This window comes from Quercus lobata, chromosome 3, assembly GCF_001633185.2.
Source record: "Quercus lobata isolate SW786 chromosome 3, ValleyOak3.0 Primary Assembly, whole genome shotgun sequence".
Taxonomy (NCBI): Eukaryota; Viridiplantae; Streptophyta; class Magnoliopsida; order Fagales; family Fagaceae; genus Quercus; species Quercus lobata.
The window spans coordinates 43,828,721-43,889,668 of NC_044906.1; the positions used below are offsets into that span (position 1 = coordinate 43,828,721).

At 35.7% G+C, this 60,948-nt stretch overlaps 3 protein-coding genes across 6 annotated transcripts; 2 read left to right on the top strand and 1 right to left on the bottom strand.

The window, feature by feature from the left end:
• Positions 1-15,865: 15,865 nt before the first annotated feature.
• On the top strand, positions 15,866-16,637 carry LOC115980945 (33 kDa ribonucleoprotein, chloroplastic-like; the record flags this gene model as incomplete). The annotated part of the gene is made up of 2 exons (XM_031103137.1): positions 15,866-16,177; positions 16,269-16,637. Coding segments are annotated over 2 exons (444 nt in total), but the record flags the coding sequence as incomplete, so codon positions are not given.
• Positions 16,638-18,093: 1,456 nt separating this feature from the next.
• On the bottom strand, positions 18,094-38,067 carry LOC115981869. 4 transcript variants are annotated; one of them, XM_031104285.1, is made up of 9 exons: positions 37,866-38,067; positions 37,339-37,785; positions 36,842-36,922; positions 36,353-36,744; positions 33,841-34,255; positions 32,839-33,720; positions 32,140-32,234; positions 20,133-20,274; positions 18,094-19,296 (listed from the first exon to the last, which is right to left on the bottom strand). In XM_031104285.1, the coding sequence occupies exons 1-9, from the start codon at positions 38,026-38,028 to the stop codon at positions 18,617-18,619; spliced, it is 3,297 nt and encodes a 1,098-aa protein (XP_030960145.1). In that variant the 5' UTR covers positions 38,029-38,067; the 3' UTR covers positions 18,094-18,616. The 4 variants fall into 4 exon arrangements, with proteins under 4 accessions (XP_030960145.1, XP_030960144.1, XP_030960143.1 ...); XM_031104284.1 differs by having other exon boundaries at positions 32,839-34,255; positions 36,842-36,919; XM_031104283.1 differs by having other exon boundaries at positions 32,839-34,255.
• A 206-nt stretch (positions 38,068-38,273) lies between these two features.
• Positions 38,274-56,504, top strand: LOC115981872 (alanine--tRNA ligase). The gene is made up of 23 exons (XM_031104288.1): positions 38,274-38,581; positions 38,692-38,930; positions 39,024-39,164; positions 39,563-39,709; positions 39,897-40,049; positions 43,366-43,495; positions 44,560-44,656; positions 44,819-44,939; positions 45,944-46,003; positions 48,763-48,813; positions 48,899-48,994; positions 49,202-49,303; positions 51,677-51,799; positions 53,213-53,356; positions 53,451-53,522; positions 53,620-53,695; positions 53,772-53,914; positions 54,015-54,123; positions 54,206-54,393; positions 54,591-54,680; positions 54,819-55,001; positions 55,392-55,571; positions 56,147-56,504. The coding sequence occupies exons 1-23, from the start codon at positions 38,287-38,289 to the stop codon at positions 56,216-56,218; spliced, it is 3,012 nt and encodes a 1,003-aa protein (XP_030960148.1). The 5' UTR covers positions 38,274-38,286; the 3' UTR covers positions 56,219-56,504.
• The last annotated feature ends 4,444 nt before the right edge of the window (positions 56,505-60,948 follow it).

Genomic DNA, 60,948 nt, shown 5'->3' on the forward strand with positions numbered 1-60,948 from the left:
GCATTTTGATATTTTTTGAAAAGGGTTTTTACAAACAATATACATATATTCATGTGAGTAAATATTTACACATAGTATTCATGTGAATAATAACTCCATTAAAATATACAAGCAAAAACATGTGATATATATATATATATATATATATATATATATATATAAAAGTAACATGTGAAAAAGCATACAAGTATACTGTACAATAACATGTGAGTGTTTATTTATTATGTAGCTAGCATATGAGCATTACAACTATACAAAGAAAAAAAACAACATGAAATGAAAAAGAGAGGGTTGGAAGAATAACTCCTTGTTGTCATCCACCATTTTCTCATTTGTATTCATGCAAAAAAGAATGACAAAAAAAAGTTGTTAGTGCCAAATTTATAAGGAACAATATATGCTTATGGGATGTTCAAAGACTCAAGAAAATGAGCCTTGAACACAAATCCGCAAACCACGGCTATCCTATGAAAAAGGCTTAAAAAGAAAGAGTTATAATTTTACCGTTATTATTTTGGAAAAACACTTTTTGAAAACATTTTTTTTTTGGAAGAAGGGTTCATGAAAAGCATATTTTTCTCTTTTGAAAACCACTTTTTATTCGAAACCCCCCCCCCCCCCTTTCGAAGGAAAGTATTTTAAAAGAAACATATCAAAAACAACCGTTTTTATTTATTAAAAAAAAAACGTTTTTGAAAACACTTTGGAAAGCATTTTTAAAACAACTTTGAAAACATTTTTTTTTTTAATTTTTAAAGTTTCGGCCCTCCTTAAAAAAAAAAAAAAAATCAGATTTTAGTTTCATTTGCAAACAGATTTTCTTAAAAAAAAAAAAAAAAGAGTTTTGATTTAATGCAGAAACAAATTTTTATATAGTGCAGAAAACAGATTTTATACAGTGCAGAAAACTTTTTTTTTTTTTTTCAAAACAGATTTTTTATTAAAACAGATTTTTTTTAGGAAATAATGATAAAAAAAAATAAAATAAAAAAAGAGTTTTGAAAAACAGATTTTTTGTTTTGAAATTTTAGGTTCCCCTAAAAAGGATTGTTATTTTAAAAAAACTTTTGAAAAAGATTTTGAAGAGAAGCATTTGAAAAATACCTTTCTTAAGAAACTTTGGGGAAAATTTTTTTTTTATTATTTTCTAGGGTTTTGGCTTTCGTTTTAAAAAGATTTCTTTTTGAAACTTTCTCTCTTTTTTTTAGAAGAGGGAGAAACGTAAAGAAAAGATTTTGTTTTAAAAACTTTCAAAAAACATTTTTTTAGAACCATTTTTGAAAAAGACTTTATCTTTTTTAGAAAAGAACCTTTTTGAAAAAGACTTTTAAAAAAAAGACCTTTTTTTGGAAAAGACTTAAAAAAAAAAAAAAAAGAACCTTTGTTGAAAAAGACTTTATTATTACTTTTTTTTATAAAAAAGAGAGAAAAGAGATTAAAAAAAGAAGAATGAGAAATTACACTTTATTACCTCAAACTATATACCAAATTACACTTTGCATCGTAAAATATTTGAATACAAACTTTACATCCTAAACTATCATACTTTGTACCCAGTATTATTTTTCCTGATAAATTAGACATAAAATAATAGTACATGACTTGCACATGATCTTTGCTTAGTTTGCATACCGTTTAAAGACTAAAACACCATTCTCACATATAATTAAAAACAAATGCTTATTTCCTTTTTCTTTTTCCTTTTTTTCAGGTCTTCTTGTCTCTCTCGCCCAGCAAGTCTTTAAATTCCACTTTTAGATGCATATCCATGAACTCCTTTCATACATTAAATCAATGAATTGTTAAGTGGGCTGGGCACTAGAACTTAGAAGAGCGGTTGAACCCCAATACCCAACCCTTTACTAAAACTAAAACTAAATCCCACTCCTCCACAAGTGTCCTAAACTCAACGAATTAAAAAGAGCCTCCGAGATTTGAACTCAAAAAACAAAAACAAAAAACATACACACTACTTGTTCACGGTGGCAATGTAGGTACAGAGGCAATAGCCGAAGGTCAAGGCGTTTTGTGACGGTGGTTTCGAGCATTGTGGCACTTGTATTCCTTCCTGCACGCACGCAAGAAAGGGGAAGACTTGGAAAAAAAAGAAAAAAAGAAAAATGCATTTTTTCTCAATTGTTTGTGAAAAGGGTGTTTTGGTCTTTAAATAATGTGCCACCTAAACAAAAATCATGTGCAAGACATGTGCTATTAATTTTTTTCTAATTTTACAATGAAATTGATCTTGGGGTGCAAAGTGTGATAGTTTAGGGTGCAAAGTGTAATTTTTGGAAAAAAAAAAAAAAAACATTTTCTTAGAATAGGGGGAGTAGGGGAGTTGTATACCCAAGCATTTTCTTCATGGCACAGTATCAACAAGAAGTAGATAGAGAGACAACAACAAGATAAAGTGCATAAGAAAACTAAAGCTTTAAAGGTAAAGATTTGAAATATAAAGACTTGGAATATAAATGACGAGGAAAGTAAAAACTTGAAAAGTAAAAGCTTGAAAAGTTAAAAACTTGAAATATTATAAAGTTGATTAAAAATGTTTCTTTTTTCCTCCTTAAATAGAGTCTAATCCCTTTCAAGCCTTATGAATCCTTCAACACAAAGAAGTGGGAGTTCTTACGCCATCACCACTCTTGTGAGACATACCCATATTGTGCCCTAATGGGGGGTTTTAAACACCATTTAAAGAGGAAGATAGAAAATCTTTTTTTTTTTTTGGTGTCTAGATAATATATGTATGTATGTATATTTACATATATAAGAGCAAGGAAAATAAAGGGGGATTGGGATGTGCAAGAAAGTAAAGGGGCGTGCAAGAAAGTAAAGGGGCTTGCAAGAAATGTAAAGGGGATGGGGATATTGGAAGAAGATAAAAGGGATTGCAAATAATGTGAAGGGGATGGGAATGTTGCAAGAAAATAAAAGGGATTGCAAATAATGTAAAGACAAGTAAATAAAATCCTAGATGCCTAGGTGGTATGTGATTTCATCCCCTTAAGGGTACTTCCCATTCATTGCCTAGGATGATAGTCCAATGCCCATCTAGGATGAACAACACAAATATAATATCTAACAACAATATTAAAAGCATTGAAAATAAAGGGTTAGATGCAAACATAGAATATACAACAGAGTAATGTAAAACAACTATTTACACAACAAAGTAAATGAAAGATTTTTTTTATTTATAAATTTGTAAAATGATTACAATGGTAAAAGGGAGAGATGAGTTTAGTTATCAAGGAACGAAACCCACCCCCAAATCCTTACCCACAAAGATTACAAAGAGGGAGGAAGGATGGAGCTTTTAGTATAGGGTTTCCTAGAAAGAGAGAGATTTTTTTTTTTTTTTTTTTTGGGATTTAGTAGGTTTTTTTTTTTTTTTTGGATTTTTTCTTCTCTCTCTCTCTCTCTCTCTTCCCTTGAAAAATTCATATTTTTTAATTTGGAGCTAATATTGTTGAGCCCTTTTGGTGAAAATTAGCCAAGACCTTGTTCTTCAAGATGGTCCAACTCGTTCATTCCAGTTCTTGCCCAATCGGTACAGTTTATTGCGCGAAACTGGGTAAAAAACTGCCATTTTTCCTGAAAAATACAATGAAGTAGGGTTTTGGTATTTTTGTGATATCTCATCCGTTTTAGCTTCAATTTTGGCTTGTAAACTATCTTTTTGAAGGGGGAAAACATGCCTTATGAGATGGTCCAAAATCTAACATGATGCAAAGGTTGGATCAAAAAGTCAACTTTTTGACCATACCAATTAGGGTTTTGGTCAGATTTTATGTAAAATAAGTTTTTCAAATGATGCGACTTTTTAATTCACCATTCAAACATGTTGTATTTATTTTTGCCCTTTTTGGCTTTAAAACTTATGTTTTTGCATTGTTTCTATTTTTTTTTTTTTTAATCTTTGTTTTGACACATGAATCGAGGTCGGACAAAATATGGTATCGATAGTGGCTTATCGTTTTGATTCAGGTAATATCCTTCCTTGTATTAATCATACAAATATCACTCTTATTCCAAAGGTAAAGAGTCCTCGGAGAGTTTCTGGTTTTCACCCTATTACTGTGTAACATTTTATATAAGTATGTTTCCAAGGTTTTGGCAAACAGGCTCAAAAAAATAATGTTTGACATTATTTTTTTGACTCTTAAAGTGTTTTTCAGTCAAATAAGGCAATTTTAGATAATATTCTTTCTACCTTTGAAACTCTACATCACATGAAAACCAAGAAGCTTGGTAAATCGGGTTTCATGACCATGAAGTTGGATATGAGCAAGGCTTACGATTGCATTGAGTGGATTTTTTTATGTCAGCTTGTGGTTAAAATGGGTTTCAATGACTGGTGGATGAATATGATTATGGAATGTGTCAGCTCCATATCGTATTCCATCTTAGTCAATGGTGAACCCTAGGGTGATATCAAACCTACAAGTGGGATAAGATAACTTCAAGGGTGGAAGGAAAAGCTACTATCCCAAGCAGGAAGGGAAATACTGCTTAAGGCAATGGTTCAAGCAATTCCTACGTTTGCTATTAGTTGCTTTAAACTTCTGGTGATGTTGTGTCATGATATTGAGATTATGATTCATAAATTTTGGTGGAGCCAATGTGGCGATAGGAGGAAGATTCATTGGAAAAATTGGGAATCTCTTTGCTTAGGTAAGGGTGGGATGGGTTTTAGAGAATTGATTACTAAGTGTTTGGTTAATCAGAAAATAGAAGGAAGGAAGGAAGAAAAGAGTGGAAGAAAAAGAAAGAATTGAAGTAAGGGGTTGACAGTTACTTTGAGGGTAACCACCTCCAAGCAAAGAGAGAGAGATTAGAAGGAAATTGAGAGGGAAAGTTGGTTAATTCTCAACATGATCTTCATTTCCCAAAAATTAGCATCTTTTATACAATTCATTACTCTTCCTGCCAAAACTAACAACCTAACTAACTGAATATGTAATAGACACCATAACTGCTACTAACTAATAGAGCACAACCACAATTGCTAATTATCATACATAGCACAGGCCTACTCAATTACAATGCCAATCACATAATCCACTAACTAGTTTCCTAACATAACTCCCCCCTTTTAGAACAACTTGCCCACAAGATGAGGAAACTACTGTTGAAGACAAAATAGGTCATCTCAAGTGGCATCTTCAATTGAACCTCCTTGCCATTGAATAAGAAGCTGAATAATAGTCCTCCTCTGAAGCTGATGAGACATGGATTGAAGCACAGCTACTGGTTTAGGAGTAAGAATACCTTGAGAGTTAACAGAAGGCAGCATAGAAATTGAAATGTTGTGGTTAAGGCAAGACATATGGAACATAGGGTGAATGGTAGACTCAGTAGGGAGGTCCAACTTGTAAGTCACCTCACCAATCCTCTTTAAGACTTTGTAAGTATGAAAAAACCTAGGGGAAAGCTTGTTAGACCCCCTATATGCATTAGACTCCTGCTTGTAGGGTTGCAACCTGAGGTAAACCCAGTCCCCAACCTTAACAACCCTTTGAGTCTTGTGGAGATCACTCTGCCACTTCATCCTGGTTTGAGCATCCACCAAATTTTGCTTCAACAAATTGAGAATCTGTTGTCTAGAATGCAGGATTGAGTCCACTATAGTTACCTGAGTGGTGCCAGGAACATAATCAGGAAGTCTTAGGGGACTAAAACCATATTGTGCCTCATAGGGAGTCATCTTGGTAGTAGTATGATAGTTAGTGTTGAACCAAAATTCAGCTAAATATAACCACTTAGCCCATTTAGTAGGGTCGTCAGTAGAGAAAGATCTCAAGTAATGCTCTAAGCTTTTATTCACTACCTTAGTTTACCCATTTGATTGAGGGTGATAAGTAGATGACATGGCCAGCTGAACACCTTGTAGTTTAAACAACTCAGGCCAAAACTTAGAAGTAAAAACATGATCTCTATCATACACAATGGAATTAGGTTTGCCATGTAACTTGAGGACATGCTAAGCAAAGAGAGCAGCCACTTTAGCAGTTGAATAGGGATGGGACAACCCCATAAAATGAACATATATTGTTAATCTATCCACCACCACCATAACCACATTCATTCTTTGAGATTTAGGCAAGCCCACCACAAAATCCATGCTCACTATAGTCCAAGGCTTATCAAGTATGGGCAAGGGTTGGAGCAAACCGGCAGGATGACAAGTTTCATGCTTCATTTGCTAACACACCCCACACTTTCTTATATGCTTCTTCAAATTTGCTCTTATACCAACCCAATAAAAATCCTATTTCAATTTATGATAAGACTTCAGAAATCCTAAATGGCCACCTAGGGGACTGTCATGAACCTACCGAAGGACCTTAAGCTTCAAACCACAAGAAGGACTCATATACACCGTTCCATTATACAAGATCAAACCATTATGTAGAGAAAAGAACTTTGGCATATCAGAACCATCTTGTAACTGCTGGAGCAAGGACTGCACAACTGAATCAGACTAATAACTAGCCTTGAGTTCATCAATCTAAGAGGGGCAAGGAAAAGAGATCAAGCACAATGAAGAAGGAGTGACTGGACTGACAGTGGTCTGGTCTGTAGAAGCTGAGTCTGATCTCTTAGACAAAGCATCAACAACTTTATTCTCACACCCTTGCTTGTATTCCACCACAAACAAGTAACCCAAGAGCTTAGTTAACCACTTCTGTTAAGGAGGTGTAGCAATTCTTTGCTCTAAAATGTACTTCAAACTCTGTTATTCAGTTTTGATGATGAAAGGTCTTCCTAAAAGATAAGGCCTTCACTTGTGCATAGTAGTGACCAAAGCAAGTAACTCCTTCTCATAAGTTGACAGTCGTAAGACTTTTCCTTTAAGCAATTGTCTCTAAAAAGCAATAGGCCTCTAGTTTTGCACCAAGATAGCCCCTAAACCCAAAACTTGAAGCATCACACTCTATAGTGAAAAGGTGATTGAAATCCGGTAATGCCAACATAAGAGGGTGGCTCACTGTAACCTTTAGCTATTGGAAAGCAACTTCAGCCTAATCAGACCAAACAAAGGAGTTTTTCTGCAAGAGTGCAGTGAATGGGGCATCTATCTATCCATAATGCTGTATGAACTTCCTATAGTAGCCTGTTAAGCCCAAAAAACCTTTCAAGGCTTTGACAAATGTAGGGGAAGGCCAAGACATCATGGCAGCAGTTGTTCTAGGATCAATACTCACACCCTGGCCAGAAATGATGTGACCAAGGAACTCCACCTTTGAACTACCAAATACACTCTTACTTCTCTTGGCATACAATTGATGGTTCAACAACAACCCCAACACAGTTCTAAGATGTTGGAGATGTAACTCCAAGGTTGGACTAAAGATAAGTATATCATCAAAGAAAACCAACACAAACCTCCTCAAATAAGGCCTGAATACATCATTCATTAACGATTGAAATGTTGATAGAGCATTGGTCAGTCCAAAGGACATAACCAAGAACTCATAATGTCCATCATGTGTTCTGAAAGCAGTCTTATGAACATCCTCCTTTCTCATACGAATCTAGTGATATCTAGACCTTATGTTCAACTTAGAGAAAATTATGGAACTAGCAAGCTCATCAAGCAACTTATCCATCACTGGAATAGGAAACTAATCCTTGATCGTAGCCTGATTCAAAGCCCTATAGTCAACACACATTCTCCAAGAGCCATCTGCTTTCCTTACCAACAACACTAGAGAAGAGAATGGACTCTGACTAGGTCTAATAGAACCAACTTCCAACAATTTAGACTATCTTCTCAATCTCAGCTTTCTGGAAATATGGGTACCTATAAGGCCTTTGACAAATAAAGGCAGTACCCTCCTTCAAAAGAATCTGATGCTCATGACCTCTACAAGGAGGTAAACCAATAGGTGTGGCAAATACTGAAGCAAACTCAGTCAAGAGCTGCTCAATAGCAAGGTCACAAGGTTGGGAAGAGGTGGTGACAAACCCTTAAGGACACAATCTACAAAAGAATGCCTTTCCTCACAGATTTTTTAAAGAATTTCTTGCCTTCCTGTAGAGAGTGATTAGTAGGGTGCAGTCCTACCAATGTCACTATGGTACCAAAATGTTGGAATTTCATAGACATAGCCATAAAATTTCATTGAATAACACCAATGGTTCTAAGCAATTGAGTGCCTAAAACCAACTAACCATCACCTAAGGGTAGAAATTTAAATCTACTGCAAAAGCACGCCTTTGCACAGAAATTCTAACATTTGCACACACACCTTGAGTCTGAATTGTAGCACCATTAGCCATTTTCACTTTAAATGTTAAGGTAGGGTATAATGACAATTGTAAAATAGCTAGGATTGCAATACAAGAAGTTGTGTGTGCTACCAGTGTCAATTAGAATAGAAATCCAGTGACCATTAATTTTACCCCTCACTCTCATGGTACCAGGTAAAGGACTACCCAACAAAGCATATAAGGAGATTTCAGCTACACCCTTTTCAGGTTCAGATTTTTATCTTCAGGCTTATCCATGTCTAATTGTAACAAAGTAGCCTCAGAATCATCAAGCTCCACCAATTGAACATTAGAACTAGATTCTTGAAAAGGAAAGAGACCTTTTCACAAGAAAAGCTTAGCAGACTTACATTGATGTCCAGGTTGGAACTTCTCAACACAATTGAAACAAAGCCCTTTCCTTCTTCTTTCCTCCTTCTGTGTGGGTGACAACATTTGCAAGGGAAGCCTAAATCTGGATTCCAGATTCACCTTAGGCTTTGGACCCAAAATTGAAGGCTTGGTATAGTCAATTGAAGACCTCTGACCTTTGCGGTTACTATTCAGGTACTCTTCTTGGATTTTAGCTAATCCAAAGGCTTCATTAAGGTTCTTGGGGTTGAGCATCTTCACGGGTAACCTCAGCTCATCCTTGAGACCACTCAGAAAGTAACTTAATTTGTTGCTATCAGACAAACCCTTGATTCTATTTGATAAGGCTTCGAATTGCCCTTTGTAAACCACAACATTGGTTGTTTACTTCAATCTTGTGAGTGATTCCATAGGGTCCTTATATGCAATATTTCCAAACCTTGTCAACAATGCTTCCACAAATCCTTCCCAAGTTGTAAACACCCCAGTTTCATCACTATCTTGAAACTAGATCAGGGCATCTCCACCCATGTGGAAAGAAGCCATTAACAACCTCTCATTGAATAGGGTTTGGTAGAAATTAAAATACTGATTGGCTTTGTACACCCAAGATGCAGAGTCATCCCCTTTGAATCGAGGAAAATCAAGCCTCACACTTTTTGACAGATTCGAGAGAGGTAGAGAAACAACTTGTGATACTGGGGATTTTGGGGATTGAGATGAAGACTTTGGAGACATAACTTGTTGCCTGTGTTCTTCAGCTTCAATGAGTTTCTATAGATCCAAACTAATGGCGTTCAATTGTTGAGTGTTGGCATTCAGTTGTTGAGTGATCTCTTATAAAGAATGGGCATGGTAGTCTATGGTAGTTTTGAGAAGGGATAAGGATTCATTGATGTAAGAAGAGGATCTAGTTTCGGCCATGGTTGCAGGAAAGTAGGCTTTGATACCAATTTTTAAGTTTTTGGTTAATCAGAAAATGGAAGGAAGGAAGAATGAAAATAGTGGAAGAAAAAGAAAGAATTGAAGTAAGGGATTGATAGTTACTTTGAGGGTAACCACCTCCATGCACAGAGAGAGAGAGAGAGAAAGAGAGAGAGAGAGATTAGAAGGAAATTGAGAGGGAAAGTTGGTTAATTCTCAGCATGATCTTCATTTCCCAACACTTAGCATATTTTATACAATTCATTACTCTTCTCACCAAAACTAATAACCTAACTAATTGAATATGTAACAAAAACCACAACTGCTACTAATTAATAGAGCACAACCACAATTGCTAATTATCATACATAGCATAACCCTACTCAATTATAAAGCTGTTGAGGACAAATTTTTCACACCACATGACTTCATTTCATTGACGGCCCGCACCACATCAATATTATCATAGATTTTGGGAGATATTATTTTAAAGCCCAAAAGAGTCCTTATTCACAAAAATGATGCCAAAGCCCATGGTCCAAAACTTATGGCGATATAATCTCATCAAGGCCCATAGTTCGAGCTCATGGCACAACCTCTCATTTTTGGCTCATGATCCAAGCTCATGAGTCTCATCGGGGGAATTTTGGGAGTCGTGGTTTGGAGGGCCAAGAAGTATGTTCAGTAAAGCTCCAGTGGTTCATAGTTGATAAAGGAAAGCATGTTGCTTGACATGTCTCCCCCAATTCCCTGAACTATGACGGGTCAATGTGCAAAAGGTAACATTTGGGTAAGCCTCTCATATCACATAAGCACTTAAAATGATAAAACTCCCCATGCTCTTTACATAAAAATTAATGTCCATCATATAATATAAGTTTTAAAATATAATCATATCATTCCATATTAATTATTTTATTATTTTCATATAAATCAATTCCAAGCACATGGCTAAATATATATTAACATCTCATATCTAGCATTAAAATGCTCTCTTTACTCTCCAAGATTTGGTTAAAATACAAAAAGATCATATTTATATCTCTAAAACTTCATCAAATATCAACCAACTAGTCTATTACTTACCAAAATTATATATGGACTAAACATATAATTTTTCCAAGAGAAGAAACTTAGCCGAAAACACCAAAAACGGCTCCAATGGAAGCTGCAATAGCTTCTGCACAAGCTGTAACAACTTCTGCAGAAGCTGAAACAGCTCCAGCGGAAGCTGCAAACAGCTTCTGCAGAAGCTGTAACAACTCCAACAGATCTGTAGCAGCTCCAGCAGGTTGACACATGTCCTAAAATGATGTCATTCACCCATAAATGCCCAATCCTAGCAGTTGTGGTACCAGAAACAAGAGGATCCCTTAAAGATCATCTCACCATTTTTAGTTAAATCATGAATTTAATGCCAAGTATTTTTTCTCCAAGCAAAGGACGTCATCCACATGACATCATCCAGCTGTGTCAGCAACATTTAAGTCTCAAAATTTCTTTTTCAGCAACATTTAAGTGTCAAAATTTCTTTTTTTTGGTTAAAAAACAAAAGACCATTTACTTTGTCAAAGATTTTCCCTTATTTGCTAATTTTCCTTCAACTAAATTCTGATCTAGTTACATAGCTTGGCTCTATATAAAGGGGACCAAACTACACACTAAAGACATCATCCATCCCCTCCTCTATCTGAACCCTCTCTCTGATCTTCAATAATTCTGAAACTCCATTCATCTTGCTGCCATATCTCTAAAAGATCTCCATGTATTTCTTCATCCCTTTCTCATCTTCCATTTTCTAAAACTCTATTCATTTTGCTGCCATATCTCTAAAGATCTCTAAACTCTTCTATACTTCTCCATCTCCCTTACAAAAATATATCTTCCTAGACAGCACCATTACACACTATCCATCTCTCCCACACTTCAATACTCTGAAATTTCACTCATTTTTATTGCCCAAAACACATCTCCATCTCATTCTTTATTTCCCATACAAAATCTCCCTTCTTAGAAAGCAACATAACCCATAACACAAACAATCTCATGTATTTACTATATTCAACCTTCATATTATCTATCTCACACTTCCATATATTTTATAAACACCTTCCTCACAAAATACCCATACATACTCATCATCTATCTTTAAACTCCATGCCTCACATAGCATACAAGATCCATGTCCAACAAAGTATTTACCTACAATTCCTATACATATTACAAACATCATATCTCACAATATATATATTTCTTACCATCTCTACACATCTTAAAACATATCAAAATATTCTTCCAAGAGCACATCACAAAAGCCCTTTCTTATGGAAGACATATATTTATAATGCTAAAAGCCCTTCTTATGGAAGGCAAAAACTTATAAAAATTAAAAGCCCTTCTTATGGAAGGCAATATCACTCATGCTTGACTAAAAAACTAAAAGAGCATTACATGGGGAAAATCATTTAAGTGCATGATTAAGGGGACAAACTTAACCAGCCGATGCACACGGCTAGATATGCTCTCTCTCCCTCCAGTTGCACCCATTTTTCCCTTTTCAAACATGAAGTCACATTGAAAGGATTCACTTCACCATGCTGCTAAAATGTTAAGCCCAGTGTTGTACGGCTGGAGCTACAAAGTCTGAAGGTTGCTGAAATGACTAAGTCCACTGATGTTACGGCTAGAGCCCCAAATTATGAAGATAAGTCATTATATTTTACCTTCAAACTTATATTATTAAGTATATTTTATTCACTATCATTATACCACTCAACTAATGTTATTATACTGTTGGAATGTCATCAGCCCATTATTGTTACATGGCTAGGGCCACAAATCACATAAAGAACAAAGTAATGCTATATGACTGGAGTCAGAAACACACAAGATAAGTCAATCTTTCTCTATTTTCAAGATTACATTATTAAGTACATGTTAATTCATTATTATTTTACCGCTGGATGCAAGTTATTTTAATATCATCTCACTAATACTTCATTAATGAACATACATATTAATAAATCGATCTACCATCATCTCACATATATTATTTGGACATGAACCATCCTTGGACACATATCTTTTTTGGACATGAACTACCATTGGACATTTATTATTTGGACATGAACCATTGCCGGGCATACCTTATCATGTTGAACATAAACCATGAACCGCAACTAGACATGGACTATCGGACTCATCCCATTATTGTACATTGGACACCTAATTAAACACTTTCAATATTGGACATCACTTAACAAACATAATGATAACGTATCAACTTACCATTTAATCAAAGCTATCATGCTAAGCATATTATTTATTTATTTCAACAATTATCATGATTCTAAGACTTTGCATTTTATCTATTTTGTAGGCTTAAAAAATACACCGGTAGCCATTAGTCTATGCGGCCCAATGTCGAGTTTTAGGTTGACCTCCCCAAAACAAATCCGGACCTAGCAAAGTCACACCTCCAAAAGGCACGTGGCTACGCGCAAAAAACCGCCCCCGACAAAAGCTAATCACATAGTCCACTAACTAGTTTCCTAACATTGGGTATGTTAAACGAGGCCATGCTAGCTAAAAACAAATTTGGAGGCTAATCCATGACACCGATTCATTGTTCTATAGGTGTTTAAGGTGAATTATTTACCAAATGGTACAATCTTTGATGCCAAATCAAAATCCGGGTCCTATGCATGGAAGATTATTCTTAGAGCTCAGAGAGTAATCTCTTTGGGAGCTGTATGGTGAATTGGTGATGGATGCACTGCTCTCATTTTCAAAGATAAATGGATTCCTGGGCTTGAGGGAGGAAGAGTAGTTTCACCTATCTCCATTCTGCCTGATAATGCTATGGTTGATCAATTGATTGATGGGGACTCAAAGTGGTGGAATTTTAGCCTCATAGATTAGATCTTCTACTTGTTTAAAAATCAAAAAATAAAAGCAATTCCCCTCTGTTCAACTGCTCAAGCTGACTCTCTCCTTTGGCCGAATACTGGGAATGAGATGCACTCGGTCAAATCGGGCTATAATCTCTTATGAGAGCAAGATTCCAAGGACATGGATGCATCTTCAAATTCTGGTGATTCTTGGCGGTTCTGGTCCTATGGAGGTTGAAAAATGAAAACTCCCAATAATATTAAATATTTTATTTAGAGAGCTTGTACTAAATTTTTTCCGACCAAGACGAATTTGTTGAAGTGGCACATCAGTCCATCAGCAACCGTAGCTTTTGTTAAACCAAAGAAGAATCTACAATCCATGCCCTGTGGTCCTGCAAGAAACTCAAACCGGTCTAGAATTCCATTTTCATTGGTCTCCCTTAAGAGTTTTTCAGGATTCATTCTTTTTCTAACCTTCTAGATTTATTCTTTTGTTACCACTACAGATCGAATTTATTCGCGAGAACTTGTCCTATTTGGGATAGGAGAAACAAACTTCGAGTGGAGGAACTAGTAATGCCATAGAACAGGTAGCATGTTCAGTTCGAAAATATCTCAAAGAATTCCAAAGGTTCCCGCCCAGCCCTTAGGTGAACCAGCAGCCTAAGAAACCAGTGTGGAAGCCCCCCAATCCAAGACAAGTGAAAACAAACTTCGATGGCGCCAAATTTGAGGATTTACAGGAGGCCGGTGTTGGAGTTATCTATATATATATATATATAAAACCGAAGCTTTTGAAACTTCCACAATTTTCCACATCAGCACAATATTAAAAAAAATATTAAAAAAATATTAAAAAAATAATAATAATAAAACTTTTTAAAAACTCAAACCCGATATAAAACCTTTCTAAAACTCAAACCCGATGCTCTGCCTTCTCTTTCAAAACTCAAACCGGATATAAAACCTTTCTAAAACACCTACCCACCATACCCACATATTAACAGAGATCTCCTTCCTCAGACCCTATTGCTCCCATTCCCCTTCTCCTTTCCCGTTCCACCCACAACCACCAGAACTCAGCAAGCAGCAGCAGCATCACCACCACCACCCACAACAACCGCAACCCACAAACCACCATAATCAGACCGTATCAAATCCACAACCTAAAAGCAAAAAACGATTTTGAAGATCTGCGATTTTGGGGATGTATAGGCAGCAGCAGCACCACCACCACCACCACCCGCAACCCACAAACCACCATAATCTGACCATATCAAACCCACAGCCCAAAGGCAAAAAACGAATGCTTTCTTCCCCTGCGACGGTAACCGAATTCAACTATGCCACAAATGCTTCGCCTCACAACCAACCAACATCAGACTGCTGGAACGGCTACAGGTAAAATCTTTTATATTAATTTTCGGTGTTTAATAGGATTTAGGTTTGGCTATTTGTTTTGGTTTTGATTTAAGAAATTGGTTCAGATTTTGTTTTGATTTAGAATTGATTAATTATCCTACTTATCTCTCAAATTTTAAATGGTGGTTGTGCCTGTGAGGTGTTTGATGCTAGGTCTCAGTGGGATTCTGCATATGGGGAGCAATAATAAATTTGACAGAATTACAAAAAAATTTTATTTATTTTCTATTATCTGGAACAAAATTGAGCAATTTAGGTTTGAAACAGCAATTGAACCCTGGAGCTAAGGAAGTTTAATTGCTATTTCTTACGGTTACTTTGCTGCCATCAACAGGATTTTGCTAGAAAATCCTTTAGAGTCATTCATTATATGTTGATTTATGCAAAAGGGCTACGCTGATTTTTTTACTGCCTGCAATGTACAAGTTACAGGGCAATGTAATGGTGCAGTGTAACAATGGCTGGGTTTTTATGTTATTTAATGCAAAATTTATATTGCTTGACATTACACGGAGTTGTCATGCATTGCAATTTGTATCTCATACACATGTGAGACTTGGCTTGATTATACCCTGTTTGAGTGTTTACCCTTGGTTATAAATTATGGATAATGTTTAATTGAAAATAACTCATGGGAGCCTTACCCTGAAATGGCAACCTGAGCACATATGAACTCAATAGAGCCTCAATCAACTGTAGCGATAACGTTTTTCGCGTTAAAGTTGTTTGTGTGTGTGGAATTGGCAGATGAAAAAAAGTATACCAATATATGAAAGTCAGCAAATATTTGCATATGAAAAAAAAAATTAAAGGATTAACTTAAAAATTGTATGTGTATGTGTATGTGTGTGTGGATGGCTGGGTAATACGTTTCCAATTTCAACATGAACTTTAAAGTAAAAACTGTCAAAATAATTTACAGAAGCTTTCAAAAGCTAAGAACACATGAAGAGCGGAGAAAGTTAATGTTGTTCTTAATGATTCTGATGGTTTGACAGCAAGTTGGAGGCCGAATTGTTAAGGTGAACTTCCCAGAAGTGCCAAAGGGAGGTGAAAGGGAAGTAATGGGGCCAAAGATGTGGGGCACCAACAAGGGCTATATAGACAGCCCTCACAAGATCTATTCTGGAAACCTTGGTTGGGGCCTCACTTCCCAGGGTCTAAGAGATGCTTTTGCAGATCAGCGAGGCCTATTGAGTGCCAAAGTCATTTATGAGAGAGACACAGGAAGATCACGTGGTTTTGGGTTTGTCTCTTTTGAAACCGCCGAGGATGCAGAATCTGCATTGAGTTCCATGAACGGAGCGGTAAGATAAGCTTGGCTACTGAATTTACAAAAGCGAATCGTTCTAATGATGAATCAATAATAACCTGTTTTTTATGTAATTGTGGAATTAGGAGGTTGAAGGGCGGCCTTTACGATTAAATATGGCTGCACAAAGGGCTCAGTCTGCTTCTCCACCGGTGGTGGAAAGAAATGTGGAGAACAATCTTGACAGCAGCGATTTGCTTTCTAGCATCAGCAGCTGAGGGAAATATGTTAAAGTGTGGGTGCTTGGATATGCTTTTGGGTAAGTACTGCAAGTAGTGCACCCCTTCTGCTTCCAGAACCTTACTCTTTGTAGTCTCCAAGTCTTCCTCCGTGAACAAATTTGAGTATTGAAATAAAGCGGGTAGAAGGAAAAGCTTGTGGTAGCAGTCCTTTGTGGTGAGATTATAATTCCAGGCTGTACAGTGTTGTATGAGAATTTAAACACTGAGTAAACTTCCTCGGCAAAAAGTCATTCTTCCCCCTTGACCATAAGGCTCCAAATTGTAACTATGGCTGAGTTATTCGCAATGTACTAAAGCTGGACTGCCTAAACTGTCCTTCTCAAAAGTGGAATTATGGAATAATCCATTGATGAATATAATTGTAAAATAGTTTACGACAAGCCCTATATCAACATCCTAACCACCATTATATCAATTGAAAATAGGGCAGCCAAGTAGGTGAATTTATAGGACAAGTCTGGAACTTTGGTAGAAGAAAGGGTGGTGAAAATGGATTATCTATGTCATTGATTTTTTAAAAAGTTTGTTTAATGATTTATATATGCTTCATAATTGTTCATAAGTCACTGTTAAGAAAATTTTAGCTTCACTACTATGACATCTGGGTTTCATAATTAAATTTAGCCGAGCTTATTTTTCTTGAAATCTCATCTGGGTTGCTTTAAATGTTGATTCTTTATGTGTCTAATATAGTGATTTCTTATGCATGTGTCTATGAGGAAAGCTACTTTAAAAATTGAGCTATGGTGGTCTTTATTTCTTATTTAATTATTTTGAAGTTGATTCTCATATTGGTTGTTTTTAACTATCCTAAATTGTATTTGGCTAGAGCTTTGGATTATGGTCCTTTTGCCTATGGTAGGTGTAAAGCAATTTTTTTTTCCCTTAAGAAAAGAGAGAAGAAGTTGACAGAATTGCCTGTTAATGATACTTTCTGAGTTTAAAGAACAGGTTTTGTTTAGTAATGGTGTTTCCACATTTCGTTATCTGTTATATATGAAAATAACACCAATATGTTGTGGTTATCGCACTTTCTCAGATACTATAATTCTTCTTCTATTCTCAAAGCCCCTAACTTGGGTAAAGCAGCTGTTTTCTAGGAACTATTTCAAGGCAAAGCAAAAGGGTTTGACATGGAGAAGGCTTTATTGGCAAAGTCTATTCATGATTTTGAAAAAGCAATATCTATGGTGTCTTAGCACAAGAGACGTGGTGGGGAATGTGAGCAAGCAAAAAAGATTTATAAAACTCAATGTTTTATGTTGAATAAATATATGATGTACTCTTCTATATAATGCAGATTTGTTGTATTATATTCTTTCTCTACTCTTTTTGAGTCATAGCAAAAGAATTTGACATTGGTAACTATATTCTATTTATTTATTATGAAAATAAGATTGCGATCATTATTGCAATTTGTTTATTTGTTTATTCATAGTATATATGTAACTATGAAAATAACTTCATTGCCAATGGACCTATGGTAGTGGTATTAATCTTTTTGGCATGTATGTATTTTTATAGAGATGATAATTGCAATATTGTTTTTTTTTTTTTTTTAAAGAATCCCGTGCATCGCACGGGTTAGCGACTAGTAATTCGTAATTCTAAAGGTGAGGTGCTGGCAGCTTTGTCAAAAAGGATCCCTACACCCTCGTCAGTGGCTATCTTAGAATCGTTTGCAGCAAGGAGAGCAGTACAGTTTATCCATGAAATTGGTCTACGTAGTTCCATCTTCAAAGGTTACTCTACGACATCCATTAGTGCTTTGCGGGGAAGGACTTTTTTACACTCTTCCTCTGGTCATTTGATTAAAGACATTTTGTCTTCGACTAGCTCTATACAGAGTTTTTCTTTCTCATACTTATAGGCAAAGTAATGCTTTAGTTGATGCTTTTGCCAAGAGAGCAAGACGTTTTTCTTTAGTTTGGATGGAGTCTATTCCTCTAAATCTTTATAATTGTTACTTGTCTGATTTTCAGTTTATGAAATAAAGTGGCTGTATTGGCATTCTTCTAAAAAAAAAAAATTGTAGCCCATAAATATTACAAACATATCAAACAGTAAGATATGCTAAGCTCCTCTTTCTAATCATACTTCAGTGGTTGTCCACTGCTTGACTTCCCGCTTGAGTTACCCTTAAGCTCTATCATATTTGAGATGAAATATCCCAGCTGATTAAATAGTCAAATTCATGGCCAATTTAAATGTTGTATACCATCATCCGTTACATTCCAGGCTCCTTCAGCAATCTCACCAAACAGCTGTTCCCAACCCCAACTAGAGTAGCCCACGAAAAACCAGAAGTCAGCAATTGATTGATCGTCTGACTTAAACTCCTTGATTTCATGAATTGTCGCTACTTGATCAACAAAGTAGACACCTGGTAGGACTTCAGGATACTGATCTTTAGTAGCACTTCGAGTTAAAGAGACAAGAGGCATTCCGCGTATCATAAGCGGCCCCCCAAAGGACAGAGGAGCCTTTTTTAACATTTCTAACCTTTCTTCCAGTTCATGCAGAGATTCCCATCTGATATGCTTATTGATAATTAGACCTTGAAATCCATTACTCTGATCAGCTTTCACAATGAGAATTACTGACTTATCAAATGGTTGTACGCCAAGAAGTTTTTCAGTAGCAACTAGGATAGAACCAGCCACCACATGAGGAGCCCTTTCGTGCAAATCTTTTGATGTGTGAGATTTGATTTGATTGTATTCACCGACTCTTTCCAGTTCCCTGTCTTTTAATAGGACTTCATGGGATTTGAAATTGGAAGTAGAAATTTCATCACGAATTTCAGTGGGTGACACCTCCTTGAATGGATTCTGATTCCCGCCACCTCTTTTGGCAACATTCCAAATAATGCCTAACAAAATAGACATACAAGGTCTATGAATGAGGTGAAGAAAAACCATAGAACCAGAGACCACCAACTTCTCCGTAATGCTTCAAAGAAAAAATGTTTAAGTAAAAAGAAGGAATTAAAAATAAAGCAAAACAGTGTTTCTGTATTTCACAGGTCATTTGGAACTCATACGAGTTTCTCAGGAAACTTCTGTAAATTACTTTGTTGGAATGGAAATCAAAATGTAAGATCATTAGACATATATGACAGGTAAGTTCTATTATTTACATGAACGTACTTCCAACCAATATAGACAGCATGCATGGCCACAATCACCACTACTTTAACAAATGAATATAACAAATTATTATTATCCCACCATGATCAAACTGGTGCATCAAGTACTCAATCTGACTCCACATTTTAATAACAAAACTGTACTCTGCATCCATGCTACTCAATCTGACTCCACATTTTAATAACAAAACTGTACTCTGCATCCATGCTGCATTTCAAAAGGTGTGTTGTACAGCAATTGACATCAGTATCCAGTATGGAATTCGCATATACCAGCCCCAGCAGTGTAATCATTGCCAAGAATTATTTATATAAAAATTAAAATTAAAATAAAAAAAGAAAAAAGAAACCGACTAGCACTTGGAATTAAAGCCATAGTAGGAACACCCTTGATCTCAGCCATAAGGCCAAGAAAGGTATCTAATAGGAATACCCACTACCACTTGGATTTGCTAAGAGGAAACAGGCAACATTTAAGTACTAAAGTTAATTTTTTCCTTCATTTGAATTGTAAATCTCAATAGTTTGTCATTGAAATGTACCCTATCAAGAAAGATTACCCTTATTGCTGATAAGATTACGCAAATTGCTGCCTTGGTCAGCTATGAACCTGATTATGTCAGCTACAGCCATATCTCCATCATAGAGAATGGCATTCCGGCTTTCTGCTGGAAATAATATCAGAGCAGGATAAACTTCTCTCTGCACAGCTCAACACATCAAAAGAATATAAATAATATGCCACATAATCTTCAATCAAAGAATGAATCTGATTGCATAACTGTTTAATAGTTTAGGCATGATAACAATAACTGGCAAGCAGGTCAAAGAGCTCCTAATCATCAACGTATTACAGATGCAAAAAATATTAAAAATAAAAACAAAGACCAAGGACAAGTTAATATAAATTACTTAACAACGTTATGCAAAAACATGAAACTTTAAAGACTCATTTAAGATGCAACTGCTAAATCACATATGAAATGCTCCAGCTTAAATTGAACTTAAGAAGCATACACATTTTTCCTAAATTACACCAATATTGGCAGGAAACTTACCTCAAGCACTTCCAATAGGTTTGAGAAATGTTTAAACACTAAAGATCAGACACAGCTAGCTGGTTGGACCATTTGGACAGTCAAACGACCTTAGTTCTGATCTAGTTTACCCCCTGCAACTCAAGTTTTAGTCAAATCCACTTTGGGCCATTCAACCACTCAATCAAACCACTGGACTGGTGAACTGAACTGACCTGACAGGTCAATTTTCAGGAGTGCAATGGAGAAGTTGTAAGTGGGAGAACGAGAACCCTAGACACATATCACTAGTTTTTCAAAATCTTTACCACAAATCTATATAAGATATTTGTGTATGGTTTTACAAGAAAATCATGTAGTAATAAATTTCTTTCATTCAAGTTAAAACAAAAATAAAAAAAACCACTAAATACTTAAAACCTAAACCCTAAACCTTAGGATAAATTACAGAAACCTCCATTGAAGTTTGGGGGAATGACATTCCACCCCAAACCTTAAGGGAAATTAGATTTCCTTGACAAACTCTAGCCATGGTTTGGTAACAAAAAAACCATATTTAACCAAACACACTTTCACTAACCATGGTCGGGGTTTGGTCAACGGAATATTTTCAAATTTTAGAATATTTTGTTGTTGTTATTAATGGAAGGACTAATGTATTGGTTTCCTCAAAACTTAGGGGAGAAGAGTGTCATTTTCCTTATGGCTTGTTTGGATTGAGGGGGAGTAAAACTCTATTCTACTCCCCTTCCCTCCCCCTCAATACAAACAAGCCATTAAAGTTTGGAGTGGAGTGTCATTTCTGCAAACCTCAAGGAAGGTTTGTGTAATTTACTGTAAACCTTATGACCATTTTACAACACCCTAACCATCAAGTTAGAGCTTCTTCTTAGCTTAATTTCATTTTTTTGTAAAATTATATTTGATAAATTACCACTATTCAAAAAGATTAAGCTAACAGGTTAGAACTTCTCATTTTAATTTCATTTTTTATTATATTTGATAAATTGCCACTAGTTCCAAAAGCTTAAGTTGATAGGAAATTGTGAAGTTAATCACTTAACCATTATTCTAAAACTATCCCTCATGTATGGGCCTAGATTCCCCCTCAATAGGTGAGACTCAACATATGGAATTTTTAAATTTTAAATGAGATAGGGCCAAAAAAAAAAGTTTGAACTCGAAACCACATGATCTAAAACTCTAATAACCAACCACTAATCCCAAAAGCTTAAGTTGATGGTAAATGATGAACTTAATCACTTAACCATTATTCTAATTGTTATGGATATAAGCTAGGGGCAAAGTAGTAATATCACTGTAATCCTTTACATATAAATAATATTTTGTGTTAGGGTTAATTTATCAAACCCTAAACACTTTTACTCTGAGAACATGGTATCAGAGCACTCAACCCATTGAAGTTAACCCTCCAACCACCACTCATTGCTATCTACTGTGGACAACCACAATGGTCAACCCTCTTCACCTAACCTTAGATTCAGCGACCCTAACCTGAGCTCCAATGACCATGATTTGTGGCTGGAAGAGTCACCCAATGCTGGTGATCTTCTCTTGAGTCGCGCGACACCAGATTGATGCTGCCTGACCACAAGCCCATCACGGTTTTACTCACCCTCCTTTGGCGACCCACCATAGCCCTCACACCGCCATTGGATTTTCCAAAATAGGGTTTCAACCATGGATTTATATGGTTTGAATCATTCTGATTTTCTTCAATACATTTATTTTTATCTTCTGTCTTCTTTTGATAAGTTATTTTTATCTTCTATTTGGGCAGCCTTGGGTTGATTTGTTGGGCTAGAACTTTGTTGGTTGATGTCTAGTGGTGGACTGGGCATATTGACGTTGGTATGGATTGTTTGCTGCCTTGATTGGAATAGTATGGTGTTGTTTCTTTTGTTGGATTTTCTTGTTGGCATAGTTTGGTGTTGATTTTGTGATAGATGTGTTGCTGTTGGATTTGCTGACTAGTTGGAGCATATTGGTGTTGAGTTTGTTTCACGGTAGTTAGTGTGGTTCTTTTTTTACAGGTTCACTAACCTATTTATTTATTGTTAGTTTTGTTCTTAAGATTGCTATTATGGAGACCAAAGATAGTGTTTAGCCCACTAATTATTTCTTGCCCCCTGTTATGTTATCTATTACTTTCATTTGTCTTAATGGAAGTAATTATGCTTAGTGGGCATAGGTAGTTGAAGTGTTCCTCCTTGGTAGAAAGAAGTTTGATTACGTGATTAGTGAACCCCTCTATCTATGGACTCTAAATATGATTATTGGAGAGTCAAAGATGCACAAATTAGGAGTTTCTTGTGAAATAGTATGGAGTCAAAGATTAGTTGTAGTTTGTTTTTCTTACCGGCTGCTAAACTTGTTTGGGAACAGGAACTTTACTCTAGTGTTAACACTTTGAAGAGAATTTTTGATCTTCATCAATCTTATTTCTCAATTTCTCCCTAACTCTCAGAGATTTGTCTTTTGAAAACTAATATAACAAGTTTAAGGGTATATGCGAAGAACTCAATATTTATTGACCCATCTCATTTAATGTTAAAACTATGAAGAAACAACGAGATTATATGCATGTTACTCGCTTCCTCTCTAGCTTATCTAAAATTTTGGATCCAATGAAATCACAAATTCTGGCTAGTAAAGACCTCCCTTCTTTGAGTGAAAGTTTTGGTAGACTTAGACAGGCCACATTATCTGACTCAAATAGCGCTACATTCCTTTCCTCTAATATTGATACATTACCTTCTAGTGATAAATCTGCTTTTGCCACCTCTATGGGGAGTAGTAAAGGCAATTGTGGAGGCTAAGGCCGAGGCCGTGGAGGTCATGAACAAGGGGGTCGTGGTAGAGGACGTGGCCTTCGTAAGTGACTTACTATTATAGTGAGACTCATACGGTATACATTTGTATGGTAATACCTCAGCTCACCAAGCTTGTTTTCATGTTGAAGAACCACCTTCATAGTCACTTCCACCAACATCTAGAGTAGTCTCAGATGCAGGCAATACTATGGTATTTCAAAGATGTTTAATATTTCTTAAAATCTTGTTGGATTATTATTTAGTGTTTTATATTGTAGTTTGTGTAGAATTTAAGTCAGTCAAATAAGTCCTAATTTGAGTCAATAGTCTTATGTGACCTTTTGACTGCATGATCTTGGAACTAGGGAGAATAATTATTATGCAAGTTGTCACTAGAGAATGTACTGCTATTTATATGTTGAGTATAGGCTGGTTGTGGACGTGTTAAACAGCCTACAGGTCATCCAGTTGATCAGAATTTTGGTGCCTATGATATTGAGCAATTGAAGAGGAAGATTAAGTTTCTTACTCAAAGAGTAGTAGAGTTAGAAGATTCAAGATCTTTTGAAGAAGGAAAAGGGTCAGATAGTGACTTTGAGAACTTGTTTCATGGTCATGCTCCTCATAGGCAGCCATCTATTTGGATAACAGAAGATGGGAGATGAATATATAGCCTGAAATACCAGAATTCAATGGTAGTTTTCAAGCTGAGGAAGCCCTTCCTGTGGATTTACTTTATTCATCTACTATTGTGACGTTAATGGATTATTGTATTCCAAACATATTTGAAGATAGTGAAAAATGCTCTAAAGAAGATATTGCGGATTGGAATTCTTCGCCAATCTATGACAAGTACCCTAATGAAGATTATAAATTGTGCAAACAAGAAGTTGAGGAAGATGATGATAGACTTTCTTTGTTCAAATACAAAAGGTTGTTGATTTTACAAAAGAGAATTATTCAAAGGTAAGATTCATTGTTGTAGCCATAGAGCAATTGGGTGTCAAGACATTATCTCTTGAGGAGCAAAATCCACATGTTGATTTTCTTGGGGTTGACAAATATATATTCTTGATGATAAATTTGATATTGATTTTGGTCCATCAATGGAGATTAAGGGTCCTTGTCCTAAAGAGATAAGTGAAGCTTTTGTGCCACGTGAATCAAAAGGGAAGCAAAATCTAGGAGCAATGGATGAATATGCTGATTTGTTTTTAGCTTTGGTCTCATGTGCTACACTTTAGAAAATAAAATTACAAATTAAGAATTTGTTCAACAAGGTTTCTCATGAGTGAGAAAAGATTGACAAGTAGCACGTCGGTTCCCCTTTTATCGTTGAGAAAAAAGGGATAAAAAGGAATGATTGGAAATTCAATAGATTGAGGGAAGGATTTGAACTTTAACTCAAGGTTGAGTTTTCTGAAACCAGGGGAGACTAATGCAGGCAGCTCTATGGTTTTTCTAAGTCCTAATTTGAGTTAATAGTATTATATGACATTTTGACTGCATGATCTTGGAACTAGGGAGAATAATTATCATGCAAGTTGTCACTAGAGAATGTACTGATATTTATATGTTGAGAATGGGTTGATGCAATGCATTTTTTTACCAATTCATATATCTATTTAAGAGAATCATTCTCTACAACCTTATTTGGGTTTATTTCTTCATCTACTCTTTTTATTCTCTTGTTCTTATTTGCTCTAAATCAGTTCCAACAACCAATGGTTATTATGGGCGGATCAATCTCTATCGTTGAGGAAGAGTATAATCACTTCCTATCTATGCATTCTAACTCTGTTGGGTCTGGTTCTACAGATACTTTGGCTCAACAAGGTACTTCCCCTGCTTATCTTGCCACTTAGGACTCTTAGGTCATTGACTTAGGTGCTACTGATCATGTGACATGTACCTCAAGCTTACTCTCGGACCTTGGGCACTCTAGCAGTCTTCCCAATGTTACTTTGACAGATGGCTTAATCACTACAGTTTCTAGTTTGGGCATTGTCAATCTTAGTCCTAATCTCTCTCTTTTTTGTCTTATATATTCCTAATTTTCCTTTTAACATTTTGTCGATTAGTAAGCTTATTAAACTTTTGAATTGCGCTGCCATTTTTTTTATCCACTCTTTTTTTTTTTTCTTTTTTTTTATCCATTCATTGTATCTTTTAGGATCTCAAGATGGGGAAGATTCTTGGTGGAGGGCATGAAGCCGGTGGACTTTACTATTTGGATTGGCATGGCTCTTCCAGTTTTGTGGCTTCTCACTTGTCTATCTCACCTCTTCAGCATCTTTGTCACCTTGGTCATCTATCTCTCTAGAATTTGAAGTTGTTAGCCCCATCGTGTTATTAGATTGAGTCCTAACAATGTAAAGCATGTCAATTGGGCAAACACCATAGGGTGCCTTTTATCTCTAGGTGTGAGAGCCATGTCAGTAGTCCTTTTTATTAATTTCATTTTGATATTTGGGGTCTAATAAACACTCCCTCATTGTTGGGATTTAGATGTTTTGTCACTTTTTTATCTTATGAAAGAAAGGTCTGAAATGTTATCAATTTTCAAACCATTTTTTACGGGAATAAAGACTCAATTAAATGCTTTACTTCATATTTTCGGTCTGATAATGCTTGTGAATATTTTTATACATCTTTGTCTCAATTTTTTAATGATCAAGATATAATTCACCGATCTTCATGCCCCCATACTCCACAACAAAATAGCGTTTTTGAATGAAAAATGTGTCATTTATTAGAGGTCACTCGTGTCCTATTGTTTCATATGCATGTTCCCAAATCATACTGGAGTGATGTTGTGCTAATTGCCTGTCACTTGATTAGTCGCATGCCATCCACTGTTCTAGGTGGTCAAATCCGTTATGTTGTGCTTTCTCCTAATGCATCTTTGTTTCATCTACCTCCTAAGATCTTTGGTTGTGTGCTATGTTCATAGCTTAGGTCCAGGGAGCAATAAACTTGATCCTAGATGAATTTAATGTGTTTTTCTTATGTATTCTTGTACTAAAAAAGGATACCGATGTTACATACCTACTCTTTGTCATAGTTTCATTTTGATAGATGTCGCCTTTGATGAGTCTCAATCCTATTTCTTTCCTTTGGTTGGTAGTGATAGTTCTCTTCGTTGTCTTCCTCGCTTATTGCCTGTGTCTCCTATTGAATCTCATTCTCAGAAACCGCTCCAGGTGTATCATAGTTGGTAGAAGCCTCCAATAGAGATTTCTTCCCCACCTAGTGATCCACCTCCTGACCCTGACTCTCTTCCAATTGCTATTACGCAAAGGTAAGCGTACTTGTACCTCTCACCCTATCTCTTAATTTCTCTTATGGCCATTTGTCTTCATCTATCCATGCTTTTACCACATCCTTGAATTCTATTGTTGTTCCTAAGTATGTCCAGGAGGTTATATCCATCCCTCGTTGGAAGTCTGTTATAATAGCAAAAATGTCCACCCTGTCTCAAAATGCTACTTGGTCTTTGGTTGTTAGGTGTATACAATAAAGTACTTGCCTGATGGTTCTATTGAGCATTTGAAGGCTTGCTTGGTTGCCAAAGGGTATACCTAGACATACGTTGTTGATTATGCAGACACATTCTCGCCTGTTGCTAAAATTTCTTCTGTCCGAATTTTGATCTCCTTTGCTACTAATTTGGTTGGCCACTATTTTAGTTAGACGTTATAAATGCCTTCTTGAATGGAGATTTGAAGGAAAAGGTGCATATGGAGCAACCACTTGGGGTTTTTTTCTTCTAAGGGGAGTTTGGAAAGGTGTGTAGGTTGCACAAGGCCATCTATGGTCTTAAACAATCTCTTGGAGCTTGGTTTGGTAAATTCAGTGAAGCCATGTTAAATTTTGGATTGCAACGTTGCCAATCTAATCTCTAAGTTTTCTCATACCTTTGCAAAAGGAAAGATATTATAGATAGTATATGTTGATGATATTATAATCACTGGTAATGACAAAGAGGGTATTGATGATTTGAAGAGATACCATCAAAACTCCTTTAGAATTAAGGATCTGGGTAAAATTTGTTAATTCTTGGGTATTGACATAGCACAATCTAAAGAAGGCATTAGTTTATCACGAAGAAAGTATATGTTGGATATTTTGGAAGAAACTAGCTTGTTAGGATCTAAACCAGTGGAGACTCCTATGGATTCTATTTTTTCTTTTTTTTTGATAAGTAAGAAAGAAGTATATTCAATAGGCTACCTCATGAAAACAGAGGCAGAACAGACAATACAGAGAGAAACAAACAGAAAAAGGAAAAGAGAACAAGAAAACAAGCAGAAAACAACAAAGAACTAAATACAAAGGAGAGAGCAAAGGAACAAAGGGAGGGAATCACTAGAGGTGAGTCCCCAAGCCCTAGACCAATCAAAGAGAGAACCACAAAAATAAGCGAGCAACTGGTCATCGGATTTGTCCCTGTCCTCAATAGTTCGCCAATTCCGCTCCCTCCAAATACACCACATTAGGCACAACGGAGCTAAATTCCAAATGCTAGAAAAGTGCTTTCCAAACCAGTTCCACCAACTGAAGAGCATTTCTGCAACCGATCTTGGCAAGACCCATGAAATCCCAAAAGATCTGAAAATCAAGCTCCACAACTTATAAGCTTTTTCACAATGGAGAAGCAAATGATTCACCGTCTCCCCATTGCAACGACACATAATACACCAGTCAACCAGATCAAAGCCTCTACACTGCAAAGTGTCCCCTGTAAGAATCTTCTCCCAAGCTGCAGTCCAAACAAAGAAAGAGACGTGCGTAGGGGCCTTAACCTTCCAAATACCTTTCCAAGGAAAAGTAAAAGGCAAGGGACTTCGAAACTTGTCATAAAAGGAGCGAATTGTATGAAGATTAGGGGGAGCTATTATCTAATCCTAAGAGATATCATCGTTTGGTTGGTAAACTAAATTATCTCAAAATTATTCGTCCAGATATATCATTTGCAGTCAGTATTGTGAGCCAATATATGAAAGATCCTTGCCTTCCACATTGGGAGGCAGTTATTTGAATTGTGAGGTATCTTTTTTTTTTTTGATAGGTAATCAGAAATTTATTAATAAAGAGAAAAAAGAGAAGTACAAGTTGTTCATGATGATGAACAAGAAGAAAAAAACAAACAACACAGCAAAACAAGAAATTAGGAAACTAAGCTAAGAGAAGACATAAACTCAAAGAGAGAAGAACATTCAGTAAAACCCCAACACCGAGACCACTCCCAAAGACTACGTTGGCATAAAACTTTTAACTCATCCAAAGTCTTCTCATTATCCTCAAAGGAACGACGATTTCGTTCCAACCACACAATCCACATTAAGCACCCTGGAACCAAATTCCAAATGTCTGAATTATGTTTCCCGAGCCACTGATGCCAACAATATAACAAACCCGCCATTGATCCTGGCATAACCCAATGAATACCAAAGGCCTGAAGCATAAAAGTCCAAAGGGAATGAGTAATAGGGCAGTGAAGAAGAAGATGGTCTACTGACTCCCTATCACAACAACACATACAACACCAAGTAGCCAACGGACGACCCCTAAGCATTAGATTGTCCAAAGTGAGGATCCGACCATGAGTAGCTGTCCACAAAAAGAACGCTACTCGCCTAGGAATCTTTGGTTTCCAAACACCCTTCCAAGGAAACAAAGAATTCGAAGCACCCCGAATCGCATGGTAATAAGACCGGGTGTCAAAATTTCCATCACCCTTCAACCGCCAACAAAGAGTATCACTCCTATCACCCCGAGGAATGCGAGATTGGATAAGCTGGAGAAAAGAATAAGAAGCAGCTAACTCCCAATCTTCAAAAGCTCTATAGAACCTTAAATCCCATACTTTAACAGTACCCCCATCTGGCATCCACAAAACCTCAGAGATACAAGCATCCTTGACCGCTGAACACATATAGAGATCAGGATAGAGATTTTTTAGAGTATTATTACCAATCCACCTATCATGCCAAAAGCGTATACGAGTGCCTTCACCCACTACGAAAGACAGATGCTTGGAGAAGCTATCCCACCCTTCATAAAGCTAATGGTCACCAAAGGGTAGAAGCCTATACTAATGCTAATTGGGCAGGATCACTGTCAGATAGAAAATTGGGTGTTGCATTTTTCTAGGAGGAAACCTAATTTCTTGGAAAAGGAAGAAACAAATTGTTGTTGCCAACTCTAGTGTAGAGGTTGAGTATAAAGCCATGGCACACACATCATGTGAACTTATGTGGGTTAAGCTTTTACTTTGAGGAATTAAAATGTGAGCTTATGTGGATTAGGAATTTACTTAAGGAATTAAAATTTGTTGTGAAGGTGTCTATGACTATGCATTGTGATAATCAAGCAACAATTCACATTGCCTCCAATCTTGTGTTCCATGAGCAAATCAAGCACATAGAAGTAGATTGTCATATTACTTGGCAAAAAGTAGAAGATGGTGTAATTGTTACTCCATATGTTTCTAGAAGAGTCCAAATTGTTGATAAGTTAACCAAAGCTTTATGTAAGACTCGTTTGGGTTTATTATGTAACAAGCTAGGATTATATGATATATATACTCTCCAGCTTGAGGGAGTGTTATGGGTATAAGCTAGGGGAAAAATAGTAACATCATTGTACTTCTTTGTATATAAATAATATTTTGTGTTAGGTTTAACTTATCAAACCCTAAACACTTTTACTCTGACAACACTAACAATTTTAGAAATGATTAATTTTATATTGATAAATACTTAAATTTATTTAAGACATTACGGTCAACAACTATCGATTTAACAGTTGAACCTTTGACCCTAAATATTTTTATCGGTAAGCTACCAATAAAGTTAGCGATTCTTGAACCCATGACATTATCATCAACCTCGTTCTTAAGGGGGGAAGAAGTGCCTCTAAGCTAAGATCCCTTTGGCTAACATTCTCACTTTCCTTGTTTATTGGATAGTATGGTTTTTAAAGCATTGGGTTTGAAAATGTGAAAAGCAACTGGAAACTAACCACCCATAACTTCAAAGCAAGAAGACAAAGGCAAAGGAAAAGCCTGAGAATTGATGTTAACATCTCATCATCAATTGTAAAGTGAGAGAATAATATGATTTTCAAACTTTTAATAATAAAATAGTGATTTAAAGTTTTAGGAATTTTGGTAATAGAATTTCATCTAGAATAGAATTAGCTTAATAATCTTAAATGTATATATACTGCACTGAGGACTCTTTTATTATACATGTGGCATAAAGGTGGAATATCCACTTGTTACAACCATTGCCTCCAGGACCCAACTTTTAATGGTAGATGAATAGAATTATTTGAAATAAATAAAGACATTAATTTTCTTTTAAAAATTTCAAGCTTCTAATATAGAATTTTAATCAAAATAGTAATTTAAAGTTATTGGAATTCAGGTAATAGAGTTTGATCTATAAAAGAATTAGCTTTATAATTCTAATGTGGTGAGAACTCTTTTATTATGCATTTGGCACGAGATGATGGTACACCCACTTCTCACAACCACAACTTATATTATATCTAAAAAATGAACATAATAAAACAAAATTTAATAAAATGCAAACTTGACACAAACACAAATGAGAAATATAATTTCCAACCAGAAACTAACTAACTATGCCCACCATTATCCTTGGCTCTAACCTCACCCAAACTCATTCTAAGCTTCTGTTTGAAATCCACAAACCCCAAATATTGTCTTCAGGGGAGCAGCTAAACAAATGTCCACTAGCCTCACATAGAATGCTGCTCCTCTTTGCCATATGTAAACACTTCGATGAGAAAGGATGAATCATACTTCCAATGGTGTTCAAAAGCCTATAATTGAGATCAAATCTGTCTTTTTGCATTCTTTGTATGAGCAATCAGCTGTCATATGAGGGATTTCTACTCCTTTTGTTGATTTTTTATCGACTACATAAATTTTAAATTGTAATTTTTTCCAGGATTCTCTTTATACATCCTCTGTACAAGAGTTTCTTTCTCAATATATATATATATATAAGAAATAAATTTTATTAGAAAAAATTCAACAAGTACCCCAAGAGTATACTAGCTGAAAGTTACACAACGGCTCTAAAATTACAATGATCAATAAGCTCAAATCAAGAAGAGATGCATATAATGCAAATCAAGTTCTTAAACTACACGATTAAAAAAAAAGAAAGTTCTTAAGATACACAGGTCAAAAAAAATCTCTACTTTGAAAGTCAACATTCTAAAATACTTATAAAAAAAAGAATCAATTTTCTAAAATGGAAACTAACTTATTCTGAATGTTGATTGATAATGGTAAAACTTTTAAAGTTCTGAAAAATAATGAGGGAAATCAGTGACAAGGGACCTCTAGGCTCTAGCATGCATTTGCACCTTCAAAAGCACCCAAAAAAATAAAAAGTAAAATTTATTGATATCAAAACTACATCATATCTCAATATACAACATGACAAATATACACAATCAAATATTCAACACCAAAAAAAGAGAAAAATAATAGCCAAAGAAGAAACTGAAAATTTGTGCCAATCAAGTATCAAATTTCGGTTTATAAAAAACACAGTAAAGCATCAGATGTTGGAGAAGATCATAACCTTCAAACATAAATTGCATAAAATACAAGAAAAATATACAAAAATTAAATATGGATACCCCAAACAAACCTGATCCATTGATTTGAGTATCAAACTGCAATCATTCAATGTGCAATCCATTAAATAGATCAGTGGAAGTTCAACCAGGGCATCCTTCAAGTTGTCTGCCACACAAATGGCCAATTGTCAATATGTGAGATTAATAGAAAGTAAATTCTAACATTCCTATTCCATTTCTTAATTCAAGGGAAAACTTTACTGAGAAAACAAATGCAAAAAAACCACAAGTAACTAAATAATTAGGGGGTCAAAAGTAGTAATTGAATGTTTGTGGACTAAATTGCGAGTAGACAAAACCAAATGGGGTAAAATATAATTTTCCTTTTTTTAATTGTCAAATATTATATATCTTATGCACCCTTATAATATTGAACCCTCAAACTTAACCTTCACCCCTTGTTAAGAGGAACAGGAGATGCCATTTGGACAGGAGACAACTGGCTAAATTTTAAATATGTCCATCATACAAAAGACAGCTGTTGTACTTTGGAGTAGAAGTTGAAAATCCATGGACAAAACTCTATCCAGTATTCCCCATTGTTTATATCAACTCAAAGTTAATAAAGGTAAATTATTGACCTACTAGTTTACTAAATGCTATGAAAATATTTGTCATATGAACCAATGAAAGATGCATCTACTTTTTCCAAGGCAAGAAAAAGGAGCTAGTAATGTCAATTTTTTAAAAACATTTTACCAGGCACTTACCACCATTAAACACCTTTTCTCCATTCCTTGATCCACTCCTTAACACATTCATGTAGCCCTTCACAGCCCGATAAACCTCACGAACAACCAATTCCATTCTCTGACAAAACCCACACCAACTATTGCTAAAAAGGACCAACACATCCCTATTCCATGCATGGACCACATTGTTGGTGTTAGATTGATTAACACCAAGAACCAGCTCAGACAATCTATGAATCGCAATTTGAGGGATTGAATCCACCTCGTGAAAATCCACATTAACAAATGGAGGGACAGTGGCCTCCCTAGGGCTTTGAATAATGGATACAGACAGTTGATATGGAGGAAGAGTCCCATTAACAAAACCAGAGAGAAAATCAGCCAGAGAAGAGTAGCTGAAATCTGACTCTTGGGGTAATACATAATGCTGCTGCAAAAGGGGATCAATTATTACCAAGGATGGAATGTTTGAGCCACCGGTCAGAGCTCTAAGTAACCGATAGTTGCCATCAGAAAAGAAAAAGGAACCCTCAAAGCCTTGAAAGTGAAGCTGTTGCTCCCCTAAGTTGTCCACCAACAAAAAACCTTTTTCTTCCAAGATCGCATCTTCAGAGCTTTTTTCTTCAACCACTACATTTTCAAAACTTTTTTCTTCCACTACCAAATCTTGAGCAGTGGCAACTTCTTCAAGAGCGGTTACAGATTGGTGGGCTTCTAAAGATATTAACTGCTTACTTTTATCAACATAAAAAGCCGTCTTCTCTTCATCATACTCAGAAGAAGGCTCACCATCTGTGAGTTCAGAATTTTCCTCATTCATCTTAGCAGATAAACTTGCCCTTTGTGGCAATTGATCTTTATCTGAATCAACACTGTTTGAGACAAGGCCTTCCTTAAACACTGCAGGTGACACTTGATTAGACTGAACTGTATCTGATGGTAATGTATTTACTGACTTAATGTCAACATCATCAGATAAAAGTTGGAAACCCAATTCCTTTGCAAGGGAGCTTAATTTACCTTCTTTATTTTGCTGAAGAAGGTGTGCCAGGATCTTATGCAAGGAACTACCTTCTTGATCTGAAGACAATTTATCCAAAGTGACATGTTTATCCTCATTTAGGATCATGATAGTAGACAGCTTCTCTTTTAATTTAATCTTCTGAGCTGTCAGAGATAGTTTTAATCTAGGATGTTTAGATTTACCACCCCATGATTGATAATCTTGGACTGAGGATTTCTCAGGCTTGGCCCTCTTAGGCTCACCCATCTGATATGAACCATGATAGTGCAGCGCCAGTTCTCTGAAAGTATCAAGAGCCTCTTTACCCTTTCCTCTAGTTTCAGACGAGTCAGATGATCTATCCACAAATAAAATTATTGATGGCTTATTTGCAGGTAAAACAAGCTCGATATCATGCCTATCACCTTCCAGCTACATGATGAAAGGAGACAACTATGGTATTAATGAATGAAACATGCTAGCAAAGAAATTACTAAGGAAAAAAAAATGTATGGGGGAAATGAACAAAATAAAAAAGGGAACAAACATGTAGAAAATTAGGACACGGGTACAGCAATGATCCGTATATTAATTAATTAAAAAAAAAAATTCAAAGCTTATAAAATTTTTTTATAACAAAAATATTATTTGTTTTTAAATAATTGTTAATTTTTTTTTCAGAAGAATATTAAAGCCTAGCTACTAATAATATATATATATATATATATATATACGTGTCTACTGTCTACCTAGGTAATGAAAAAAAAAAGTAAAAAGTTACAAGTTTAATTACTTACATGGCAGTGGCATGATGGGTGGTGGACTTTAACTCATTATAGACAAAAATTTAAAAAGAAGACCTCTTTACCTCTTTTGTTCACGTCTTCACGTGTGAGGTGGACAAACCAAGGAAAAAAGAGAAATAGATATAAGAAGCTGGGACATGCGTGCAGCCAGAGGAGAAAGAAGAAGAAGAAGCTGGGCTGCTGAAGAAGAAGAAGGGGGAGAAGATCAGCATGAGAGACTATAAAAAGAAGAAGAAGAAGAATAAGAAGAGGAGGAGAAAAGAGAGATAGATCTATGAAGCTGAGCTGCTGAAGAAAAAGATCGGCATGAGAGACTACAAGTGGGTACGGTACAATGCATTTCAGCTTTTTTTTTTTTTTTGGCACATGCAGTGTCGCAACTGTGTCCTCATGATGTTCTTGCAGTGTCCATCATTTTTCAAAAATTGAAAAAATAAAAAACGGCTAGGACACACATGCAGCAGTGTCCAACGCGTGTCCCGTGTCCCATGTTCCATATGTGTCTAACATGAACACGGCATCCTAAATGCCATATCCATGCTTTCTAGCCCATAACCCACACCATTGATGAGACTTTCCGTGTTCAAGTACAAAAGGTTATTGAGTTTATTGATTACAATCATTCATCGGCACAATTGGTTTGTTCAATAGTAGATGAGTTCTCTATTGATGAAAAAAGTTTCAATCTACTAAAGCTTGAACTTGAACACATTCAACACTATGATTTTATTGGGGTTGATGAGCTTCTCTCAAATTTTCCTGGTAGTACAGTTAATATTAATTTGGAAAGATTAATGGGACACATTCCTAATCCTTTTTGGGAGGATTTTATTGAAGAAGAATTAATAGAGGTGAACAAGAGGCGTGAAAGAGTGATTTTAAGTGGTCTTTGTGGAGCATGCAACATAGATGTGTAGAAGTAAAATCTATAACACACAATTATTATAACTCTTCCACAAAACTTAAGTTCTACAAGAATACTAGTCTAGTAGCTAAACGAATAGAGAAAACCACTAGTAGCCAAACGAATAGAGAAAACCTCTCAAAACAAATTTTTATTAATAATCCACCTCCCTATAACGAGTATTTTTAGGAATAGAATTTCTCCTATTCCTTTTAGGAAAAGAAATAATAAACCAACATCTACTAGAGAGAGGAAAAACAATTTAACTAGGAAAGAAAGACAAATAAAATCCTAATTCAACTAGGAAAAAAATCTTAACTTGAAGAGAAAATAATCCTAATTCCACTAGGAAAGAGAAAACAACATAAATTATTAAAAATTTCTTCTTCTCCCATAATGGGAGGGGAGCCACTGTGAGTTTTTGTAAAATGTGTTACCAAATTTTAAAGGTAAAACATTTTATAACTTTTTATAAAGGATTTTACGGTCAAATGAGATACTGAACAAATGAAGCTTAAATGAACCCCATGGAAAAAGAAGGGGCCCTCAGCTTGTATATGAAGGATGAGATAAAAGATTATGCGCATCATGATCTTCTAAATTTTTTTCAGATGAGTAATTAAAATCTGTAACCACTTTGATAAAACATGCTAGGTCAAGCCAGCTCCTAATGAACTCAACTTGAATTGAATCAGCCAATTCATACATCTGAAACAGTTTTAGCCACACATAATTTTTGGCAAAAGATAACATGACACAAAGAAACCTCGTATAAGACTAGAATCAACAGCAAGTAAAGAGCAAACTGATTAAAATTACCTCCGTAACAACAGAACTATCCATCTGTAAAACATCCTTGAGGTCATCCTCTTCTTTAAGAATCCTTGAACATGTGGGACATCCAGCAACATGAAATACTGCTAACCATGAACTAGAATCTTCAAGACCAAGAGACGAAAGCATTGATCTTTCTGATACCAAACCAAATCTATGCCTTTCAGGGGCCAGGAAAAACTCTCTTGCAACATTCATAAACTTCGAGAAGAAAGACTCAAACTGCTGAAATTCTTGTAAGGTACAAGATGATATAACACCAGAGCTTACATTCTCAACCTCCTCAAAGGAAGCAGTTTCATTTACTGAGCTGAATTGCCCAAGCCAAGGAACTCCGTTGAAACTATTTTCGACACCACATTTCAATATTTCATCCCCTGATTTTAAAAAAGAAGGAAAAGGTGACATCCGTATTAGTTTTGTTTTATTTTCACTTCAAAATCAGTCCCATAACGATGTGCAATTAGAAACTACCAGCCACCTTCTGATTATTCTTCCTTGTATCTGCCAGTGTTTGATTTGCCTCTGCATTAAAGTTATTTCCAAGAAGATCTTCTACAAAGAAAATTATTGTCAGTTTCATGAAAGGACAAATTAACCCTGCAAAACCACTTAGTTTCCAATAGAGACACTTCCTATCTTACCATAACTTTTGTTTCCACTACACCAAAAAGGAAAAAATTGTTGATGGGGATTGGGATCATGGCTTTCAAAACCTAACGGGTGTGTGTGTAACTAACCAGTATTGAAGTAAACTTAAAGAAGCACGAAGCGGAACTTGAAACAAAAACTCATAAAAGCAGCTAATCACAATTACTACAAAAAATATTTAAGGTTTTCTGAAAAATAATAAGTATCATTTTTTTTGTTTTTTTGGTTGGGAAAATTCAATAGTTACAATGGGGGGAAGTGGGATTTGAATCCTGAATGTAATGGACACAGCAATAGGTGCCAAGCAGTGTGAGACTAACCTTGCACACCAACGCCAAAATGATTAATGTTGTGGTTGGCCAGCAATTTAGGAGTCCATCCGCAAAATTCGAGGAGAAGTAAGGCCTTGTCAGTTGAAGCAAGAAAAGAGTTCAAGTGGTCAGGAGTGTTGAGAAGGGGAGGTTGAGGTTGATTGGAGCTGGAGTTGGAGTTGGAGATATGGGGTAAGAGTGAAGACAAAATATTGAGTGCACGAAATGGTCCTCGATATTTGTAAGATACAGAATGGAGGTAGAATAAAATGGTAATTTCCTCCTCCTCCTCCTCATTAGGAGCAGGAGCAGCAGCAGCAGCAATAATAGCATCTGCTAGCATCTTCTCCGTATTTCTAAACATAAACATCAACTTCAAGGATCTAAACTCCTCCTGTTGTCTATCAGAAACCACATGTGCTACTTCTTTCATAAGGGAACGAGACTCACCAGACCCTGTGCAATCAATTTTTTAAGATAGCAATACAATTAATCATCATAATCAATTACAACATTATTAATCAAATCATACATACAAGGAAGAGTGATGAAGAGGAGGATATAAGGGTTTTGTCGGATCTGAGAAGAGAAGTTTTGTTTGGTGAGGAGCTGCCATTCCGATGATGATTCACAATCAACCACGGCTACAACAACAACCAACAACAACAACAACACCACCACCAATTTGGCTTCCTTCATCGCACTCGCACTCGCACTCTCTCAAACACCAGTTCGGTGGGCTTTTGCTTTGTCTACTGCACTCCTCCACTTTGGGGGTTATTTATAGAATAAAAGAAACGACCCCGTATTGACATCATCATCAGTAAAATAATTTAATTTTATGACAAGAAGGTTAAAAAAGAAAAAAGAAAGGTAAATAGTAAATAGTAAAAAAGAGGAGATGGATGGATATTATAAATAAAAGAGAAATATTTAAGAGAGTTAGCGTGGAAATGAATGAGGAAGGGATTCGTTGGGAATTCGAAGCGGAGTGTGTTGTGGTTGTGCGTATTGAATAACAGAAACCCTCGTCTCTCTCTTTCTCATTGTTATTCTCACTCGCCGCCACCACTGCCCCCACTATCTCTATCTCTATCTCATCATCATCATCATCATCAAATGGCGGAGGAATGGCCGGCGAATCGCGTGAGAGACACGTTCATAAAGTTCTTCGAGGAGAAGAAGCACACAAATTGGAAGTCCAGCCCCGTCGTCCCTCACAATGATCCCACTCTTCTCTTCGCTAACGCCGGTATCTCTATCTCTCTCTCTCTCTCACTCAGAAAATAAAATAACGTTTCTACTTTTTCTTTTTTTTTTCCTGATTTTGATTTTGCTTCTTGCTGCTGCTGAAAAATAAAGGAATGAACCAGTTCAAGCCCATATTTTTGGGCACAGCTGACCCAAACACTCCCTTATCCAAATTGAATCGTGCTTGCAACACCCAGAAGTGCATTCGAGCTGGTGGGAAGCACAATGATCTGGATGATGTTGGGAAAGACACTTACCACCATACCTTCTTTGAGATGCTTGGCAATTGGTCCTTTGGGGATTACTTTAAAGCTGACGCCATTCAATGGGCTTGGCAACTTCTTACACAGGCACCCATACCAACCTCCTTATCTCTCTCCTTTATTACTATTTATTTGGAACTTCCATTCAAACCTTTCTTTCTTTCTTTCTTTCTTTCTTAGGTTTATAAACTACCTAAGGATCGCTTCTATGCCACCTATTTTGGTGGTGATCAGAAATTGGGTCTTGCTCCTGATGCTGAAGCTAGAGATATATGGCTTCAATTTTTACCACCAGAACGTGTGCTGCCTTTTGGCTGTAAAGTATGCTTTTCTACACTTATTGTTTCTTCTGTGTATGTTTCTTTGTGTTGTTGGTATTACACATTAGTAACAACTGTAATAATACATGAGACGACTGTCATTCAATATATTTTTAAGAATCTGAATCAAGCTTTTCTGTTTTTATTTTAACTATGTGCCATCCATATGCCTTTGAACTTCCTCTCCCCCCATAAGAACGTGTTTGGGAAAGATCATGGGTTCAAATTCAATACCCACTTAGTGCAATGGACATCTTTTTCCTGCTTACACTACAAAGGTTCCATCTAGGAAAAAATATTCTTGTCCATTAATTTCATTTAAATTGTGTGCCATATTCAAATTATTTTTTATAAATAAAAAAAACTTAATTGGTTCATTGTTTTTGTTTCTTTGTACAGGACAATTTCTGGGAGATGGGTGATACAGGTCCTTGTGGACCTTGCACTGAAATACATTATGATAGAATTGGTAATCGAGATGCTGCGTCATTGGTTAACTATGATGATCCTACGTGCCTTGAGATTTGGAACCTTGTCTTTATTCAGGTATAACTTTGCCACCGTGTCTTGTGGATTTCCATTCAGCATTCCTGATATGATTTGTGTACTTCTTCTTCAAAAGACTCCTTACTGTATTTATGTATATTATTCTTCTTCTTCTTCTTCTTCTATGTGGCCTAAGAATGAATTTGATTTATTATTTACTCTTGTTTGATTTTGATTTTTTGGGCAGTTTAATAGGGAAAGTGATGGTTCTTTAAAACCCCTGCCTGCTAAGCATGTTGATACCGGCATGGGTTTCGAAAGGTTGACTTCTGTACTTCAGAACAAGATGAGCAATTATGATACCGATGTGTTCATGCCCATTTTTGATGCAATCCAACAGGTAAATGGTGATGCTGATGGTTCAGCTTTGGTAAAAGCGCGCTTAAGCTCAAAGCTTGAAGCCCCAAGGCTCTAGTGCTTTTTGCCTCAAAAGCTAGGCTCATTCAAAGCGTGCTTTTTTGCACTTTTTCAAAAAGCTCAAAGCTCTTTTGGCACTTTTTTATATTTTCCCAAAAAATAAACCAAAACAGAATTAAAACTATTGACATAAACCATTGATTTGGCATATTTTTAGTGTAACTTGTCCTGAAACCCACAACCTCCCCATTATTCTCTATTTTTATTTTTATTTTTCTTGATTTTTTCTCCTTGTAACAGTAATCCACCCAGCTTCTTCTTATTTTATTTTTTCCCTTTTGGATATTTGCTTGGTACCAATTACCATTTTGCTATGTCCTGATATTCTTAGCTCATTCATGAAAAACAAAAAGTATGATATAATATATTTGTGGTAATTATTTAGTTACTTTAGTGGTTGATGTTGACCATAGCAAACTAATTCTTATAGACTTATAGTCATTAAGTGATTAAATTATTGACTAATATTACTAATTAGTCATAGGGCATTATGGATATTAGAGATTTAAGAAAGGATATTACATGGAAGTACTCATATCTAGCTAATCCAAAAAAAAAAAAATTTTGAATTGACTTGCAATTTTTGTGTTAAAATTGCAAAAGTAAGGCTTATCTAAATGTTATATGAATTATATAAAAATTTTAATATCAATTTATATGATAATTTGATTGTTGCATTTCTCATTAATAATTATTTTTAAATTTATTAAATTAATTTTTTAAAATGTGCGCTTCACTCCAATTAAGCATGCGTTTGTGCTTTTTCGCCTAGTTTGCAAGAGGCCTTAGCGCTTAAGTGCTCCCCCCATTTTTACAAACACTGATGGTTCTACAAATTCTTTTTGCTTTAATATTATCATTTAGCTCTCTTAAAATTTTAGTCAGTTTCTATAATTACTTTGTTGAGCTATAATATTGAAATGATGCAGCCATGGAAGTTTAGTTTGCTATTACTTTGCAAATTTGCACATACAAGATTTGCATATTCTAGATTTGTTTTGTTAGGTGCACGTGTGAAGTCTAATTGAAGTAAAAGTTAGTGGTTTTTAAGGTCTAAGTATGAGTCTTTTAGGGTTAAAACAATATTTTATTTGGCTTCTTTTTTTTTGGTCAAATTTATATTCCAAGGCAAATCTGTAAGTTTTGTTTTTTGTGAATTATGGGTATTTTGGTAATTTAGTTGAGTCCTGAATTTTCTAGAAGATCCTTTGTAATGCCCTAGATTGATTGGATATTGATTGAATGTAAAAAGTGACCTTAAGGTGCCAGAGCCTTGTATCGCTTGAGGCGTGAGGCAACAAAAAGGCGCTAGCCCGAGTAACAGGCACCAAATTCTTAATATATTTATTATACATATAGAACTTAAATCCTATATAGCTAGTGTATTGAAATATTATAATGAAGTGTTTTTCAATGTGTTGCATGAAGAAATTAAGCCTATCAAATTATTTCAAAATATGATTAACATGGTTTAGCTTCTTTTAGTTATTCTAACAATAGTTTTTACGACAAGCTTCTATATAAAATCAATTAATCTAACAATAAGTTTCGCAACAAACTATTATAAATTAATTTAACTAACAATAGGTTTTATAACTTGCCTTTTGTAAATTAATTATCTAATAATAAGTTTTAAATTACAACAAATTCTATAAAAATAAATAAATAACTAAAAATATATATATTTAAAATAAAAAATAAAAATAAAAATAAAATAAAATAAAACTTAGGCCCTCTCGCCTTAGCACCTTTTTCATGGCTTGAGGCGCCGCCTTACTCTCCTAGGCTCTAAAGGCGAGCACCTTGCCTTAGAGCCTTTCTTTCTCTCTTCTTTTTTTCTTTCTGTTATTGTTCACAGGTACTGTTCATACAGCCCTTAAACACCATAAAACCTCTATTTTATTCATCCTTATAACCCTAAATCAAGCCCTTTCTTTTACCTATCAAAACCCTAAATTCCCTCATACTTCTCCCAAATAGCCATCAAATAAATCATCAAACCACCTTTTAACTTTTAACACAACCCATAGTACTTTCGTCAACAACTTTAAATCCTATTTCCAGTAAACCTCCTAAACCTTAATCCATCACAGCTACACATAGACAAATTCCTCCAATTTGTCCTACATCAAGAAATATGAAGTAGACATGCAGTTTCTAGATTGACATGTTTTTGCAACATGTTTAAGATGGACATGATTGTTTTGTGTTGGATTTGTACAAAATTTTCTTCTGATTCAATGCTTCCATTCTATATTTTCATTTTTTTTGTTGCTTTATTTTTAATACAATATGTGGCCTTGAAAGTGTACAAGTTTTCTTGACTTGTCGTTGTAAGGCTAATTGCAGATATCCATTCTAAATAAAGTGTAAGATCAAATCTGCATACAAGTCATGAATAGTGCACGTGAACAATTATAGAATGTCCAAGAGAAGGGACAGAGACTAGAAAGGAGGAAAAACACATTTAGTCCAATTTGCATCATTGCTCAAAAGAATCAATTTTTTCAATTAATGAACTCCATTTCTTGAGTACATTGAGGAGAAGGGGCTCTTTTTTGTACTTGTATTAGGACTCCTAATTTGAGTAGTAAGCTAAAAGTCAAACCCAATATAGTAATGAAAGACTAACTTAGCCTTAAAGGAATCAGACCTAAGATACCTGGAATTCTGGACACCAATTAAATTACCAAAATACGCTCAATTTGCAAGAGCTTTTGAAATTACATTTCTGCCTTTGTATACAAACTAACCATAATATGTAAAATATAAACCCAATTCAAAATTTCCCCCAACAATACTTATAACTTGACCTTTAAACCATGTTTTGCTTCAGTTGGACTTCACACATTGACCCAACACAATAAGTCTTCAACGAACAAAACGTTGAAGTTACAGCAAATTAGTCATCCTTGTCTGCATCACATGATTGTGTGTATATCTCGTCAGCATTATTTGTAAACCAATTTAGATAGTGGGGTGAGAATTGAATTGATTTTAATTTAGGGTGTGATTTGTAAAATTTTATAGTTTAGGATGAATATTTCAAATGTCCCAAAAATTTAGTTTTATTGCTACAATAAACGTAATATTATATTCCTAAAATGTCTCTTTCAATCTTTCTCCATTTTGGTCACATTCTTTGGCTTGAATAGCAGTAAATTCTGCACCCAATCTGCTTATTATTTTCATCCAGAATGGTTGATGATGCTACATGTATATGATCCATTTATTTGCAGGCAACTGGGGCTCGGCCATATTCTGGGAAAGTTGGACAAGATGATCTGGACAAAGTTGACATGGCATACCGGGTTGTTGCAGATCACATTAGAACTCTTTCATTTGCCATTGCCGATGGGTCTTGTCCAGGTAGGGTACGACAGACAAGAATTCTTGTCCACCATTTTTCCTACTTGGCTCTTTTAGTCATCTAGTTGAGGTCTGTGGTTGTGATTTCCTATGGTGTACCTCTAGTGGAACATTATTGACTCTACTGATCTTTTTTTGTTAAAAAATATATTTTGCTCTATGGAGAACCTCTTGAGGCTTTTGGAATATTGTCATTGATTTGGCCATGTTTGCTTGCTAGCATGTGCATATGTAAAGTGGATGGATTAATAATTTGGACCACCTTATCAATAATTTTTGCAACTGATATTGACTAGATGGTTGTACACAATGTGGTTGATATTTTTCTTCTTTTTCATATTCCATAAAATTATCTGTACAAATGAGAGTATAATTTTTCTCTTAAGGAGTGACTGCCCTTTATAATTGTATCCTCTCCCTCCTAGAATTTTGATATTTAAGTCTCTTATTTCTGGGCAGTGTGTTTTTGTGCATCACCATTTCTTTTATAGGATTTTCAGAAGGTATTTGGTGGCTAGGTAATTTTTAAACATGTAAAGGATTCAGAGAGGTGATTTCATTCCTGTATGTTGAAAAATTAGGAATTGTAATAATGTGAAAAAATTATATTTGGACAATGTTTGTGCGTTTGTGTAGTTGTTTTGTTTTGTTGGATTATTTTTTGGGGGCAATATTTTGCGTTAAGGCTAGATGGCACCTTAAGAGTGATTTTTTAAAAGATTTATTTCATCTACTGTATCGCTTCTTGGCTGTCAAAATGTTGGAGTCTGTTGCTTTAATCTAATATAACTGAAGATCAAAATGATGGAATTTCATCTTTTAATGATAGTGGTTATTCAAAACTATCATATAGGCCCTGTACTTATCTTTTGTAATCCTCTAATTGGTTTCTTGTTTTTTTAGTCTATTTATAAAATGTTTTCCTATACTATATTTCTCTTTCAATAAAAGTGTGGTTTAGTTATTTGTGAATTTGTTTTCAATAAATTATTCAATCTTTTGCATGCTTGCAACTTCTCACAATTCTTTGTGTGTAACTTATGACAATTTTACTTGATGTGTAGGCAATGAGGGCCGTGAATATGTCTTGAGGCGTATTCTTCGCCGAGCTGTTCGTTATGGAAGTGAGGTCTTAAAAGCTCAGGAAGGATTTTTCAATGGGTATAGAGATGTATTTTAATTTTTGTGATTATTTTCTATTTTTGGTATTGTTGCATCTAAAAGTTTATCATGCAACACTACATCTCTCTCTCCTTCATGCCTCTGTTCTTTCGGAACAAATCTAATTGCCATTGGGAAATTAAATGCTTTTGTTGAATTTAGGCTTGTAAACGTTGTGGTGAGAGTGATGGGCGATGTTTTTCCGGAGCTAAAGCAGAATGAAATGCGCATTAGGGACATAATTGCAGAAGAAGAAGCAAGTTTTGGTAAAACTTTACTTAAGGTAAGCGTGGATAGCATTATATTTGTTGGTCCCCCTATTTGTTAGTATTACAAATTTACAATATTTAGTTACCCCATATAGTTAAGTGTAGACACTTTCTGAACGTACTCTATTTATTTATTCATAATATATTATGGTATTAGAAAGAGTACTTATCAATAAATAAATATATTATCAATAAATAAATAAAAAAGAGTACTTATCAATAAATAAATAATTAGAAAGAGTACATTCAAAACGTTGTAGCCAAGTCGATTACTCAGAATAAATACCAGAATGTATTATCAATGAATGGATCATAGGAGATCAAATATAAACACAACCCCAAGGGGTTGGCTCAAGCGGTCAAGGCCTTGGTCTTGGTGGTATGCTCCCTCCTACTCTAAGGTTTGAATCCCCTTGGGTGCGAAAAATTTCTGGGGGCCACGCCTCATTGGCAAAGCCAATGACTTACCTGATCCATGTTATGTAATTTTAGCAAGATAAATACTAAACAAGTCCAGGATGAAAATGGACAACGAATAGTGTTATGAAAAACTGGTTCTTCATGGATTTGTGCAACACATTTATGAATAGCCTGCTTACTTGAACTAAGACTCTCAGTGATTACTGTCTTTTGAAAATGCTGACCATGTCTATAAATCAAATTTAGATGACATTGGGGGCCTTACAGATATCTGTCACAAATGATATTTGTAAGCTAATGTATAACTAATGTATTTAAGAATATTGAATGCATATGTGCAATTAAGAATGATGGGTTATCTATTTTGCTACTGGATTCCTTGGAAATATGACTTGTGTCACTTGCTAGATTCCTTTTTTTTGTGCGAGAGAGAGCCTTAAGTACTTATTCATTGAGTTGCATCCATTATTTTTTATGGTATTGAAATGGGAACTTTTCCTTTATGATGTGTTTTTAGCTTTACATATCCTGGCTTTGTGGAGAGATCTGTATAATTTGTCTAACATATCACGTCTTGGCATCATTTACTTGTATTTAGGGAATCGAGAAATTCAAAAAGGCTGCGCAGGATGTACAAGGGAAGATATTAAGTGGGCAGGTAAGTATTGTTATGATTACAATCTCTCTCTCCCCCCCCCCCCCCCCCCCCCATATCCTGTTTTAAGTTCTGTCCAATCATTGATATTATTAGAATTTTTATATTATGACCAATGTTGGTAAAAGTTTCAAGCGCGCGCTTAAGCGCATAGGCCTCTTGGAGCCTAGGTGCAAAGCGCAAGCGCAAGCACACCTGATTGAAGTAAAGTGTATAGTTTTCAAATATAATATCTTATAACTTCTAATAGAAATATTCGTAACATATGATAAAAAAAAATAATAACTCAAAATTTGTTCCTTTTACCTATTAAGTGCAATTGTATAATGTTTGTAAGTTCATATTGAAATTATTTCAATTCTTAAAATTCTTATATTGTAAATTGAAAACAATTTTCAATTTTCAATGGTCAATATCATAATAATCTAATCATATAAGTTTTAAACATAATATTTTATATAATTCTCTTGTGCTTTATAAAAGTTCATAAACATGATAGTTGTGACCAAATGATATGTAAAAGATGTATATGGTTCTATCAACATACATCTAAAATTCAAAGATCAAAAAGCACAAGAATTGTAAATTAACCTTATTCGTATCTTATGAGTTATGACGTGTAAATTAAAAAAATTGTTTGTGTAATACAACATTGTAATAGTGTTGGTGAAGCACACTTAAGCTTAAAACACAAAGCCTCAAGGCTCCTGTGCTTTTTGCCTTAAAAGTAAGTCAAGGTGCATTCAAAGAAGCGAGCTTTTTTACGCATTTTCAAAAAACACAAAGCGCACTTTTTATATTTTTCAAAAAAATAAACCAAAATTGAATTAAATCTATAGGATCTTGACATTATTGATATAAACCATTGGTTTGGCATATTTTTAGTGTTACTTATCATATATATATATATATATATATTTTGAATGTAACTTGTCCTGAAACCCACAACCCCTAGTTCTTCTCTATTATTTTATCTTTTTTCTCCTTGAAACAGTTACCCACCCAGCTTCTTCTTCTATTTATTCTATTATTTCCCTTTTGAATATCTGCTTGTTACCAATTACCATATTGCTATGTCCTGATATTCTCGGTCATGAAAAAAAAGAAGTATGAAAGTATGATATAATAAATTTGTGGTAAATGTTTAGCTACTTTAGTGGTTGATGTTGAACATAGCAGACTAATTCTTATATACCTGAGTCATTAAGTGATTAAAATTATTAACTAATATTAGTACTTAGGCATGGGGCATTATTATGGATATCGATGGAAGTACTTATATCAAGCTGATCCCAAAAAAAAAAGAAAAAATACTTGCAATTTTTGTGTTAAAATTGCAAAAGTAGGGCTTATCTAAATGTTACATGAATTATATAAAATGTTTTATTTTAGTTTATATGATAATTTGATCATTTAATTGTTGTATTTTTAATTAATAATTATTTTTAAATTTATTAAATTATTCTAAAAAAATGTGCGCTTTACTTCAATTAGGCAGGTGCTTGCACATTGCGCTTTGCGCCTAGGCTTCAATAGGCCTTTGCGCTTAATTGTACCCACGCTTTTACCAACACAGCACTATAAGGATAGTGGTTGTGTAGTAAATCATTGGTCCTTGTCATTTCTTTCAAGATCAAGCAATTAATTTTGATGATCAATATCTTTTTTGCAATAAAATTAAAAAGCGTGCCTAGGCATGCTTTGTGCTTCTTCAAAAAGCTCCAAAAAAAATGTCTAAAGCAAGCTTCATTAAACGAGCTTTTTTTTGGCCTAGGGAAGCGTTGAGAGCTTTGGGATTTGAGCCTTGAGCTTTTAGGCACGCTTTTAACAACACTAATTATGACTGCTCATTTTCCAAAATTGGCTTTATGTTGTTCTCTTTAATTGGGTTGTTGTCGTTCCTCTAGCATATGTAGAAGTTTATAAGTAGATTTTATTGACTTAAGGGGTTTCAAGTAATAGCCTAGTGGTAATGGCATCCTTTGTGATGTTTTTTGTTCAAACCCCACTTCACCCTCCGCCAACATATTAAAAAAAAAAGGATTTTATTGACTTAGGATGAAAGACCTATTTCTTGAAGTGCCTTACTTTACCTGCTTTCTTTGGCTTTCTAGGTTTTTTTCTTTATTTTGTACAAGTTGTACATTCACTTGAGTTTAACTCCTAAGCCTCCCAAACAGAGGGGGAGGTTGGTGGAGGGAATTGTCCATTCAATTATCCAACACATGTTATCTTCATCGGATTATGAAGTTATGATTTTAATGATTAAGCCACAGTACATTGTTGAAGTTAGTGGAAATGAATTCTTCTCTAGCACTCTGCTCCTTTTCAACAAGGTCTTGAGTTCTTATATCTGTCAACCTCATCCATTTCCATAAATGTGTTAACCAAGAAAGCGTTGGGTCTCAATGCTTTTTATGGCAAATACTACTTCCCTTGTTGAATACATACCCCGACGATAAACTCGATGGACTTGATTCTAAGTCTGGACGACCATATTGATTCATCTTATGGAATTCAGAAATTTTGATTGCTTGCCCACAAATGCTGTTAAGAATCTATTAAAGCATTGCTTTTGAATCTTATACCTAATTAATAAGTCTAGTTGAAAAAAATACAATAAACTCTTGGGTAATTGATTTCTTATTTAATTGATATTATGATTTAGGTCTTTTCAAAATCTTATGATTTATGTCTTTTGAAGATTCATCCTCCTTATCATACTTATCACTTTTATTAACCCAGTTGATTGCTTTCTGCAGGATGCATTTGTTTTGTGGGACACATATGGGTTCCCATTAGATTTGACCCAGGTTCCTGAAGTGCTTTGCTTTTCCCCGCCTTCTTGTTTAGTTGCATATAATTACTTTTGGAAGTTAATAATCTTTTGTCTATCAGTTGATGGCAGAAGAAAGGGGCTTACTGGTTGATGTTGACGGTTTCAATAATGCCATGGATGAGGCAAGAGAAAGATCAAGGAATGCTCAAAATAAGGTTTGAAGAGTTTTCTTTCTTATCTCTTTATACATATGCCCTTAACTATATACTGAGTTTTTTGGCTTAATCTTACATGGATCTTGGGAAAAATAAATATTGATGATTTGGCAAACTGGATAATGCCAAAGGAATGTATGGCAAAAAAATGATAATACAGGTTGTATATTCATTTCTCATTTTGTTCTAATATTTATTTCTTGGCAGCAAGCTGGTGGTGCTATTATTATGGATGCTGAAGCTACTTCAGCATTGCACAAGAGGGGGGTTGCTGCAACAGATGATTCCTTCAAATTTATTTGGTTCAAGGTTTGATATTGAATATTACTTCATTATGATTTATAAATTGTTACCGTCCTGGGTTTGAAAATAAGTCTTCAAGTGTTGGTAAAAAAATATAAATAACAACACTAGTATCTTAACTTTGAAAGAGAAGAAATAAATTTCCTTTTAACCATGCTAAGAGTATACATTCTTGGATGTTGTACTTTTTAATTTCTTTTCTTGATGAAATATCACAAAATTTGACTTTTTGGGTAGCTGATGGATTATATACTCATTTGAAATTAGAAATATGAATATACATTCTTAATCTAACAGTTTGCTCGGTGTTTACTTTACATATGCTGAGAATGGAAGAACATTTTGAAACCTTTTCTGTAGACAAATTATGTTGAACTGTTCCCTTTGTCATTTTTGAGAATATTAGGGATGGAAATAAATAACATTGTTTTGAAAAAAATACATAATTGGAGATTTGAATAGAGAAATGTTAGCTGCTATTATTTGGTGCTTGATTTGGAGAAAAGGGGTGTGTTTTGGTTTCTTTTTCTTTTTTCTTCTCTAAGCTGGAATTTATATAATGGGATTATGTTTTTCCTTTGGTCCCTCCAGGAGGAAATAGCTCCCCACTCTAGCATATTTATTCATTTTAGAACAATATGTCCACTCATGATTTGAAGGATATTTTGCAGGTTTCCCATCTGCCTGCAATTTTTGTAAATAGTAAAGCTAGTTAGTTCTTGGTCAAAGGATAGTTCTTCCATAAGAATGGATGGAGGGTGAGGGCTTGAGTTCAAAAATTCCACTAGGTTGTATTTTTTTTTTTGATAAGTAATAAGGATATATATTCAAGAACACTGCCTTATGCAGAAAAACAAAAGGCAGAGAGAAAAATACAGATAGAGCAGATAAAGAAAAGAGAAAAAAGAAAGGGAACGAAACTAAATGCAAAGGAGAGAGCTAAGGAACATAGGGAGAGTCACTAGAGGTGATTCCCCAAGCCCTAGACCAGTCAAACAAGGAGCCACTGAAAGCAGCCAATAATTGGTCATCCGAGCTTTCCAAGTCCTCAAAAGTCCTCCAATTTCACTCCCTCCAAAGACACCACATTAAGCACAAAGGAGCTAGATTCCAAATGCTTGACGAATGTTTTTCTATTTCTCATTCTAGATTGAGGGGAGACTGTAGAGCCTCAGGTCCAATTGTCAATAGCTTTTATCTCCAAGATGCAATCTGGCAATTATACAATAGCTTTGTATATTATCTAAGAGCAATGAGGTTTCATTCACTATTTTCTTCTACCTTAGAAATTCATTCTTCCCCAATTGGATTTTTTAAATCAAGATTTACAAAGAAAATAAATATGGGTTGTTAAGTTTCATCCTTTAATTGAACCTATCAAAAAAAAGGGTTCCATCCTTTAATTGAAAAACAAATCCACACCTCAAAACCATGAATCATCTTAACTCAAAGAAAAACCAACTAAGAGAACTAGGGAAATAGAAGTTTCTTAGACCAGTTCTAGATCCAAGAACCAAAGTAAACACAACTAAGATGCAAAATTCTTAAATCTCAAATACCCATGTTCATTTTTACCTAAGAATAATACCAAAAATTCAAAAAAAAAAAAAAATCCCTAGATCAACAAAACCCATATCAAAATTAAGGCTAAACTTCTAAATGAGCTTCATGGAAGGCTGAGGAGCCATGGAGGAGATGACTAAATTAACTTCATTGTGGCTGAGGTGTGGTTGATGGAGAGAGAGAGATGGCAGTTGACAATGATCCTAGTTGAAGAGTGAAGAAGAGCATTTGAATTTTTCCTTTTTGTTGTTGTTTGTTATGTAGGTATTATAGAGCTATTAGAGGGGAATAACTACTCCCCATTAGTGAAAGTGCAACAATTGTTAAATACCTATTCTAGAGGAATAATTGTTCCATTACAAGCTCTATTTAACACGCCAAACATGCCCTAGTTGTAGTCAATTGTTCTAGAGAAATTAGAAAAGCTCAGTCCAATTTCTCTTACTTCTCCTATTCTTTTTTCCTTGGACTGCCTCTGTTTTTCATATTTTAAAGCATAGAATACAGAAGTGACCATCAACATTGTTAATCCTGGGTGTTAAGGGCTTTTTTTACGCTTAGAATTATAGATGATGAAATTGCACAACGGCATCAATGTGCAGGAGTGTTTTTTGTGATTAGCCATTCTGATGATTAAATGATTCCCCCCCCCCCCCCCCTTCTCTCTCTCCTACTTTGCATATGGTACTCAAAGGGATTGATATCATTTAACATTTACTGGTATAGATAATTTGTGCATTATAAGGATTGATATACTGGTTATTAGACTACTGTATTTTGTATTAATGTAATTTTCCTTTTTATATGCTATACCAGGACCATGAAAGTGTGATAAGAGCAATTTATACCGGTTCCCAGTTCTTGGAAAGCGTTGGTTCTGGCAGTGAAGTTGGTATAGTTCTGGAATCTACAAGTTTTTATGCTGAGCAAGGTGGTCAGGTATTGTATACCCTAGGTTTTTTTTTATACCTAGTTTTGTCAAGATACCAGGTACAAGAATGGTTCAACACTCGTAGGTTATCATGCTTGCATTGACGTAAAAGTGGCTTGGACTCCATCTATAAAAAGCTGCTTTTTATATCATATGTGTGTGTGTATTTAAGTAATAATAATGACACCAAAGAAGCGTCCAACCCAATGCTTTATTTCTGTCCTAATTGATCCCGATTTGATACATGAAAATGTACACAAAGAAATCTAAAGAATTACAAGCTATGAAGCATAGGTACCAATGCAATACAGGGTACGACATGTCAAGGATACAACAACTAATTAATTAATATTTATTTTTAGGTATATTTTAGGACATAATTTATGTTTATTTAAAGAATAAGTAACAACTATAAAATGTTTGAAACCATAACAAAAATTAATTCAAAAGCAATAATAAAATATGTAAAATAATGCTAATAAATCTTGTGCACAATAACATGTTTGTACACTGAGATTAAATTCTATAAGGACGTGATGTAAAACCCATGTTTTATCTCTGCAATCCTAATATGCCACATCATTTTATCACATATTTAAGAATAAGCATAACCACACTCAATTAATTCTAATACCCATATATAAATCTAACCAAATTGGAAGTTTATTGAGATTTTTTTTTTTTTTTTTTTTTAAGAAACGAGATGTTATTAGGAGTGGTAGGATGTATTAAATTTTAAGTAAAACCAGATTCCAAATATGGGAAAATTGTTTGCCTAACCAATTCCACCAAACAAACAAAAGATCAATGACTGTACTCGGTAGCACCCACGAAAGCCCAAAGGTGCGAAAAACAAAACTCCACAACTCAAATGCAACATTACAGTCTAACTAAAGATGCTCCATTCTCTCCCTACTACAATGGCAATACAACATCATTCAACTAACGTTTATCCTCTCTTAATGAGATAATCACAAGTAAGGATCTTCTTTCATGCTGCCTTCCAAACAAAGAAAATAACCTCCGATATGCCTGAGGAATATGGCCCATAGAAGAATACAATACATAAACTAAAATTTTAAGATGGTGTGTATGTGTAAGCCTATAGTTTTTGGAAATTGGTGTTAGTACCTAAATCAGTTGATAAAAGTATCAAGAATTTGTCACTCAGGGAGGTATAGGTGATTGCTCCATCCCAACTGTAAGAGGTATATATTCTCATGTTAAATATATGATACTGAGCCATGTGGTTTGCCTACATAGACAAATGCCTCCAGATCTCAATTAAAATGGTGAAAGTTGGGTGTGTTTTTGTTATGTTTTTAGTTTCTGGGTTCTAACTGCTAATTATGCAATTTTCTTGGCTGTTTTCCTTCTATTTAATTGGTCTTTTAAATCTGATATAGTTCTTGTGGTTCTAGATTTTTGATACTGGATCACTTGAAGGCCCCTTTGGTTCGTTTCAAGTTGGCAATGTTCAAATTTATGGAGGTTTCATTCTTCATATTGGTTCTTTTTCTGGAGAGAATGGTAGATTCTCTGTGGGGGAAAAAGTAATTTGTAAGGTATGATGTGCATTATGTATTTGCTATTTTTTTCTTTTTTTCCTTTTTCTTTTTTTCCCTGTAACTCTTTTCCATGCTTTAATGTCTTCTGCAGGTTGACTATGACAGGCGTAAGCTCATTGCCCCAAATCATACATGCACACACATGTTGAATTTTGCTCTTAGGGTATGCTCCTAGTTCCAAGTTATCATGAACTTGGAAAATTATCTTTTGTTTATCACTGACTCAGTATTTCTTAAACAAACTTGTAATATGAATGCAGGAAGTGCTTGGAAATCATGTTGACCAGAAGGGTTCTATCGTTCTTCCTGAAAAATTAAGATTTGATTTTTCGCATGGTAAGCTTGATTTGAATAGCCGATTGGGTTATCTGTATATACATGATCTTTTTAACATGCTGCTGAACTTGGACAGGCAAGCCAGTAGATCCTGATCGTTTGAAAAAGATTGAATCAATTGTGAATGAGCAAATAAAAGCTGAATTAGATGTATTTGGTAAGGAGGCAACCCTTGCTGAAGCCAAGCGTATCAATGGTTTACGAGCTGTTTTTGGTGAAGTAAGCTGCTTAATTTGTTTCTGTTTCTTTCCTCAACTAGTTATATATATATGTCTTGTGAGAGCGATGTCTTTTAACATGTGTTCTGTCTTTGCTGTAGGTCTATCCTGACCCAGTTAGGGTTGTGGCAATTGGACAGAAAGTTGAGGACCTTCTGGCTGATCCAGAGAATGATGAGTGGTTATCCATTTCTGCAGAACTCTGCGGAGGTCAAATCTTATAAATTAGAGTGCCTTTTCTTAGGGACTTACTCCGAATGTTGTATTGAATTTGATTTATGGATACATCTAGGTACCCATATATCAAATACAAGGGAAGCTAAGGCCTTTGCCCTGCTATCTGAGGAGGGAATTGCTAAGGGAATACGAAGGATTACTGCTGTTACAACTGACGGTGCTTTTAAGGCAATGGAATTAGCATACTTACTTGAGCAGGAAGTAAATGATGCATCAAAAATAGAAGGCAGCTTGCTTGAAAAGGTTTTTTCTTCTCTTTTTGGTTTTTTTTTTTTTTTTTTTTTTTTGGGGGGGGGGGGGGGGTTGGGGTGGATTTGGTGGTGTGCTATGGGATGGGGGTGGGTGTTCAGCCTGATTTGCCCGCTTTTAGTAATTATAATGTGCAAACACCAGTCACCTCCTGCCATCTGCTGTCAGTTAAATCTGTTGCCTCTTTGCAGACGGTAGCTTCTTTGAAAAGTCGTGTGGATTCCGCATCTATACCAGCAGCCAAGAAGGCAGATATCAGGGCAAAGATTTCTGTACTACAGGTATTGCAGTAGGCAAAACAGGTCGCTGGCTCATTGCAGTTTTTGCCCATTGTGTCTGATTTGTCTGATATTGTTGACTGTTTCATTATTCTGCTTGTGTCTGGTTCTATGTTGTACTTAGTTGCTTTGTTGTTATAGAATCAAGTGAGAAAGGCGCAAAAGAAGATTGCTGAAGAAAATATACAGAAAGCTGTCAAGATCACAATTGAGAAAGCTGAAGTAGCTGCTTCAGAGGGAAAGGCTTTCTGTGTATCCCATGTTGACGTTGGTTTGGATGTGGCAGCAGTTCGTGAAGCAGTTCTGAAAGTCATAGAACAGAAGGTCATTACTCTTCAGTTCTTGTTCTTGTTCTTGTTCTTTTTTTCTCTTCTTTTTTCTTAACTTTTAATTTGTCAGGCTTATCTGTAATTTGGATAGCATTACTTTTTCTTCATTTGGGAATGCATAATCCATCTCTTTAAATTGGAGAATTCAAGAACAGTTGTCATGAACATAATTACAAATCTTTCACATCTTCCAAAAAGATTATTTAATCCGTCATGGTGATGGATCCCTTTCTCTGAAGATTTAATTCTTGCTGATGGATTGTGTCTTAGACATCATAAATAGAGGATTTGGGCCATTCAAATTTCAAAGAACAACGAAAGAGACCCTTACTCCTTCGTGTTAACTTGAGCATAAAATATTGAGATTGTTCTGATGGATGGACAGGGGATATCTGCTATGGTGTTCAGTACAGATGAAACCACTAATAAGGCTGTAGTGTGTGCTGGGGTGCCAGAGAAAGGAGATAGGAACAAGCATCTGGAGGTGTCAGAGTGGTTGACAGAAGCTCTGGAGCCTCTAAAAGGGCGATGTGGTAAAGGAAAAGGTGGTCTTGCATCTGGCCAGGTTAGTGATTTTGACTTGTTTATTTTCAATTTCAATGAAATAAATTGGTCTTTGTCATGGTAGAACTTTGCACGAGTCCTTGGGAACACTAGAAGCACAAGTTTAGGAGCTTGGGTCCAAGCAGTTAATAGGTCTTTTTTTTTTTTTTTTTAACCCACAAAAATAATAATAATAATAATAATAAAGTAATGCTACAGACACAAACTATTTTACAACATTTTTACAAAATGTTGATATGGCCAACCTCTTATTGGTTTTATCTAGGCCTACCGTTAATATTACTTTTTCATTTACCAATAATCATTCACCACATTAGTAGTTTGTAAAATAATTTGTATCTCTAACATTATTCATAATAATAATAAAGAGAAGAACAAAAGAAAAAGGCCCAGAAAAGCCTTCACTTTTGTTGGCTGAGTCAGTAGATATCTGCCTTGGGTCAAAAACAATCTACTTTATGATACTGTTGAGTCTTTCCTGCAACATTTTTTCCTTGTCATATGATTTACCTGGTGCCAAACTGGTTTTTTTTTTTTTTTTTTTTTTTTTTTTTGGTTATGAAATATCAATTTCAGGGAACGGATGCTTCGCAAGTCAATGAGGCGATTGAATTGGCTACAGCATTTGCATTGATGAAGTTGAGATGATAGATCTTGCAAATTCTTTTCCTACAGAAGAAACATGGCCTCATTTGCAGCTTATAGGAATTTGATTTGAATCATTTGACTAAATGAGGCAATTGTTTGAGAAATAACTTACTTTACTTACTTTGATATGTTACTTTGTTTAGAGCTTCCTTAAAATCGTGTTGCAACTTTGTTATGTTACTTTGTAGTTCCACTGTTGTAAAATCGTTTTATCAAATGTGTCGACCTGTTCTAATACCCAATTGAATGAAACATTGAATGTAGGACCAACATACATTTCCAACAATCCAGTCTTTTCTTCTTTCTTATGACTCTGCATATATTCAATGTCAAAGAACCGTGTAAAATACTCTAGGAGATGGGAAACAATGTAAACAATAAGCTTACCTTGTATCTCTAGAGCCCTAAGATTTTACTGCCTAGTGAATTCACGGGTTGGTTTGTCCGCTGACGGGTTTGAAATAGAGGCCTAAGATTTCATTTTCAAGCATTATGTTATTAAACTTAAAGCAATTGCACTTCTTGAATATTCAACTTTCTCTAATGCAAAATTTTCCCAAAACAACTGGCCATGATTGTCTCTGCAATCTCTCTCAATAAAAGAGTATATACATACTCAAAAAAAGAAAAAGAAAAAAGAAAGTATATATACATTTCCGTCTACTTGTATTATAGAAAGGAGAAAGTTTCTCTACAATCTGAATTGGAGGAAGTCTCTACAAACTGTGACGCGTCAATATTAGAGAATAACACCTGATGGTGTTACAAAAAAAACACCAACTCCTAAGCTCGTCCATATGGCTCGTCTAATGAAAGACCGACTAGGGCGAACCAAGCACATGAGGTGATCATCCCAAGCGTCCTTGATGACCTCGTTCGTCTTTGAACAGACGAGGCCCCATAAGAAGCTTGTCCATCCTTAGAATCGTTTGGACGGACGAGCTCCACAAGAAATTAGGAAAAAGTAAATGCATGAGGAAAAGTCGCCCCTAATAGCCTCGTTCATCCTTAATAAAGGATGGATGAGTTTATTGGGTTGAATTACTATGTGCCAAGTTCTTCATTAATCACTATGGAATACAAGTCCAATTGAGGTAACTTCCATGGTGGTTATGGAAGTTACCTCCAAATCCTCTGGACTCCTCGACAATAGAAATGGTTATTAAATGGATAATCGTTTTACACATGCTATATAAGCATTCTTCGATGAGAATGTAAGATTCATTCAGACACTTTTTTCAGAAATTACTTCCTTCTTACAGTGAATTACAAATCCACTGACTTTATCATCGGAGGACTTTTGGCCAGTCCCCTCTGACTTAGTATTTGTTTTTAGGATCAAGCCCTAAGATCATCAGTGCCCGAGACTTATCAACCTACTGATTTCCAAGGAACCATCAGTTGGCGCCTCTGTGGGAAGGAGATTGTTTTGCAGTTTTCTTTTCCGTGACAAAAGGTTGAATGGTTCGGACCAAATCGAGGGCTACTAGCCCAGGCCATCAAGGAAGCAAAGACGCTTCAAGCAATCCTCATCGCAATCGCCAATCTGTACCGGTCATGCAGACATCATCTGTCCAACATGTGCAATCTATGGCAGCTACAATGGCGAAATTAACTGGCCAAAACCAAGAGTTAAGAATGGAGATTAATCTAAGAAGGCAGGCACGTGAAGAACGTGAAGAAGGAGGACAAACACAGAGTCATGATGATAGAGAAAATACTGAAATTGCAAGTCAATTAAGAGGCACCACTTCACGAACGGTACCACACTTGAAAGAAGAGATGGACCAAATGAAGAAAGTCATGGAAGAAATGAAAGAGAACTTGAGAAGGACCAATCTTATAGAAGATTTGGTCCATAGAACTGATTCCCCCTTTACGGCTTCCATCAATGGTCACCCTCTACCATCAAAGTTCAAGTTGCCTTCTTTGGATTCGTATGATGGAACGCGTGACCCATTTGATCACATTGCTACTTTTAAGACAACAATGCATCTTCAAGGGGTCCCTGATGAAATCATGTGTAGAGTTTTCCCTACCACCCTTAAAGGTCCGATATGAGTCTGGTTTAGTAAAATACCCTCAAATTCCATAAGTTCTTTCGAAGAGTTGAGCAAGTGTTTGTTAACAATTTCATTAGGGGACAAAGACACAAGTGTTCCTCGTCCAGCTTGTTGACCATAGAGCAAGGGGAGAATGAGAGCCTGCGGTCATTTATCACTCGTTTCAATAGAGAAGCCCTAAGTGTGGACGAGGTAGATGACAAGCTTCTATTGGCGGCCTTCCATAATGGGGTGAATTCGGACTTATTTATACATAAACTCTATGAAAAAGAGCCTCAATCCATGGCCGAACTCATCCATTCGGCCCAAAATTTTATTAATGCAGAAGACGCAATCATTGCTAAGAAGAGGAAGAGATCTGAGAGAGTAGAAGCAAACCCTAATCGTCATTCCAAGCAAGGCTCTCGTCCAAAGAAGGGACGGACGGAAGAAAGGAAAGACCGAGATAATAAGAAGCCAGGCTCTTCAGCGTGGAATCAGCAATATACCCCTTTGAACACGCCACTTGAGCAGGTCCTTATGCAAATCAAGGATGATCCTTCCTTGAAGTGGTCAGAGAAAATGAAGGGAGATCCCAATAAGCGCAATAAGAACAAGTATTGTCGCTTCCATAGGGATCATGGGCATGATACAGATGAGTATTTTGATTTAAAGCAGCAAATTGAAAATATCATAAGGCAAGGGAAGTTAAGGAATTTCCTTGGATGAGGTCACAAGGACGAGAAATTGAAAAGGAAGATAGAAGAATCATCGCGGTCACCCTTCGGAAAAATAAGAGTCATCATAGGGGGAAGTTCAACAGGCCAGTTGTCCAGGTCTAAGAAAGCATACTTGAAGGTGGTGCAGAGCGTCCAACTTTTTGGACGATCACCAAAGGCAAGGTCCATGGACGAACAAGCAATCACTTTCACGGACGATGATGCTGAGAGAATTTATCACCCTCACGATGATGCTATCGTCATCACCTTGATTATTGCTGACTACACATCCAGAAGAGTGTTAGTGGATAACGGAAGCTCGGTAGACATTTTATATTATCCAGCTTTTCAGCAGATGAGGTTAGGACGAGACCAGCTCCGTCCAGTGAACTCCCCCTAGTAGGTTTTGGTGGAATGAAGGTACAACCTGTGGGTACTATTTCATTATCAGTGGTAGTGGGAGCATACCCGCGACAAAGCACCAAGGATGTGAACTTCCTTGTGGTAGATTGTTCATCCTCCTACAACGCCATAATTGGAAGGCCAACTTTAAATAGTTGGAAGGCTGTTACATCTACCTTCCACCTATTAGTCAAGTTTCCAACAGAACACGGAGTAGGACAGGTACAAGGAGACCAACTAGCAGCAAAAGAGTGTTACCTGGCTATGTTGGCCATGGATGAACAAATTCAGACCATGAATATTGAAGAAAAGAGAATTTTAGCAGAGCCCACTGTAGCATTGGAAGATATTTCCTTGGATGAAAATAACCCTGAGAGGTGTACCAAGGTTCGAGCAGATCTAAAAGAGAAGATTAAGAAGGACCTCGTCTAGTTTTTGAAGAAAAACATTGATGTGTTTGCTTGGAATCATGAGGACATGTCGGGTATAGATTCTAGTGTCATTACCCACCGTCTGAATATATGTCCTTTCTCAAAGCCAGTGTGACAAAAGAAGAGGGTGTTTGCCCCTGAGAGAGATAATGCTATCAAAGACGAAGTTCAAAAGTTAATTGTGGCAAAATTTATTCGAGAAGTGTACTATCCGAATTGGTTGGCCAATGTAGTAATAGTCAAGAAGGCAAATGGTAAGTGGAAAATGTGTGTAGACTTCACCAATCTAAACAAGGCTTGCCCTAAGGATAGCTACCCGCTACCACGCATTGAACAGTTGGTAGATTCCACTGCGGGGCACAAGTTGCTTAGCTTCATGGATGCTTTCTCTGGATACAATCAGATAAGGATGGACAAGGTAGACCAAGAGAAGACATCCTTTATCACCAATCAAAGCTTGTTCTGTTATAAGGTGATGCTCTTTGGTTTAAAAAATGTGGGGGCAACATATCAGAGATTGGTTAACCACATGTTTTGTCCGCAGATTGGGCTGAATGTGGAAGTCTATGTAAATGACATGCTGGTGAAGAGTCAAGACGAGGGAAGGCATCTGGACGACCTACAGGAGACATTTGAAACACTTAGACAGTACCACATGAAATTGAACCCTAGCAAATGTGTTTTTGGGGTATCATCAGGGAAATTCCTTGGCTTTATGGTCTCTTATAGGGGAATTGAAGCGAATCCTGACAAAATTCAAGCAATACTAGACATGAAACCTCCGTAAAATACCAAAGAAATCCAATCCCTCACCGGACGAGTTGCTGCACTTAACAGGTTTGTCTCTAAAGTCACTGACAAATGTTTGCCATTTTTTAAGGTTCTTAAAAAAGCATTTGAATGGACTGATGAGTGTCAAAAAGCTTTCAAAGATCTGAAGGTGTATCTCACCATGACTCCTTTGCTAAGTCTATCCGCGGTGGGAGAAGAGTTGTATTTTTTTCTTGGCAGTCACCCTGTATGCCATGAGTTCAGCATTGATAAGAGAAGAAGACAAAGTGCAAAGACTTGTGTACTATACAAGCAAGACATTGAGGGGGGCAGAAGGACGATATCCACAAATGGAGAAATTAGCT

Coding starts and splice junctions, on each gene's coding strand:
- LOC115981869 (XM_031104283.1), bottom strand. CDS start 38,028: ATGAAGGAAGCCAAATTGGTGGTGGTGTTGTTGTTGTTGTTGGTTGTT. Junction 32,235..32,838: donor AGAAAAGGTGTTTAATGGTG/GTAAGTGCCTGG, acceptor TTTGTGTGGCAG/ACAACTTGAAGGATGCCCTG. Junction 19,297..20,132: donor TAATCTTATCAGCAATAAGG/GTAATCTTTCTT, acceptor CTATTTTGTTAG/GCATTATTTGGAATGTTGCC.
- LOC115981872 (XM_031104288.1), top strand. CDS start 38,287: ATGAGGAAGGGATTCGTTGGGAATTCGAAGCGGAGTGTGTTGTGGTTG. Junction 53,915..54,014: donor TACGAGCTGTTTTTGGTGAA/GTAAGCTGCTTA, acceptor TCTTTGCTGTAG/GTCTATCCTGACCCAGTTAG. Junction 55,572..56,146: donor GTGGTCTTGCATCTGGCCAG/GTTAGTGATTTT, acceptor TATCAATTTCAG/GGAACGGATGCTTCGCAAGT.